At 39.7% G+C, this 70,438-nt stretch overlaps 2 protein-coding genes across 2 annotated transcripts in view; one reads left to right on the top strand and one right to left on the bottom strand.

Moving 5' to 3' along the window:
* Pak3 (p21 (RAC1) activated kinase 3) overlaps positions 1–12,147 on the top strand; it is a 48,340-nt gene extending 36,193 nt beyond the window's left edge. Inside the window, exons 8-9 of the mRNA XM_059251509.1 lie at positions 8,147–8,284; positions 10,627–12,147. Coding sequence (XP_059107492.1) covers positions 8,147–8,284; positions 10,627–10,716 — 228 coding nt within the window. The 3' untranslated portion in view covers positions 10,717–12,147. The remainder of the gene's footprint in view (positions 1–8,146; positions 8,285–10,626) is intronic.
* Positions 12,148–28,454: 16,307 nt separating this feature from the next.
* Positions 28,455–48,857, bottom strand: Capn6 (calpain 6). The gene is made up of 13 exons (XM_059251055.1): positions 48,792–48,857; positions 42,494–42,672; positions 35,994–36,125; positions 34,467–34,675; positions 33,762–33,954; positions 32,996–33,189; positions 32,679–32,756; positions 32,398–32,584; positions 30,881–31,003; positions 30,509–30,711; positions 29,852–29,973; positions 29,415–29,551; positions 28,455–28,878 (listed from the first exon to the last, which is right to left on the bottom strand). The coding sequence occupies exons 2-13, from the start codon at positions 42,656–42,658 to the stop codon at positions 28,696–28,698; spliced, it is 1,926 nt and encodes a 641-aa protein (XP_059107038.1). The 5' UTR covers positions 42,659–42,672; positions 48,792–48,857; the 3' UTR covers positions 28,455–28,695.
* Positions 48,858–70,438: the final 21,581 nt, after the last annotated feature.

Genomic DNA, 70,438 nt, shown 5'->3' on the forward strand with positions numbered 1-70,438 from the left:
TTTTCCATAAGCCACTGTGGAACAGCAAGCTTTATTGATGGGTTGTTGACACTCCTCTTCCTTTGAAGACTTAACCTATGCCTAAAAGGAGGGGAGAGTTGGGATAACTACAAGTAAAATAATTATAGAATAGTAACAGCATTTCTTTTAAATAAGAAAAAATAATGCCTGTCAAAAGATAGGAGGCCCTTAAGAATCATTGCTTGTCAAGAATTCGGCATAGGGAAGTGGGACTTGGCCATATGAAAGCTGCAAGTTTCATTTAGATTATCCAGAAGCAGACAGTTCAAACTGGTGAATTATGAGCCAGAAGAAAGCCAAGGGAGGAACTAATTCCATAGCAAACTAAAATCCAAGAAACTAACCAGACAAAGAAAAGGGAATGTTTTAAAATGTGGTGATCAAGAAACCATTGTTGGCCCAGAGAGATTCCCATATCCTGTGATTTTTCTTATCATTCCTCAGAGTACTTACAGACGGACATAGTTTGGGTATAGCCCAGGGATGCATATGCCTATTCCTCTAATAAGTACCATACCGTTGGCTAAGGAATTAAGTCCATCAAAATCAAAGATCATTGTGAAGAAATGAATCTTGGGTTGTGGTTTACATTTGCCCACTGAAATATCCACTCATATGTTTTATCTTATGGCTTTTGAAATATGAATTTACCAAGAAAATCAGGGTTTTGCTAAAATTGAAGATTACTTCTGACTTTTGTTTTTGTTTTGATTTATGTCCTTTCTAACTTGGTCATATTAACATTTTAGAAAACAGTTTGCACTCTGATAAAAAGATACTTAGAAAGTTCTTAGCTGAGCCTCTTAGCACACCATGCTATTTTCATCAAGGCGGTCTATACCAGGGAAAAGCCAGTTTAAACCAGTGGTTCTCAACCTTCCTAATGCTAAGAGCCTTTATTACAGTTCCTCATGCTGTGGTGACCCCCAACCATAAAATTATTTCATTGCTACTTCATAACTGCAATTTTGCTACTGTTATGAACCATCTGATACACAGGATGTTTGATACGTGATCCCAAAGGGATCTTGACCCACAGGTTGAGAACCTCTGATTGAAATCCTAGTCTAAGAGCTAAGCTGACTTCTTCACCATGCCTTTTACATTTCTTCCATTTGTTTCCTCTCATTTTGGTGATGGAAATAAGGAATTACTTCACCCTCCAATGGCAAAATTCACTAGCACTTCTCATCAAGGAGATGCTAATGAATGGAAAAAGACTAGAAAAAGAGCTTTCTAGCATATCTACCAACTTGATTATGTGAGTCAAAGAGTGAATTCTCTTCCAAGGCCTGTCAGTCAGGAATCTGTTACCTTCTACAGGTTACTTCTTGCTTTAAATGATCACACTTTGAGTAATCTGTTACCTTCCCAGTGTGGACTACAAAGCCCTAGAATTGAGTGGAGTTCCTCGGGCTATTGAAGGGGACACAAGGGAGGGCACCTGACAGGGCTCTTAGTTCCGTCGGAATATTTCCTCTTTAATTCGCTTTCTGTATTGGGCTATCAAATGAGATTCACTTAAACAAAGACACAAGTTTATGATTCTGTGTGGTCTGGTTTTAGGTAGCTATAGAATTCCCTGACACTGCCGGGAAGATTGTAGTGTTGTCTTTACATGTGCTTTAAGAGAAGTGATCTTCAAAAAACATCTCAGACACTTCTTTCTCATCATCTCCAAACCAAATCTGCCCTCTAGAATGTAAAGACCATCCCACCCCGACCCCCATCTCACCCAGAAAAAAAGTTTGATCATGGTATGAAACATGCTGCATGTGAGACATGATAACCTCACACTGATATTAATCAAAAAGAGCACTGTAGTGACACAGCTCTTACAGGGATAAAATAATATGCAAATAAATATATAAATTTAAATATACCTTGAGCCAGAAATTGGGCATGAGCTAATGAAATGAGCGATGTTGGGGGTGATTATTAAGTATAGTCACTTTTTCAGTGGTAGTTATTTTTCATTTTAATTTCATTTCAACTTTTAAATTTTTTGGTTAATGTAGTGATATTGTATTCCCCAATATATCGTGCACCCTAATAAACTTACCTGGGGTCAGAGAACAGAACAGCCACTAGATATAGAGGCCAGAAAATGGTGGCACACACGCCTTTAATCCTATCACTTGGGAGGCAGAGATCCATCTGGATCTCTGTGAGTTTAAAGCTACACTGGAAACAGCCAGGCATGGTGACTCACACATTTAATCCCAGGAAGTGAGCCTTTGATCCCAGAAAGTGATGGCAGAAAGCAGAAAGGTATATAGGGCATGAGGACCAGGAACTAGAGCTGGTTAAGCTTTTAGGCTTTTGAGCAGCAGTTCAGCTGAGATTCATTTAAATGAGGACCCAGAGGTTTCCAGTCTGAGGAAACAGGATCAGCTGAGGAATTGACGAGGTGAGGAAGCTGTGGCTTGTTCTGCTTCTCTGATCTTTCAGCATTCACCCCAATACCTGCCTTCAGGTTTGTTTTTATTAATAAGACCTTCTAACAATTTGTGCTACAGGTTAACAAAAATAATTGAAGCAGAGACTGTGAAGGAACACTGCTTAATGGCTCACTCCTCCATTCTCGAGTTGCTGCCCTGATTTTGCTTACTGCTGCACTGTTACCTGGAAGTATAAATGAAACAAACCATTTCCTTCCCAAGTTGTAGTTAGTCTCGGTGTTTTATCACATCCATGTTGAGAAATCCTAAGACAATGATGTAAGAATATTTTACATAAAATATCAATGATTTCCTTGTTGTTTTCTTTTAATTCTCCAGCTTTATTTGCTAAGTCAAGTGGAGTATATGTTTAAAATTATGATGCAGATTACATTCTTTCCTTGAGTAATTATATGTAAATATCATTGTTAAATGATGAGACATTATCATTATTATGTAACATGAAAAAGTATTTATAAATTATTCTGGATACAGAAAAAACAAAACAAACAATAATTGTACATAGTAATTGAGTCAAGTGAGGTATTTTGGTGTACTGATCAAATCAGGGTAATCAACATTTCAGGACCACAGAAATGAAGCAATAGCAAAATGAAGCCTAGGTTCCTTTGACATCACCTATTTTCTGACCTTTATTTCTCTCTTGTCGTTCTACCAACTGCCTTCCCTCCTGTTGTCCCTTGGCACCTGCCCTTGCCTATCTTTCTTCTGTTTCCTCACAGCTTTTCACTTACTTTTCCTTGACTTCCTGGACCATTCTCTTTTCCTTTTTTTTTTTTTTTTTTTTTTTTTGTAAATCTACATTACTATCCTAACTTTGGAAATGCCCTGTACTTCCAAACTTTGAGTACAACTAAGGTCACATAGGCTCACATCATGAATGCAAGTTGCCTGCTACATGTTTCTTAACAAGAGATTAGAATGACCATATGGGTTGTCAGAGTCATCTGGTATTTATTTTATGGTATTCGCCAATGATTTCTCCTTGGAAAAAAGTATTCCAAAGCTAGCCTGGCACCTATTAAGTCAGTACTACCTAATTATCTTTTATTATCAACCTATTAAGGGGATAGATCCCTAAGTTCATTTAAAATGGCTCCTTAAGGATTAAGCAGCAAAAAAACAGCTCCTCATAATTAGGGGACAGGTGAGAATTTGTATGTAAGACAATATAGAGGTAAATTAGACTACAGTGCTATGCACTGTAGTGTGAAGTTGGAACAAAGTATGGCATACAGTAGTTTGTATATATAGTGGTTTCTTTTTGCAGTCCTGATTCTATTAACCCTTTTAGAAAAACGAGGAATGTCAGAGCCTCTCATGAAATCAATAAACACACCAGAGTAGCAATATGCTCTGGCATTTAACCTCTTAAATCCCAGGTCACGAGTAAACTAAATCATAACGTGTCAACTTGCCCATTGCCAAATCCTGCTCATAAAGCATCGAGTAGAAATTCTAAAATGAGAAGGAATCAGGAGAGCAGGAGATTGCAGGCACCAGCCAGAATACAAGCTGACTATCTAAACCCCCAATATGCATACACACACACACACACACACACACACACACACACACACACACACACACACACGCCTCCCTCTTCCACCTCTGCACATGTCCTTTGTTCTCCATTTCCAAACTAGTAGAGAATGATCAACCACAGAAGGATCCGTTTCCTCTGTATGGGGAAAAACAGAATGAAGTATGCCAGATGTTTATGAATAGTATGCCTCATTTCTTCACTTCCCTTGTCTGTCTCTGCCCAGAGACTGTAAAAAGCGAGAGAGGGTGTCATGCAGCACTTAAGAGCATGGAGTCTGACCTCATACTCCCTGAATTCATATATTGACTTCTACATTATTAGAAGTGTAACACTGGGCAAGCTGTTATTTTTTATCCTACAGTACAGTTTCTTTGCCTGTCCATTGAGGATCATAATAGTATGCGCTAATTTAATACTAATCAGTAAATCAATTTTATGTATTCATACTTGCTATGATCATATGTATACTGATGTTGAATATAGATGAATAAACCTTCTCACTCTTATTGTTTAATGATATTGTACATTCAGTAGATTTTCTGTGGACTCAGTTGGGAACCCACTCAATATGAATAACATAATTTCCATGCAAAAATGGACTATGAATCCCCATTGCTCAGCTTACCACAAGATTTCTCAACCATACCATATCTGCTTTGTAAATTGTTCCATTGTATTTGTACCGAGACTTATACTTGCAAGCATATTTCCATGAAAGTCTCCCGGTTTGTTTTTCAATGACTTAACATAAACTTTATAAACTGCTATAATGAGTTGAAGCCACAAACTAAAGCTTTTTAATTAAATAGTCCCATTTCAGCACTGCCTTAATGGAAATTTATGGGTTACATATGGACTGTCTTGAGACTTCTTTGGAGAAATGTGGTAACTTCCACAGTGAGGGCTTTGATCTTTCTCAACTGAGGAAATTGCCAATAAGGTAAATTCAATTACTGCTCCAATTAGATACACTGCTTTTCTCTTAGTACTTGGGTAAATTCACTTGCACATTAGGGGTAGTGAAAACTTTAATGGTTGGATGTTATTGACAAGATATTTATAGTTATCATAGGGATGTCTACAATACTAGAAAATTTTAGTTACATTTAGTTACAGTGGAAAAAAACTACCATTTTAACTTTGCCAATCATATTTCTAATATAAATGCAGTCTATAAGTCATGGTCCTATAGTGTCTCACCTTAGGAAAAATATACCTCACTTAATGATCTAATATGCTCTAGTATGAGGATCTTCCTTGTTCAGTGTCAGATAGAGAAAAGGAATTTTTGAAACTGTGAAGTTTCTCGGCATAATTTTTTTCAAGTTTCTGGGAGCACTTGTTATCTCCCTTTCATCTCGGGTTTGTCTCAATCAAACAAGTTGTGCTTAGCTTGATCCAGATGTTCTTCCCTTTCATAGTCTATCCTTACATATACTGCTCATAGAACTTTCTTATTTCTCCCCTAGTGAGTAGTGGTAGTCGGCATGACCACACGCCAGGCATTGCCAACTCAAAAATTGTGGTTTTCATTCTTTGCTTATCTTCTTATAATTTAACAGAGTACTTTATGTTCTAAACTTGAATGTTTTGTGTATCAATTTGTTATATTCCCAAAGCAACTAAATTCATAAACTTTGGCTTTTATTATACAATAATAAATCTTTTAAAATATGCATTTTCAACAAATGACTACGAAATACAGAGATTATCATGGATGGTATAGTTTCTGCTTTCCTTGGGTTCACAGGAGGAGTTACACATCTGTAAATAAAAAGTACAACCAAATGCATTGTAGAAACAGACTTATGGACTCTGGAAGCTCAAAAGAGGGGAAAGGCAACTATTCTCCTTGCTTCAGATTGAGGGACACAAGATCTTCTCTGCTAAAACACAAAGCAATCCTCTGAAAGCTGGAGTGGTTGAACACTGCATCTACCTGAGCAAGATGCCAAAGACTGAAGAGGAGATAACATTTATGTTAGTGCCCAAAAGTCAAGTAACAGTTTACCAGATACTAGAAGGAGATGAAGAAAGCAGGAGAGGAAACTGAGAAAGAGCATTTCCTATTCAGGATTAAACAACAAATTGGTGTGATTAATACGTGAGCTTTGGCTAGTGTGTATGGGTGGAAAGAGAAAGTTCTGGTGTGAGAATAGAACAGAGGAAAGCTGAAAAAGGAAGAAGAAAGAAAATCGTACCATATGCCATGCCTATCCTTGCTGTGTCTTGTGGATCAGTGGTTTGGAAAAAAGTATATTGATCCTCTGGTTCCAATGAAGTATTGTTTGGAATGATAAATAGAACAAAAAGCAAAACTCCTTTGACTGAATCATCGTACATGTGAACATAGGGTCCTAAAGTCTCTACTGTTTCTCTCCACCTTCTCCTTCTTCCTCAAATGCTCTTGGGGAGGAATCTAGGGCAATACCATCTGAAACTCATATCTTTGGGTAATAGGAGGCCACTAAGAACTTTTAAGCAGATAAATGAGTGACGAAAAGAAACATGTGAAGAAATATAATTGTTAAAGTGGGTGGGCTTAAGAACAAAAAGGTCGAAATAAGGAAAATCAATTAGGACAGTACAAAAGCTGTCTGAGAGAAGTCCTGATCTTAAGCAAAAATAATGATAAGAGAAGGAAGTGGATGACTGTGAAAGCCATAACTAAATGTTACATAGGTATAATCCAGAAGAATAACTGTTGAAAGTTGTGAAGTTGGTAGTGTGAAACAGGAGAACACAGGGATATTCCTGTGCTTTCTTGCTTACACTAGAAGCAGATAACTATCTACAAAATGTCTAGTCTGGTTTCTAATAGCCAAATCAGTTTCCTAAAATTTTCAGTCACTCTTTAAAAGTGGCACATGATCACTCATGCCCAGATTTATTTTCCCAGTCTTTTTCATCTAAGACTTGGCTTTGCTGGTAAAAACCCTTTTTGTTGTCATTGTTGTGTTGGTTACAACTGTATTTGTGTCTCATTAGCAAGGCAGTGAGTAGCAATTTTCTTTTTTATGAAGACAGCCCCCAGTTTACATACAGGATGTGTTCCAAAAGTTCATTTTTAAGTTAATTATTTGGAACCTATAGTGTATTTTCCCATAGAAACAGCCTTATACATAGTGATTAAGTTCCCAGGCCAGTCCACAAAGGCCAGTTTAGTCCATAATGTAACTGAGCGTGTGGATTTTCACAATGGAAATTAGGTAGAAATAATACTGTTGCAAATAAAACGAAAACAGTAATTGAAAAAAGACATAGTCTGAGGTTTTCGTTTTCCTCGAAGAGCAGTGCTTGATGAAAAGCACATTTAATCCTAAGAGGACAAATGCAATAGATGAAGATTGGACACCACAGCTTTTAAAATGCATTTTAAGTAATGCTTCTGGGTAGGGGTTAAAATAATAACAATTATCAGTATTGTGTTCATTGTAGAAAGTTGAAAAATATATTTTAATATATTTTAAAATCAAGTCACCAGTAATTGTAATGCCAGAGAGAGCTACTTTGAACAAGTTGGTTTGCCTTTACTTTTTTCTTAATCTATGTAAATGTATAGGACATGTTCATTGTACAAAGTTGTAGCTTTTAGATTCATATGTGCATATGCACCTGGATAATTCTATCTTGTCCTTCACCACTCATTCCCTTTCTTTTTCTCAATAGTGCCTCTTCTACTTTCATGTCATAGGCAATCTAGATTTCACGTATGAAAGAAAAGGTATTTTTCTTTCTAGGTCTGACTTATTTTATCTCCTTTACTTCCATCCATTTTCCTAGGAATGACATTATTTTTGTCTCTTATGTGTCCTTCCACAGTCTAGCAATAGTAGTTAAGGTGCATCCATGATGATGAACTTATACTACAACAATAACAACTAGTATTATTAGTGAAGGAGATTCAGATCAATAACCAACCAGGTTCAGAGTCAGCTGTTCAGCTATAAATCAATACAACCTGTGTTCAGTTCCACCTTCCAACAGAAACCATGCCCATGTTATTCTCTAAAATGGACTCTTTTAAGACCTATAGTATAAATAAGAAGAAAATTGAGTTATAGCCATGATTTTGCTATGTATATGCTGAATAGATTTGAATATTTCTTCTTTATAGGCCTTATATCTGATAGCCACTAATGGAACCCCGGAGCTCCAGAATCCTGAGAGACTGTCGGCTGTTTTCCGTGACTTCTTAAATCGCTGTCTTGAGATGGATGTGGATAGACGGGGATCTGCCAAGGAGCTTTTACAGGTGAAAATGAAATAGGACAATTCAAAGGGAGAGTTGCTATGTTGAGCTTTTCCATGTCAATGTGAGACAGTAAGAGATCCCTGTTGGGAGACATATAGTGAGAGTTAGGCTATTGTCATTCAGTTTTAGACTATAGGCATATAAGTATAGGCATGTATTTATTATATGGTTGGCTGATCATGTTGTCTTGCCTTTTTTTCAGAAGAATTTGCATTTTAATCTATAACTCTCTTTTGCTCTTCCTGACATCTTATACCGCAAGGAAAAAAAAAAACAAATGTGACTTTCTGGTATTGTTGGAACTTTTTTCTAAACTTTACTTGTGCCTCTGGATGTTATATGCAAGTGCTCTTGGCCAGAGGTAATTTTCTACATAACTATGCAATTATTTCCATGATATTTGCCACTCTAATGTTCTATTGGTCAAAGTACTTTTGCTTGTGATGCCAAATGGCAGACACCAGCTTGCCTGGGTGAGTAGCATCCAGTGGAGAGTGCCTCTGTAATCATTTGTCCTTTTGATAGCTCTCAGGACCAGTATATAGGATGATAACTGGGGCCTGTCACCTCCCAAACTCTTTATGTATATAATCTCATTAGGTTCTTACAACTGTGTGGGATTTGTTGGTGACCTATTTTGCAGATGTTGAAATAGAGACTCACAAAAGTCTTGAATGGCAAAAGAGCTCTAATTTGAGCCTAGGATTGCCCAATTTTCTGCCATACATGAAATGAAAACTAAGGTAGATTTTTTAAAAGATAGATTTAATTTATAAAGCAGCACATACCCAGGATTACACAAACAGTTTCACTGCTAGAGACCATTCCTTCAGGAAGAATATCAAGACCTGTGGCATCTAAGAACAACAACTGCTTGTCCTCGCTGTGACTTTGAATAATAAGGCCATTCAACAAAAGGTGCAATATTGGTATGCAGAATGCTAACCATAGACTCACTGTGTTTTCGCCTCCTTGTAAATGCTTCACTTCCACTTTGTTCCAAGCCTGTTACCACATATATATCCCTGTGCTGATATCTCTCATCCCTTTTTTCCAAGGATGCCAAAGATACAGGATCATTAATGTAACCACACAGATAAATAGAGCATAGAATCAGTTATCTTTCATTGTTCTGACTCCAAAGCTCCTGTAGCTTATGTCACACAAAAGGACTCTGTTGTGGAAATTTTAATATACCTTTCAAAATGTTGAATTAAAAATGGCCAACAAACATTCTAGAGAAGTTGTTCTCAACCAGTGGGTCATGACCCCTTAGGGTCATATATCAGATATCTTGCATATTGGATATTTACACTATGATTCATAACAGAAGCAAAATTTCAATTATGAAGTAGCAATGAAAATAATTTTATGATTGGAGGGGTCACCATAACATGAAGAACTGTATTAAAAGATTGCAGCATTAAGGTTGGGAATCACTGCCTCAGAGGAAATGTCCAGCCCACAATGGAAAAGTAGGACAGGAGGGCTGAGAAGACATCAGGGAAAGTTATATTGAAATGCCTTTATCAAGCTGATGATGGGTTGAAATTGTGACAGAAATGAGATCTATAAGAAATTAAGTAACAAAAGAAGCTAATGAGAGGTACATTATAGTGAGGAAGAGGTAGAAAGGGGAAGTAAAGATGCAAAGAGGAGAGTCAGAAGGCCCGCACCAGGGAAAGACCGCACCAGAGAAAGGCCCGAGGTAATCGAATATCACAGGTCTGCAAAGAAGCAAATGTTTGAAAGAAGAAACGGAGATTGGCTTGCATCAACTCTTGCAGATGAGCCAAGAGAAATGGTGGAGACACGGCTATTGGGTTTGGCAGCTAGGGAGCCAAGGGTTTTAGAGTAAAATTGATTTTGATGTTCAGTTGAAGATACTTTTTCAAGCCTGAGAGCAGCTCCAGCACCATTCATCAGTTTAAGAAATGTAGAGAGTCTGGCCATTACTGAGTGAAATTTTCCAAGCTCCATATTGAAGAGTTTCTAGATGTGCCAAGTAAGTTTCCATAGGATTTCAAGACACTGAAAAACAAAAAAGAAAAAAGAAATTCTGGACAAAAGCTGGCAGGGATTTTCTTTTAAATTAAATAGTGTCTCAATGAGTGCTCTAAACACGTTTCAATGGGTCTCATATCATATATATTCATATATTTACATTATTACTCATAACAGTAACAAAATTACAGTTATTAAGTAGTGAGGAAATAATTTTATGATTGGGGGGTCACCATGATATGTATTAAAGGGTTGCAGAATTAGGGAGGATGAGAAGACTGTTCTAGCACGAAGGGAAAATTCTACTAATTCCTCCTTTTTTTCCCTTCCTTTCACAGCATCCATTTTTAAAATTAGCCAAGCCTCTCTCCAGCCTCACTCCTCTGATTATAGCTGCAAAGGAAGCAATTAAGAACAGTAGCCGTTAGAACTGCGAGACTTACCCCTCACCGTCTCCCTGATGAGTAAGACTGAACTAAAACTGCTACAGGAAACATGGAAGAAAAGACAGCCGAATGGGGTGGGGGTTCTTTAACTTTAAAGTGAATAGAAACTTCTTATAAGCCTTTTTCCTACTCCCTCAGACTATGTAATTTATTTGTAAGCCTGAACCGCAGCCCACACAGGGCAGCAATGTTGAAGTGACCATTAAGTGGTCACTTCCACCGTGAAGCGAAAGAGCCAGTAGTGAATCCCCTCATTTTGTGCATTTACTTTGAAGAAAAAGATTTCTCAAAGATGCACACTCCCTCTTCATAGTGTTGTGTTTGTTTTTAAGTTAGAGAGTAGTCCCTCTTGCATTCGAACCTCTTTCAAAACTCCTTACCCAATGTGATGTTTTTTCACTTGCATTGTCATTAGATGTCCAGAAAAAAAATAAAAGATGTCAAAATGTTTTTTTAAAAAAAGAAAGAAAAAAGCAAAGAAAAAAACACAAAACAAAAACAAACAAAAATGAAAAAAATAGAACAAGTGCTGTGTGAAGCTGTGGACGTCCATGCCCTAATAGAGTCGCAATTTTTTCTTCTTCTTCTTCTGTAGTGGTGGCTTGGTTTGTGTACCTATTTTTCTGCATTTGTATTGGAAAAGGTTTCCTTTAAGACACTTTCCAAAAGCAGAGAGGAATATGAGTGTTCAGGGTGGGTTTTTAAAAGTTGTGTCTAAACAGAGCTCTAATTGTGAGATCCTGTCACATTTTACAAGGATGCGTAGGTAGTAGTTGAATTGTCATGTAAAGCAGCTTGTTGGCCTCTGTGATAACAGAAAAAAGACACACACTGAAAATGTGACAGTGCTTCTGGGTGAGTCTGAGTTCTAAACCTAGAGTATCCTGATTGGAGAAATCTTACTTACACAAAAATGAGACTTTCTCTGAGAGCCAAAAGGAAAATGCAGAACTCCTTGTTGGACAATAAATCAGCAAAGATAATAGCGAATTTAATCCTCTCTTGTGTTCCTGTAACCTAAGCATTGTACAATAGGCACATTATGAGGAGATAGATCCATTAGCCAACATTCTTCATAATAAAAATTATTCATTTTGACAATTTGTAACACTTAAGAACTTTTTAAAGATCAAGAGATCAGAGATATAGTAAAAAATTCAACTCTGTAAGAAATGGGAAGTCAGTAAAAGCTACATCCCAGTCAACATGGCTCTAAATATTTGATACATTTCCCTATATATCTCTAATCTCTTTTTCAGGATATGGTGTGTTCTTATTTAGTTACTTAGGCTTTTCTCCTTTTAAAGCCTGTTCATAAAGATGTTGAAAGCTCACCAAGAAAATACTTTTGATCTTTATTCATATATCCCAAGAACTATCAGTCCAATAGAATTCCTTTTGTGGCTTGAGGAAAATCCCAAAATTCTACTGTTATTTCATTATATATATATATTTGTTAGTTATTTTTAATCTTCTGAGAGTAGAAAAACATCTGGAAGGTGTCTGCATAGAAAAGTATATGCTTCTCTTGTGAGTGTATAGTCAGTTATATGAATTCTAGAAAGTTGTTTCTCTAATCCTTTGAAAAACCAGCAACCTATGCTATACAACATTTCTTAATTTGTAGAGATAGAGAATCTGAATAGAGTTGACCTACATTCAGCAAGAGGGGAAAGAGATCAATGGCATATGCCTTTCTCCTCTGTGATGTACATCTGTCCATTGGACCATCCATCCAGTCTTTCAAATGAAAGCACTTTCTCTAGAGTTTCTGCTGATCATATAGTGCATATGTTTATGTTGAGAAGATACCACTGGTGGATTTCCTATTTTCCTACATTATAAAATTAGGGTGGGGTTTGCCCCTCCTCTGAAAATATCCACCATGGAATAAAAGACAAATGTGAAAAGAAAATAAAATGATTATATTAATTTCATGTTTATTTTGCAAAGAGGCATCTGGGCCTAAAATTCTAAATGTCACACCTCTCTACTGAGAGAGGAGGACTCTTAATTTTTACTTTATCTTATTTTAAATGAAGGATTTTTCCCACTTGTAGTGCCAGGGAATTCCACAAAATACCTGGGATGCAAATAGAATTCAATTGATGGCTATATTCTGCTAATAGAGAGAGCCCAAACCCTGGTTGGGAAGTCCAAGACATCAGTTAACATCTTTTGCATGTTGTAAAGGCCTTTGTTGTTGTTATTGTTGTTGTTGTTGTTGTTTATTGTTGTTGTTGTTGTTATTGTTGCTGTTGTTATTTAGAAGACCCTGGAGCAGTGATCCTTCAGATCACTGTTGGCAGAGAAATGGCTGCTCTTTGTACTCTCCATTCAGCATATTGACAATGAGGGGCCAGGTACCTATTTACCATCACTTTGTACTAAGATTTAATAATCTGTTCCAGTAGGCATTACTTGTACAAAAAAAAAATATCTATGTACATGTTCAAATTAGAACAGCTTCTGAAGTCTTTTCCCTGTGTTGAAGAATTACATATATTTCTAATAAGTGTTAGAGAGGAACTGTTTCTCATGCCAAAATGATGCTGAAGGATCCATATTTGGGATACTTGAACAACCTGGCCTCCAGATGGTTAATAGTTTAGTCCCTTTCCTTGATTTTGTTTTGAGCTCATCTTAATCCAGGTGAGTCTATCCAGATCTTTAATGTTGCTAGTGTGCCCTGAGACATTTGTGGGCACATTTTCGAATGTTGATTCAAAAGTCCTGAGACAGGAATAGGGCAGTGGGAAAGTCAGGGAAGGGTGAGAAGCACAGTAAAGATTATTTATTTAAGAAAGAATAGAACATTAATATTGTAGCAAGGATCCGGTTCGTTGTCATAATCCCATGAGGATTTGGGGATGACACAATCCCCCTAAATCAGTCACCATGTTGGGAAATGACTTCGTTCTTGCTGATCTTGTCTATGTGTCATTGTAAATATTTGTGCGTCCATGCTCCATTTTGGCTACTGGATGGCCAAGTCACATGAAAAGATTGAACTCAAGTATTTATTCTTTAATTGTGTTATTCAGATTTCTTTCAGGCTTGTGAATTGCACCTACAGTGTTTTAGTTTAACCACCTAGTCCCCACATCTATCCCTCCTGCAAAGCACATTCCATTGCTAAAAGAAAAAGAAATATAAATTGCTTCCTGTTTTCTGTATAACTGTTTTGATAGTTTGAGATGTTTGTCTATAATGGATATTCTCACCTCAAAGATCGTGTAAATAATTATATTCGTTTCCTCAATGGGTCGTTTATTTCTAATGAGGCTGCCAGTTCTCAGAGAGAGTCTATGAAGTCACTTTGAAATAACACACACAGGGATGACATCTATGTAAAAAAAAAAGTGTGCATATGGATAAAGACTGGGAACACAGATAATTGGAATTGGTTATGTTAGGGTGGTGGGATTATGTGAAATGTTTTTCTTTCAGAAATTTTCCTTCTTTGATATTATTATATTATTAATTTAAATAAATAAAAAACAGAAAGAGAACTATAGAAACATAGAAGAGATGCCAGGAGCAGATGCCTTCTGGCCAGAGCCCAGAGCATGCAGGGCACAGATATTTCCTAGTTACAATTATTCTGTAGGCTTTATACTTGCCTAGGTACTGAGGTTGGCACATGCTCAGGTATGGCACATGCTTTCTTATGAGACTATTATCTAAGTCAAAGCTAAGGAGATGTCACTGCTAGAACTCCAAATGTATTCTTCTGCTATAAAACAAGCTGCCCTCAGCTTTGGTATGGCATCTGGGTGTCTATTTTGTTTGCCTTAGATTGGAGAGCTGACACCTTGATTAGCCCCTTTGATAATATTTGTTTCAGGTGCCACTTTCTAGATTGTCTTAAAAGATTTTCAAAGTCAATTTTGGAAGGACAGAAGGATAAAATAGCTAATTCTCACCATTTCTTTGCATAACAAGACCTATCATTCTGGAAAAATTCTTTAAATGGCCGTAAGCAAAGCCCATTGGTTTCAATAGAAATTACCATATATAATTAAACCTAACTCCGAATTTCTTAAGAGAAATATTTAGGATTGTCTGTCAGCATTCAGTTCCAGTCCTATTAGTTTTGGCTTGGGATGGTCTCCTTGTACTCTTGTGCTGCATAATTATAGCTTGTAGTCAGCAATTGTGGTTTTTTTTTTTTTTTCAAGAGAAAGAGAGACCAACCACCAAAAGAGAAGAAATTCCTCCTAACTCACCAAAGCAATTTTAGGTGAGAACTTCAATAATTTGTCATACCGTGTCAATCAAAAGCAGACCCTATCCCCATAATTCTTTTACTTAGCTATTGACAATACATATGGAAGTCTTAACCTTGCCATCCTGGTTGAATCTCGTCCTTCTCTGAGCTTATTGCAGTTAATATTCACCTAAACAAATGATGGCGTGTGGTATAAACATCTCCCAGTCTTGGAAGAAGAAGCCTGAAATTCAGCATTTGTAAACCGACAGTCTAATGGGCCTGGGATTTGGAATAACCTTAACACACAATACTGAACATATATTTGCATGTGGATTGGAAAGGGAATAAATAGGGCCTTGGGAATAAGGGAAATGTTTCTCTTATGAAAGAGTTTTTCAAAAAAGACATATTTCTACTATAGTTTTTGGTTGTTTGGCTTTGTTTTATCACTCCTTTTCTGCTTCATACTCCTTTAGTAATCAAATATATCTAACCCAACTTCTCATGCATGGGAATGTCTGTTTATCATTAAACAGTATCTAACTGAATCTGCAAATGTGGGAATCAAGATATCACCTTGTGCACACCTCTGACTATATATATACTATCAACCTGTAGCATTTAATGCCACTTAATATCATTGAACTTGAAAGGTAAACTTATAAAATCTAATTAGTGCCATCAGAGTCTCTACAGAAGCTACCATCGGGTGAATGCTGTCCTGTAATACCAACAGTAAGGCGAGTAGTATATATGTTCATCCGATTTGGAACCTAGAAACAAACTGACAACAATGCTGAAGAATGAGTCAGATGTAATAGAAGTGACCCTGGCCAGGAAAGAGACATAGGTGTTAACATGGGCATTTTGCCTAACTTGCTGTGTGACCTCGAGCAAATTACTTGACCTTCCTATTTATTCATCTATAAAATAAGGGTGTTGAATTAACTGCTCTTCAAGGTCTTTCTAAAAGCTCTGACATTGTATGGGGTAACAGTTTGCCTTGCAAATTTAACCTGCCAAAGCGATGGCAAATATCACAAGCTTAAGCCTGGATCTCTTATGTTGCAGTTACATAGAACTATGTAAGATGGAAAAACTCAAGTAAATGAAGTTAACAGCACCAGAGAATGTAGATCAAACTCATGGAAACCTTCCAACTTCTTCACAATGGTTTTGTTTTTATTTTAATGTCATTTTTCCACTGAATGTTCCCAGTTTTCATTTTCTATACACTGTGTGTAAAGTCTGGTTTCCATTAAGCTGTGGCTAGCATTTGCTACTAGAACAGAAATTCACTGTCACATTTCATAGAATAAAACTTGGGCTTCTCTTTTCCTATGAAGCAGTTATGGGCCTTAGAGCATTAAAGTAGACATGGCACAGGATGGCAGAACCCAAGCATTTGAATGGCTAAGACCACAGAGTGGACCTATGTACTTAAAAGTTGCAAAAAAGAGCAACAGAAAGGCAATTGCATGCTTTTAGCAAACAAGTTAACTGTTGGGTTTAAATAAAACATTTCTCATGGAAAGTCCCACAGCAATTGGCTAGTTATATAAGCATGCTATTGAAAAGAAGATAAACCAGAAGTTAATTTAGTGGATGGTCCCTACTGTCTGCCTACAGCAGAGTGCCAACCAGCCCTGAGTGTGAAATTCAAGTTCAATGTGTGTGCTTGTGTGTGGTGTGCTTTTTGGACCCGCATATACTATATTCATTAGTGATGGTAAGATCTTTCACCATTAATGGGTTGAGTTTAAAAATCTCAGTACATCTGACAGTAGGAGCCAGATCACGTGGGTACTGATGTCTACTGGGATTGAACTCATAACATCCAAATAAAATAAATTGAGGAGGATCTTCATTTTCACCAGTTTTCAGTGTTGTATCTCATTTGGCTGTGCATTACTTTTGTCAAAATGTGTTATTTGTAAACCCATGTGTAGTGAAATTCTGTAATTTTGAGTTAATGGTATTTATGGTCTTATGTTTGTTTGATTTTTAAGTAAGTTATTTCTTTTGTAGACTTGCTGATGGTATGACTCCATCCCTCTGCCCTCAGCAGCTGATCTTTTTGAGGATTTTAATTTTTGGTATTTTTATTTTAAATTGTGGTTGAAGCAATAGCAATTTGAAATATGGATTGTGCATGACTGTGTCTTGAGTGTAAAAATATTGCAGTTTGAAACTTGGACCTAAAGTATTGCAAATAAAATGACAAACATCAATGATCTGTTGTTTCTCTCTTCTGTCACTCTTCCAGCCCACCCTGATTTCATCAGTCACTTTGCCTATGTCACATTTTGGAAGGTATCACACTCTTACAGGTATAGAGGTGATAAAATGGCCCGCATTTTACCAATGTAAGAGATGATGCCCCACAGAATCTTCCATTGAATAACTCAGATTCTCTATCTGGCTTTTACATGGACTAGCTCAGAGAAGTAAGTGTGTACATTCAATAGAGGACAAAAACCTGGTGGATCCCAAAGGTAGATGAAGGCAAATCCCCACACGAATTTTCATGTAACAAACACTTGGATTTTGATCATCTTTCTGTTTGGAAATTCCTAAACATACAATGCCATGTTCATGATGTTCTGATTTGTCTTATTTATCTTTTTTCAAGGATTTATGTTTTATTCATGTGTTTATGTATCTACATTATGTGCAGTTGTGTGTGGGTGCCTATGAGGGCCAGATAAGGGCACAGGATCTCCTGGAAGCAGAAGTCCAGGCAGTTGTGAGTCTCCTGATGTGGGAGCTGGGAACTGAACTCTAGTCCTCTGCAAGAGCAGAAAGCACCCTTAACTGCTGAGCCACCTCTCTAGTTCCTTCCCATATCTTATATCAATACATTCTTTTTAGTTTCTGCTTTTGTTGTAAACCCCCACATCCAATTAGTGCTGACCCACAAGCACGTGGGTGTGTGGCTATCTACTGAGGCATGAGCAAAGAGTGAATCTTCCTCAGCAGCCAACAACTGCCAGGAGCTCTTCCAGTATGGGTGGGGCCTTGGGATCCTTCCTGATCCACAGTGGAATTTTGACTGACTTGATTTTATTCAGGTCTTGTGCAGGTAACCACATCTTCTGTGAGTTGATGTACAACAGCCATGTCATCCAGGAGTCAGCATTTCACAGCTCTACCCGCCACCTGCCAGTTGCTACGTTCTTTCAGCCTCTGCTGCCATGAAGTTCAATGGGCCTAGTTAGAGGGAGGTTGATATAAATGACCTAGCAACAGCTGGGAACTAATAGTTACTTATCCTTAACAGTTTGACCAGTTATGAGTCTCTGCATTAACCACCACCCTCTGCAAAAAGAAGTTTTTCTGAGCATAGTTGAGAGGATCACAGATCTATGGCTATAAACATAAATGGTTAAAATTGCAGACTGAGAGCATGACCATTTAGCAAAACAGTAACAGTAGGTTCCTTCTAGAGTCTATGATCTCCTTAGTCATGATCTTTTGACCAGATTTATGGTTCAAAGCATGAAATCCCTCCAGGGGAGAAACCTCATACCCAATCAGAAAGCAGTCCTTCACCCATAACCTTTACACAACTATTGCATCAGTGGGGCCACTTTGCCAGCAGATAAGTATTAGAGCATGCAGTGTCCAGCACTGAGGAAAACCACTGATGCCTTTTCTCTCTCAGCAGCCTGCACACAGAAAGCAGACTTTCTGACACTGTGCAAGCTAGCCAACTTGGAGAGAATTTCTTGGTAAATTTGAGGCTGATTTTTCTATCCCTTGCATTCAAAAGTAAGTGTTATCTTCAGCAATAGGGTCTTATCATCTACGTAGGGTGGAAAACCAAGAGCAGTGGCAATATCCTGTGTTTTGGGGTGTGCGGGTCTTTCTGATCAATACCTGATAAAGAGGTAGCCTGTACCTGGCACTGAAGTTTTCCTTTTATAATCCGTATATTCTGGGAGCAGATTGCCCACATTGCATGATACTTCTGTTCAACCCCCCATGTATGTATTATGTATGTATGTATGTATATGTATGTATATATATATATATAGAGAGAAATGCACTATATATAGTATACATTGTGTATTAAATATGTGTGTATATTAAATACATACATTATATATATATATATATATATATATATATATAAAATTACCTTACAAACTAGTGGATTTCCATAAGGTTTCATGTATTCTTGGCTAACCCACCCCCTATATTCCCTTCTCCCTAACTACCCTATCCCCACTTAAAACTTCAACCCTGAGTATAACTTCCCTCTCATTTCATGTCACTTGTGTTCTCCTATCCTTTCTAGTTGAAATTTTTCTTGGGTTGGATGCAGATAAAACCACTTTAAGATTCCATCTCACTAAAGTAAGTATGGCCCAAATCATGAATCTAACTGACAACAAAAGCTGTCACAGATGTGAAGACAGTAGAAGCCTTTATACACTGTTGGTAAGAAGGTAACCTAGTGAAGCCACTGGGTAAATCAGCCTGGAGGTTTCTCAAAAACTATAAACGGAACCATCACATGGCTCATCTGTATCACTCCTTCGTAAATGCTCAAAGGACTTTATATCATACTATAGAAATACTTTCACATCAATGGTTCATTCACAATAGCTTGGAAAGAGAAACAACAAAGATACCAACAAATGATGAATAGATAAGGAAAATGTGGCACACGTTCACTATGGAATATGACAACAGTAAATGAAAAATGAGATTATAAAATTTGCAAGCAAATGAATACAACTAGAAAAAAACTATACTGAGTGAAGTCACCCAGGCTCAGAAAAACAAGTGTCATTTATTTTCTCTCAAATGTAGATCCCAGCTTTGAATCCTTTCTATGTTTAGCCTGAAATATATGTGAAATCCACGAAACAAGAAACTGGCTACCTTAGGGGAAGGGCATAATGAAATTCAGGTAAAATAGAAGTTGAGAAGGGGAATACTGTGGACAGAAGTGTTCAAACACAGAGAGGAAGGTGCAATGAGAAAATGAGGTATTGGTAGAGGGCCTAACCAAAATGAAAGATGCATGAAAAAATATAGAAATGATTCTTATGAGCTAAAAAATTACAAATTTTTACCAAAATCAATTAACATTTTTCTTTACAACAAAAATTGGGGGAATAGGGCATAAACAGTGATAATGCATTCATATGCAGCTTAGTACCATTCGTCTGTATGCTGGAACTCTAGCCTTGTGCAAGTCTCTCACATCCTTTTGAAGTAGAGTGGGTCTAATACCTGAAGTGCTAACCACAAATAGTGGCTTTAATGTTTATTCTCAGAGGCATCAGCTGCCAGACACTTAGTTGGCATCTTTTTGCTTACCACATATATATGTTAAATATCACCACTATTAGTGACATCAGCTAATCCTGAACCAACATCACTGCACAATTATTCAAATGCATGCCACTTTACTTACCTGTGTTTTATATATCTATACAATTCTGGGTAGGACACTGGGGTAAGCAGTACTACAGCATATAACTTTTCTATACCTGAAAGCAAAAGTCACTTCAATGGGATCAATCCATTTTTGCTACATCTTTATACCATTTAATAGCTCCATTTCAATTATTTTTACATACTCAATGAACCAGGAAGCATGAATGGTTTTCATATTCCCTTTTCTATTCCTAATACTTCTCAGATCACTCCTTGTATGTTCCAGTGTTTTCCTCACCCACCATCTGCCATGGAGCTTAATCTTTAACTTTTGCTGTAACCCTTCCTTTGAACATTCTCTGTTTTGCAAGCACTTAACTTTAGAGTTGGCAGTTTGGGTCTTATTATACATGTATTTTAACATACCTAGACTACTCTGGTCTTATGTCTTAGTTACTTTTATAATTCTGTAACAAGACACCATGACCAAGGAAGGTTTAAAAAGCAAGCATTTATTTGGAGCTTATGTTTTCAGAGTTAGAGCCTATAACCATCATGAAAAAAAATTGCATCAGGCAGGCAACCATGACATGTGAGCAGCAGCTGGGTGTAGTGGGTAGGTGTTCTAGCTTTGACCTGGAAGTACTACCCCCAGAGAGGCTTCTGGTAACTGTCACGCTTACTTATGACCTGCCCCTGAGGTGGGGCCAAGAGGGGAGCCCTTAAGACCCAAGATCTGGATGTGTTGGCTCTCTTGGTTCCTGGTGATCCTGAATGCTGGATGGTGACCACGAAGGGACCCAAACCCCCAATCTTCTGATGCAGGATAGCTCAGTCGATAGAGCATGGGACTTTTAAGCCCAGGGTCATGGGTTAGTGCCCCACATTGGGCACCAGATATTGGGGGATTTATTAAGGCAACTCCTCGTACTTAAAAAGGAGGTTTATTTTGGGGGATAACTTACAGCTAGTAAAGGAGTTGGTTACAGGATTCAGGAGAGGTGAGGTGCAGTCCAGCTGGGTTTTCTGGAGAACTCTGCTCGGTCTACTTCCAGGTCAAAGCTGGAACAGCTACCCACTACAGCTGGGAGCTCACATCCAAATCCAAAATCAAGAAGCAGAGACTGTACTGTCAATGTCAGGAGGCTTCTGAAGCCTCAAAGCCTTCCCCCTTTTTACATCTCCAAGGCTATACTTCCTATTTCTTCCAAGTCAGTGCCATAAACTAAGGACCAATAGTCAAACATTTGAGCCTACAGCATTATTGTAATTTAAATCACAATATTTGGCTCAAATATTGGATTTCCTGGTGTTCTTTGTCTCTTCAAACTGTACATTTTGTATTTCTTTTACTCCACTTGCTCTTATTATAGACCTGCATATGAGTGATTACTAGTAACCATGCCACAGAGCCAATATTAGGCTGTGTTGAAATCTCCTCCACCAAAGAAATTAATTCATTACTTTTCAACTTAGCCTCATGCAAATTCTTAGACCAAGGGCAGAATTAACCAGATTCTTGGTCAAAATATCATAGGAATGTCTTATATTTTAGTTGCTATCAAAGTCTTTGCTTCTTTCTGAGGCCTCTTGAGCAGGCCTTCCACAGTTCACATGGCTCTATTGGTGAAATTATTAAGGCCACTCCATGTAGTTAAAAGGGAGGTTTATTTTGTGGGGTAACTTACAAGTGAAGGGATAGTTTATAGGTCTGGGAAAGGTGTGACACAGTCTGACGGTGTTTCTCTGGAGAATTACTGTAGATTGTTTTCCTACGATTTTTTTCTTTTTGCTTTTATTGATTTTTTGTAGATTTCACATCATGCCTTCTGATCCCACTCATCTCCTTGTCCCCTTATATCTGCCCTCTGCCCTTGCAACCTTTCCCCACCAAACAGAACCAAATTTAATAGAAAAACCAAAAACCAAACCAAACCAAAAACAAAAACAAAAAATAACAATAGAAGGAGGAGGAGGAGGAGGAAGAGGAGGAGGAGGAGGAGGAGGAGGAGGAGGAGGAGGAGGAGAATGCTGTGGGATGGTCTATATGTCAAATTGCTCTGATTGATCAATAAATAAAACACTGGCCAGTGGCCAGGCAGGAAGTAGGCGGGACAAGGAGAGAGGAGAATTCTGGGAAGTGGAAGGCTGAGTGGGAGAGACACTGCCAGCCGCCGCCATGACAAGCAGCATGTGAAGATGCCGGTAAATCACGAGCCACGTGGCAAGGTATAGATTTATAGAAATGGATTAATTTAAGCTGTAAGAACAGTTAGCAAGAAGCCTGCCATGGCCATACAGTTTGTAACCAATATAAGTCTCTGTGTTTACTTGGCTGGGTCTGAGCGGCTGTGGGACTGGCAGGTGAGAGAGATCTGTCCTGACTGTGGGCCAGGCAGAAAAACTCTAGCTACAGAAGAAGAAGAAGAAGAAGAAGAAGAAGAAGAAGAAGAAGAAGAAGAAGAAGAAGAAGAAGAAGAAGAAGAAGAAGAAGAAGAACCATCTTGTCGTGGAAGCTATAGTGTGGCCCATTGAGACACACAGTTTATCCTTTAGTCTGTTCATCTTTACTTGTAAGTGTTCATTGCCACTAGTGATTGTCTCAAGGCCTCTGGTTTCTGCTACACTACCAGAAATGGGCTCTCACTGGGGGATCCTCTTGGATATCCTGTCATCCCATGTCATGGAGATCCTGCTGTTTCGGATCTATAGGTTTGTTTCCTTCACATGTTCCAACAGTTCATAGATTCGTTGTATTTTGGGGTAGGCTAACTTATAGCCCTGGTTCGGTTCTGGGCTTGGGTCATAGCTGAGTTGGTCAGCCTGCCAGCTTTGCCTCATCATCATTACCTGGATGAGCTCTCCAGTACTACCTCGGCTAGCTCACCCAAAGCAGCCTACAAGGAGCTGGGCCAGTTTTCCTGATCTCAGTCCCTCAGATCCAGATCCCACTCACTCATATAGCCAGGGCCAGCTCTAGTGTACTGCCCAGGCAAGGTGCAGGGTCCTCTCTCCTGATTATAGGGAGTGTGGGAGGATCAGCTTTTCGGCTCTCATGCCCTTAGGGCTGGCTCATGTGAGACCCCAACATCAGGGTCAGCTCTAGTGTACTGCCCAGGTGGGGTGCAGGACCCATTCTCCTGTGTGCTATAGCTGGTATAGGGTAGGACAGGGCTAGTTTTCTCACTCTCATGGCCCCAGAGCCAGCTCTCTTTCCTGTCACAGGTAGCAAGGGGCAGAGGGAGGAGGACATCTTTCCCTCACTCATGCCAACACATAGCAGACAAGGGGAGAACAGGGCCAGCTCTCATGCTCTCAAGCCCTTGGGGTTGGCTAACCTACATCCTTGACCACAGTGTCAGCTCTAGTGTGCTTCCCAGGTGAGGTGTGTGCTTATGGTGAGGAGTGGAGCCAACTTTCCCAAGTGCCAAGTGAGCTCTTCCATGACGGGTAGGGCCAGCTCTCCTGCTGCAATATCCAGTGAGGGTCAGGACCAGACAACCCAGGGCCAGTAAAGGGAGGGGTCAGCTTAGCATAGCATGGTTCCAATGACCAATTTTAATACCTTTTGAAACCTCAAAGCCCACCACCAGTGGGTGACACATCTTTCCCAATAATGTTTCCCAAACAGTTCTACCAACTGCAAGCATTCAAATATAAAAGCTTATAGGAGCCATTCTCATTCAAACGACCACAGGGAGTGTCTGCCTCATGTGTGTTGGGGAGCATGCCTGTGAAAGCCAGAAAAGGGCATCAGATTCTATAGAACTGTAGTTACAGACAGTTGTGAGCCCTCGGAGTTGGTTCTGAGAATCCTATCATGTTCTCTGAAAGAGCATGAAGTGCTCTTCTTTTCATTGAAAAAAAAATTTATCTAATATATTTTGATCATGGTTTCCCCTCACCCAACTCCTCCAAGATAATCCCCACCTCTTTCCCCCATCCAACTCCATGTCTTTCTTTTTCTCTGAAAAACAACCAAACAAAAAACAAATCATAACTTTAAAAAACATAACACACACACACACACACACACACACACACACACACACACCCCACAGCTGTTTCTCCAGTCCTGAGATTTTAATTATTTTTAAATTAGTTATTATTTTTATGTGTATGAGTACTTTGCCTGCGTGTATATATGTGCACCACATGCATGCAATTCTAGTAGAATCCAGAAGATGACACTAGATCCTATAGAACAAGAGAGTTACGGGCAGTTGTGGGTTATCCAATGTGGTTCTTAATAGGTTTTCTGTACCTCCATAATAGGTTTCTCTGCCCACCCAGTAAGCCAGATCAAGACAAATTGAAAAAGTAGAACAGGTTTATTTAAGCAAATTAACTCCGGAGTGGGTTCTCCAGTCCCAGAGATCGAGGCCGGAGAAGCCACATGCCCAAAGTATAGCAGGGAGTGTATATAGGTTGTATAGCAAGGGGCTGTAGGCAGACATGTCTGCCACAAGCTGTGTTTATGCCCCAGTATTGTTAGTAGCTGAGCACTTTAGGTGGGAACTCGGGTGGCTGGCAACTTCAGGGGAGGAAGCTGGCTGCCATAGCCACCAAGAATTCAGAACTGGGCTTTTTGGTGCCTTCCCTTTGTTAGGAGATTCTCAGAGTGGGAGGGGTTTGAAGAGCTAGGAATGGGGCTTCTCAGACCTTGTAGGAGCTGCAAGGAATGAGCTGGAGGTTCCAACCAATCAGTTCTGGGATTCAAACAAGAGTCCTCTGGAAGAGCAAGAAGCACTCTTATTGGCTGAGCCATCTCTCCAGCCCCATTTGAGTTTGTAATATATTTAAATATACATGTCTGAACTTCAAAAGATTATTGAGTGAGTGTGAAATGGTTATGAAGCTTCACTTTATAAACATCTATTTTCAGTAAAATTCAGTTGAACCCAGAAAATTACATATACTCAGGCAAGCAGCAGAACAATCAAGATGCTAATTGCATAACTTGGTATGCTATTGTGAATAGTGCTGCAATAAACACAGGAAGGTATGTCTATAGCAAGCTGCCTTTAATTTGTTTGCTCAGGCTGCCTATACTTCTTTCTTCCCTTCCTTTGCTTACATGAAACTAATAATGTGCTAATCTACCATCATAGTAGCTTGCTTTTCCTAGATTTTGAATAAATGAAATCAATCAGTCCAGCTTCTTCCACTCAGCATAAATATTCTGTGATGCATAAATTCATCCCAATATGTCTTTTATACAACATATATGCAAGTCTCCCTATACTTTATAAATATACATGAAATATCAATTGGGGATAAGATTACGAGGGAAAATATTTACCATGTCTTTTGCATCATTCTTGGTAAAGAGTTGATGATACATTGCTGGTAGTATGTGATATTATGATATCATTTTCGGACATGCAACCTATTTTAATTTAAATAGGGCCTAAGTTTGAAGGCCAAAGGGATATTTTCCTTAACCTGTCATTTTCTAGCTGAGCAACTGTAGGCAAGTTATTTCATGTCTCTTTTCTTTACCTTCCTTATCTTCTTACCTTTTTTTGTTTGTTTTTCGAGACAGAGTTTCTCTATGTAACAGTCCTAGCTGTCCTGGAACTCACTTTGCAGACGAGGCTGGCCTCAAACTCACTGAGATCCTCCTGCCTCTGTCTCCCAAGTGCTGGGATTAAAGGCATCCACCACGACTGCCTGGCCCTTACCTTCCTTATCTTAAAGAAGAAAGAATACTGGTGTTTTGTATGGACATTAAAATAAATGAAACACACAATAGATACTCAACAGGGAATGGTTTCTCTCTCTTTAATTTGAGGAAATTTTTCATACTTAAAAAAAATGTGTCTTTGAGCTTAATTGTAATATCAGAGTGCCATCTGGTGACCATGTAGAATGATTACATTACCTCCATTTCTAATAAAATTATACAGTATTTAAACCCATAATGTGTTCTGGGATAACATTATAAGGAGTGAAAGTGAGACCTGTATTTCAGAGTTGTTTTGTTGAGTGAGATATCTCCCCTGGTGAGACATCCATTCTAATCAAGTGGCATAGTTTAAGGGAAATGAGAGAAACTTCCTCCCTAGCCTGGTTTAGGATGGCAGATTGAGTGAACCAGCAAATAAGTTGAAGGCTCTATATCCGTTTAATTCTGAAGAAGATTTAGGAAGAAGGTTGCTATTTTCCCTTGTTAGAAGATCTTCCTTTGGAAGATCTAGCTTGGACAGTTCTGGTCTTGAGTTTAGCTACAGGGAGGTTTCAAAAGTACGTAGCCCCAAATACTATCATAAAAATAGAAGACCCTTCACAAATCTACCAACCACCTACTGAAACAACTGCACCATCAGAGTGCAGCTGATCTCAGGCTCTTATGGTACAGTGTCACTGAACTCCCGCCCTTAATTAAGATTTCTTCATCAGAAAGGGGTGATTTTGCTGTGGGATGTATGGCAAATGTGTTGCTAATTAATCAATAAAACACTGATTGGCTGTTGGCTAGGCAGGAAGTATAGGCGGGGCAAGGAGGAGAATAAAGCTGGGAAGTGGAAGGCTGAGTCAGAGAGACACTGCCAGCCGCCACGATGAGAAACAGCTTGTGAAGATGCCGGTAAGCCACGAGCCATGTGGCAAGGTATAGATTAAAGGAAATGGATTAATTTAAGCTATAAGAACAGTTAGCAAGAAGCCTGCCACGGCCATACAGTTTGAAAGCAACATAAGTCTCTGTGTTTACTTGGTCGGGTCTGAGTGACTGTGGGACTGGCGGGTGAGAGAGATTTGTCCTGACTGTGGGCCAGGCAAGAAAACTCTAGCTACATGATTTGGGTTAGGACTGAAATCATCGGACTCACCCCTGGGCTACAGTTTCACAAAGCACCCACCATCTGTGCTCTGAAAAATGTCTCAATAGATTACCACCCTTGCCATCCCTCCGACACCATTAATTAGTCAAGACTAGTCAATTTATTGAGTATGAACTTTATTGTGATTTTGTTTGTGTAAGGCACTGTGGCAAAGGCATTGTAAAAGTTACAAAGACTGCAACATGTGATAGAAAATGATTAAGGTAAAAAAGGAGCTACAAAATGTATTTTTAAATGAATGCATGCTGAACTACACTAAGTACTACCACTATGTTTATTTTTTCCTCACTGCAAAAGCACTGAAATATTGTTGGAGGTGAGGTTTGGGGTAGAATTTGAATGAACTTCATGGAGGAGGTGGACTTTACGCTGGGCCTTGAAAAACGGCAGAATACTGATAGATGAGGGTGAAGGGAAGCACATATAATGACTGATTCACAAGGAAATTTTGTAGACACACTGAAAAACAAACCCTTGGGGAGTGGAGCTTCCCAACAGAGGGAGAAGCCTGAGGGGTCTGGGTAGGACCCAGACTCTCAAGTTCCCATATAGCATTTTTAGTACCGATGATATTAGGAAGCACAGGGCAATGGGCTTGTTTGTAAATCTAGCAGCAGCAAGAGGTTTCACATTGTAGTCAGGGACCCCAAACTGGCTGACCTATTACTGAATGGATTCATTCATCTTTTTGGTATGCATGATACTTCACTAGTCCTTACTGTTGCCCACTGACTGTCTGAATGGTAGTTTGTGCGCACCTACATGCGCATGTGTGAGTGTAGGTGTGTGTGGATGGATGGGGGACTGAGGCTTTGTCTCCCACTGCAGCTTCTTCCACTTTTCCCTCTTGTGGCACACAGCTGGCTTCCACTTTGCTGAAGTTCAAGCCCTCTCATTTTCTCAGCCTCATTGAACTCCAGCTCTTATTAAGCACCTAGGAAGCTTCCTCAACATGAAGATAAAACACTATGGGGGAGTGACTTGAGTTAGGGCAAGACTACACTTTCCGGTGGTGGTGGTGGTGTTGGTAAGGACTGGGACCATTAAAGTCAGCTCTTGCTGTTGGTAAAGTTTTGCTGGTAAATCTGTAGTGTCAGTCAGGAGATGGGATGTCAGGCTAGACCAGCTTGGCCTTGATCGCCTCTCCTCCTTCCTTAACATGCCCTACAGGGAAGATATGTTGGGCAAGTGGAAACAACAGAGACACATGTAGCATGTCCAGGTTCTTGTTATTGTCCCATTTGAATCTCACCCCCGGAAGCCCTAAGCCCTAAGGATCTTTTCTCAGCAAACGTGTGATCTCCAGATGGGACTGTCACCTCCCCCTGTCCAGCTGCTGGAGGTATATAGGTTCTGTAGCTACTGATGCTACTTGGATCGGGAGGTATGGGAAACATCAGAAAAGAGGAAACGTTAATAAATGTGGAGTTTCAGTAACTGTGAATTTTAGCTAAGACCTGGTACCTGACATAAAAAGATGGAAAACTGTCAGGATTCTCTGATATTGGATATTTAGAGCTCAGTGAGATCATCGCTAGAGATAACTTTGAAGCTGATGTGGCCTTGCTTGACTTTGGCAGTGGGACCACCCTTGTTACGCAGGTACAGAGATTTCAGATCACGGCACTCACTGGGGTCAGCATCCAGAGTAACCTGCCCCAGGAACTGATCACAGAATTTTCTGCTGTTCCAGACCTGAAGAGACAAAACAAGGAAGTGAGGAGCCAACCATGAGACTGGTGCATCTAGTGACATCTATCTAGCATGTACATCAAGAGACATTCTTCTCTTTTCCTGATAGTCCTTTGATTGAGAAGATAATGTCCCAAGCAATAGAGATGAAATTAGATCAAGGGATCATCTTTTATTTGTGGGTTTGTTACATAAAGGCAACTGATCAGAAGTATTGTCAGAAATACTGTCAGGCTGAAGTTATCCATACTGATCCAGCAACATAGTAGTTAACAGAACTAGCAAATATTTCTGTTCATGGGACTTTATAGTATGTGTTTATGAGTATATGGTCTTCTGTCTATGAGAAATAAAGTAAAGTGCTTTAAAGTAAAGATGAATAATGAAGTTGATGTTTTGCTTAATGAGAAGTGTTCTCAGTACAAACTAAATACACAACAAAGAGCCAGTGCTCTGCATCCTGAAAGTATGAGGTACTTGGGAGAATATAGTATGTGGTAGAGAACATAAACTCCCCGAGATCTCTTGTTCATTCTTACCTGGATGATAATAGGAATGTCAGTGGTCCTTCTGTAGAAAATGGCCTGTGTGTCAAAAATGGCATGCACAGTATTCTTCTGGACAGGGGATCGGACTTCTTCCTTTCCACACTTGATGATCAGATATGGATTTACAGCTGGAATAAAGTGGCACTTGTTTTTTAATGCAGTAATTAAAGTTTCCTTCCTAGAGGGGCAAAAAGCTATGATTTCACAGAGTCAACCTGGAAATTTCCACATAACAGGAGGTGTCATATAGGTATAGAAAAGTGACTGCTAGGTAGACATTTCCCAACAAAGTTTACATCCTATTCTCTATCAGGCTTGAAATCTCTGGACTGAAAATACCAATGGAGATAATCGTTGATAATGTTTTCTAATCATAATCAGTAACTGAAAGAGCAGCTGGCTTTCCTGGACACCCCTGCAGTTCTTACGTTCATTGGCATACTTCTTCTCCAGGCCCTCAGCACTGTGAACAGTGATCTGGGTAACCACCTTTGGGTAGCCACGTGCCAGGTTCCAGCAAGACATCTTGGGCATGTCCAATGTCAGCTCCCTAGAACATAAAAAAAAATATGTCACCTCATGATGATCTGGACCTGCCTGAGTAGACTTCGTTGTTGAATCAAGTAAGGAGCTGGGTGACATAACCCATTCCTCCACAGGCATGGCTTATGTTTTTATGAGGGTGATTTTCTTTTCTCTGGATTGCAGGACTGGCACTTAAAGATACAAGTGGGTGCAGCTGGAGTAAAGTGTAGCTTAAGCTATGCTGCACTGAGAACAAGATAGAGGAGCTTAACGACTCATAAAAAGATAGAACCAACCAGGGAGCTGAAGATAAACTACAAGTTGCAGAGCATAAGTGATGGGCCCCTCCTCCTAAATGCCGGATCAGAGCTCTAAATCTCAGATCTGCATTGAGGGATTTTCCGTAACTCTACTCTGAGAAATATTTTGACCACTTTCATTTCAATTAGTGAGGTCAGGCTTGAGAATAGTGTCTCATCGACTGTATGCATGGAGGAAAATGGGTGAAAAGAACTCAAAAGAAAAGAGACAAGAGTTTGAAGATAAAAATAAAACTAAACCTGAGCTGGACAGGCACTTCAGAGAAGATTCTGAGTAGAAATTCGCTGGTGCGGCCATGCTGGAACATGGTTGGGACAAGCACGTAGTTGCCCTTCTTCAGATACTTGCTCAGAAACACAGTGCGGGTGTCAATATAGGTGGAAGTCCCAGCACGCTCCTGAACATACAGATGGTGAAGGCGGAATCGGCGATTCATCTCCACCTAGAATCAAGGAAGAGGACGTTTTCTACTCTGTTAAGATCAGAGCTTTTGCGTTAGAAGTTTCTACTTCTGCTGTCTTCTTTATCCCTTCCTAATTTGCCTGCCTCTAAAACCTGCTAATGTAGACTCTGAATGCTCTTATTCTTTACGCTCTAAATGCTGTTCTTACCTTAAAGAGCTCAAAACCAATGATGTAATTGTCAGGTCTTCCCATTCGGCGGTAAGTGCGTAGGTCCTTCTGCTGCAGTGACATTATGACCTTATGGCCATCCTCAGGCACAGTGAAGATGTACTGAGGGAAAGGGATCATCAAAGAGATGAATTAGTACACCAATTTAAGATTATCTAGCCTAAAGTTCAGGGGATAAAAATCTATAATGGGAAGCAGAGTCTCGGGTTCATTTCTGAGCTTTACTATTAACCAGACAATGATATCACAGAAAATTAATTCACTACTAAGTAAAGATCATTATACTTGCATTTCTCTGTGGCATCCAGCATGTACTGAGAAGCAACTCCATTTTTAGGTCTTTGGTGCCAAGGAGGGTAAGTTTTAATATGTATGTTCCTGCTAAGTTATTCATTTCTTCCTGTTACTATACCCTTGTGTTTAAAGCTATATACAGAAACACTTCAGAATTCATAAAGACAGAAAGCATTCATATCCAACTCAACAGACTTTGCCACATAGTCCTCAGCCAATCCAGACATGTGAGCAACCCAGACAAGGGCCCCCAAAGGTCAATCTTGTGTATATACATTCAGAGAAGCCATTCCCCCAGTTTGGTACAGTTGCCTAGTACCTGAAACCTTTCTAGGGGTCTAAGTGGGAGTGATGTTGGGGAGGGGTAAAAATAATGAAGTTTTTATAGGGGTCACTAAGATGGAAAGTACGAAGAAAATTATGAGTTAAGTAAACCAGTTTTTCAAGCCTCAGTGTTCTCTAAAATGCCTGGGCAATAAGATCTGTAGGAAGAAGAGACCTGTCCGTGGGCAGTGAGGCAATAGCATAGCCAGAGTTACATCTGCTGTGCTTTAACACATCTTCATGTAGGTCATTATAAATTCAGGCTTGGGATGCTTGTGGGAGTTTTGTTGTTGCTTTCTTGGGATGTGCCTGGCCTGACCACCTATAATGTCACTGATAACAGGATTATGGTGGTAGATAGATGGAAGGAGAAACTGACAGGGCAGTGATTTAAATCCTGAGGGAAAAAGTACCTCATTCTCAAAAGGAAAAAACAAGTTATAAGGATGGGTTTTAGAAGTGTAACCTATATGAAAGGGGCTAAAAGTATGATGTGTGTGTGAGTATCAGGTGAACAACTGGGCAGTAAAGACAAAGGAGGAAGAACTGAGACAGCATCTGGAAGTAGATCTTCTCTCTGCTGTGTGAGACCATCACCAGAAAGCAAGAGTTATGAGCTGTAACATTCAGAACAGGATGAGGCAGCTGAAGAAACTGACTCACATTTGAAAATGTTCCAAGGTAAGTCTCCCCAAAGAGACCTTGTCTTCTGGGTCTTAGGAGCATCTGAGTCAATCCCTAGGGGTTGTGGTTGATGAATATTACACAATAGATTTGAAGACCTGATGCTAAATGAATTCTCTAGAGAGAACCAAAGCAAGATCTGGATTCCTATTGGCTGGGTAGCTTGGAGGCAATGGACAATAATTAATTCTAACCTGAGGATTCTGCAGGAAGGTATCACGGTTGTTATAGCAACCACCTGATCGGTTCATCAGAGGGTCATCATCCACAGTCCAACATCCCACCACTGATTCCAGCTCTTTGCGGCCAAAAACAGGGTTGTTCACATTGCGGCAGACATTCAGTTTGTGAAAGTTTTGGCAAAAATCTTCCAGACTCATCCTAAATGGAAGGAATGGGGAAAGAAATAAAGATTCAACTTAGTATGTATTTCTAGTGAGAGACCCAAATTCCTTGTTGCAGAAAGACTTCTCACCAAAACTCTCCATCATCAGACATGACAAGCCCCAGGTTCTTGCGATCTGTTACAGTCAGTTGCTGCCACTCTTCAGAACTAAAAGCAAATAAAGAATAAACAGATAAGTCATTATGCTTGCCAGGATGTCAAAAAGAAGATAATGAATGAGGATTAGACCTGCTTTATTTTATCGCTGACTGGGTTGCAGACCCCATACCTGACTAGAGCTTAGAGATGTCTCTGTTATTTGACAGTCTACTAACAATCTAGAGAGTTAGGTTTCTGAGAACTACAGAGATTTGGAGGTGTAGTGATGAAAGTGAAATGTCACTTACATTTCACTCCAGGGGCCACTCCATTCTTGTCTTCCCAGTGGATTCCTCAGGCGAACCATATACAGCTTCTCAGCACTGAAGACTTCCACGAGTCTTTCTCCAAGGCGGAGCTTGCGAATATCAGTCATGGTATAGGTATGGCCCTTCAGTAGGCCCCAGTCTGTTTCAACTTCTTGTTCCTCCTGGTTGGGAGACTGGTAGCAAAGAAAGATACATAAGGTCATAGGATTGGGACACCAAGTCCTGGATCCCCTTCTCCCTTAGTTGGTTCATCCCAGCCTGACTGAATCAAGTTGTCCCTATGCAGATGGAAATTAGACCCTGATATCTAATCCATCACAAAAGTAAGTGAAAGAGAGAAAATAATGTAATTTAATAACTTAATTTAAAAGTTCAAATTCCAAATAATCACTGTCCTACATTAATATGAACTGTGATTTGTTTAAAAAATATGATAGGGCAGATTTATTCTTTGAGGGAACAGTTATAACTTCAACATCCAGGAGCCAACTTAATAATTTACCAGAAGCTATTTACATCAACTTGGATGGTTCCTTGGCCCTGAGTGGAATTACTGAGGTTCAAAGGGATAAAAAAAATTAATGTACCTCAGTCTCCAAGCAGTACTCCATGCCTATGTTAGCTTTCTGAGTTCCATTAACTCTTTTTGTGAATCTCTGGGTTAAATACAAAGCTCCCTGCTAAATTTTGTTAATCTTTTTTGCCAAGAGTAAGCATAAAGTAGCTGTTTGGGGTGAACACAAACCTCAATGGAGCAACAAATTAGACCCCCTTTGGTGAAGGTTTTGTACAGCTCTCGGAACAGCTTGTACTTCTCCTCAACAAGATCAGTGTATCTTCCTTTCTGCATGTCAACGATTTCAGCCAATGTGCCCGTGAAGTCCATGATGATATCAGTAATGGTCAAACCATCCAAGGCCTCATAACAGCCTAGCATCCTGGAAGCAAGGATGCAGAGTGATATTAGTGAAATTATTTATCCAGGTCAAGGACATCATCTTCCCAAGAATTAAAACAATCACTGTTCAACCTTTACCAGCTGGCTTTTCTCTGGATATGAAGTGGGAAATACTTTGAGATTACAATTAAAACTTTACTGGCTTATGTTCTGTTGATAAATGCTAGTCCACGTAGAAACTTGTTCCTATAGGCAGATGATAGGCAAGGTTAAAAGGAGATAAGAATTCCTTGTTAACTTTAGATTAACAACCTGAAAGATTACCTAGGAGACCTAGGATTTAACAGAAGCAAGAGCAGTTGATTCCTCTGATATCTATGAGTTCTGAGAGGCAGAGCTAGGGCTAAAGAAATGTCTTAAATCTTACTTAGATGCAGCCCAATTTTAACTCTGGGGTTGAGTGGGAGAGAATGCATTCCCAAAGACAAATGTGATCTTTCTTTCTTCACGTATCATAACCGCAGATATAGGATTCATCAAATCCCTCCTTACTTTGCATAAGCTTTTTCCAGGAGAGCATTCCAAAACTCATTCATGGAGGTGGAGAATGAGAAGACCAGATCTCCATTGATGGTGGGCAGCAAGTCATCAATTACCACCTCAGTAAATTCTCCAAAATGCCAGAAACGGAAGCGAAATATTCCAGCATATTTTTCTGGCTTTCGAGGATCCCATTCCTGTTCCTTATGGTTGGGAATTACCTGGAAAGGTAAGAACATTTAGTTAAATGTTATTCACAAGACTATATTCAGATATACAGGTTATAGTGAAGTCCTAGGAAAACCATATAGCGAATGGAAGCTTCCCAAAGCGTTTTATCCACAACTTTTGTTTCCACAGGTCAGTTTTGCTGTGTGTGATATTACTGTACCTACCATTGTTGCTCAGAATACATAGGATACTGGAGAGACAGTTGGAGTGGTCCCCATAGATATCAATAAACTAAATGATACACGTAGATTCATGATCAAATGTTTAAACACATGAACAAGGCATTTAAAAGTAATATCAAGATCAGAGAGATGGTTCACTTATTGAGAACATTTATTCCATAATCATTAGTCCTGGAGTTTGGATCCCAGCATCCAAGGTAACAAGCCAAGTGTGATCCCAGCTCCTCAGAGGGGAAAGACAGGAGGATTTGGGGGACATTATGGCTTCTAGATTAGTGGAGGAAACATGAATTCTGGCTTCAGGGATAGACCCTGCCTCAAAGTGAATAGGTCAAGAGTGCAAGAGGAAGATACTAAATGCCCTCTTCTAGCCTCCATGAATGCAGATGGGAATTCACCCTTCCACACACACATGCATATACATACTCACACAGGCAAGTAAGCAATAAAGTAAAAAATCTTAAAAATTAAAACCAATAAAAATGCAGTGCTTACTCTGGTTTGCATGTCTAGAGTTTCATGTAGACTTATTCTACATAATATGAATTTTAGTCATGTCAATAATAAAATCACATTTTTGGAATTCTATTATAACAATTGCACATAAATATTCCTAATTTGTTTTTATTAGGAAAATGCTTATTGTCCCAATTCGAATATTCTTTGTTGTTTTCAATTTTCTCTGAATATTAAAGGAATTTTTGTACTATTAATAATTTATTAGCACCTTTTCAAGGATCCATTTCTGTCTTTCTCACCTTTGCTGTTATGCGTGTGTGTGTTAATGACTTCCTGGCTTCTACTCACTTCAGAACAAAGTGGGACAAAGAACGTAATATGAAGAACTATTGAGTCAAAACAGTCCAGATGACAGCAAAAGAGCAACTAGTATATATGACAGAGCAAGTCCAGCAAAATGTGAGTGAAGGAATGCAGTGCATACAGATTTTCACTATAAAATTCAGTTTGTCTGTGTTTTTGACCATTCTTACTAACAGAAATAAGTCACCATAATGCTTCTGACTTCAGAAAATAGAATGATCTCAAAAAGTTAGGAACTGATTTTCTGTCAAGTTATTCAAGAAGAAAGTGGAACTAGACTAAGAGCCTAAAGAAAAGATCGTACCTTTGTCCAGTGTGACTCCTGAACAGCCAAACAGGAAAATGCAGGGATCATTGACTTGTTCCCCAGTCTCCCCTGGATCAGCTGGTGGTTGCTGATGTTGCCCACAATCAAATGGGGGTCATCAGAAATGTCCTGGAGATACAGTAATTTGTTATGCAGGAGTCTGGGAGGAGGATTTTAAGGATCACTAGAAGCTGAGATAAGCAGAACAGCCTATAGAGGAGATAGGGTTAAGTGTGGATAGGATTTTTATAGATTCTGGGATGAAGAGAAGGTTGGGGAGATGTGTGGTAAAACATAAAGCAGTGGGCAGCATATGCACAGAAAATGACCATGTGGTGACTAGAAACGGAAAGAGAGAATGGAATCAGAGGATGGCCTGTATTGCTGGAAGGCCTTTGCCATTGGGCTTTGGAGGCATTTTTAACCCCAGCAGTGAACACTGGAAGAGTAGAACTAAGAATTAGCACATTGCAATCTGATCTCATTTTTGTCAGGATGAGATTTTCCCTGAAGTATCCATGCTTGGAAGGGCAATTACCTTTAAGAGACAAGGTCTGACAGAGGTGACCATTAATGCATCGCCTTCTCTAGGAAAAATGAGTTAGGAGACCATATAGGAAGTCCTTTTCTAACACAAAGCAAAACCAACAGCAGTTTCCATGACAACCAGCTTTCCCAACCCCCACCTTTATATGAATATAAATGAGAGCAGCACTAACAGCAGGTGTTAATGAGCCATTCACAGGACTACTTCAGTGGACACTGTCCCCGTGGTGTACATTCCAAAAGTATCTGGCTGGAGAGTGGGGGCAGTATTTCCTAGGGGAATACACGTGTGTTTTTATTTCAGTATATCATTAACTGGGTCATTCCCACTGCGAGTAGGAACAATGAAAGTCAAATAATGGAACTACAACAAAACGTGATGAAAGTAAAATGGAGCTGCTTTCAAAGTATAATCAGTGCCTAGAAAGAAAGAATCCCCAAAGTTCATCTAGTGATGGAATGGATATTGTAGTGAGTGATCGAATATTTGAGCTGGCTACTAATAGGTCACAGGGCAAGGCAGAAACATTGAGGCACAGCAGATAGAGCGGCAGGCATGAGCAAAGGAATAGCACTATACATGACATTGTATAATTGCAGGCATGATGTGGCTCAGAGCATTAGCACTTGCAGAGTTCAAAGACATCAAATCCCAATTAAGTCTTGATAAATGGAAACAGTTTCATGGACGGGCTGTTGGCACATAAATTGACATTCTGCATACCCTGCTGAAATAAATCCCAGTTGCAAATGGAAAGAAAATCTAGACCCACATCCTCTAAAATTATTAAATAGAACCAGCTATTTTTTCTGGTGTATAATGTCTACTTTGTAATGGATATAATTCTCCTTGATGAAGGGTCTGGTCTACAGAATGAAGCGTTCCAAATATCCGTTAAAAGCCAAAATAGCTCTGGAAAGAAATAGACTTTCTGGGCAGGGACACATCCAAACTGAAGATTAATTGGGCATCAACCTGCCAAAAGGAAAGGATTAGGTGGGTTTTCAGCTTTGCACTTTCTGTCCCTTTTTGTTTAAGATGCATATCTGGTGTCTTGTCACCACTTTTTATCTTAGGAGACTACTATCTAAATAGTGTATGGGTTGTCAGCTGTTTTTTTCTTTTCATTTACTGAGCACAGAGCAGGTGTACTGGATGAATTAGGGCCAATGCATCTTCTCCTCTCTGTTTCCTCTTTTTCTAAGATGAAATTAAGAAGCACCATCATTCCTCCCTTGGTCAGACATTGGCACTTTATTTGGAGCAATATGTGAAGTTATGCAATAATTTCTTGGAAACAGATAAAACATAGCATTGTTTCCTGACATAGAAAGCAGCGCAGTGAGTATTGATAGGTGAAAAATGTGTTTTTATATTTTTTAAGGCAAAATAGTTCCTTGCTTTATGTAGTATTACTAGGGGTTGGGGTTATTTTGCATTCTGTTTAATTTAGATAAACAGGAGTCTACACCCAGTCAATACTTTAAATGTGTGAACTTCTACTCACATAAGGGAGCAAAAAGACACATAAACAGATTAAATATGAGGAACTTGGCGATTAGTATCTTCTTTGTATGAGTTGGATATAGTTAATATTAATAGCATGCATTACAACCTTGCTTTACTTCAACATTTTACATAGACTACCTAACAGTGGGTTTTAAAACACAATATCAGTCATGGAATATCAAAACCATGAGGAATATTAGAGACCATTTAGTCAACTTCTTATTTTGCAGATGAAGAAACAGGGTCATCAGATGGGGACAGCCACTCAAATCTCTAGTCATCTAGTCACGAGGACATCTAGGTTAAAGCCTTTGAGTCTCCATAAAAGTGTAATGTTAAAGAAGGGACCTCAAGACTTCGGGTGACTCATCCCTTTATCTTTATGCTTATCAATGATCCTGCGTAAAGGAATAATATTGCAAAGCTCCTGCATAGATATCCATACTAATTTGTAGCCCTTTGTTCAACACTCCATTTTTCTGAAAGATTTTTCCAGCTCCTGGTTTTAGAAAAAATATCGCCAATAGGCGTCTATTTCCAGAAGTCGTGACTAAGTATAAATCAGTCTTGTACTACAAGCAAGTGCCACGATGTGAAAGACATGAAACAAGTCTTCTAAAGCCATATCTTGTACCTCTTATGTGAATCATTTAAAGACTAGGAAACAGCCAAGGAGTTAGAAAGATAAGAATGAGCCAATGCAAATCTAACTGCTTTAAGAACATTTCAGCAATAACTCAAAAATAATGAAATGGCTCTTAAGTGACTTTTACTGTAGTTTGGGACACACTGGATAGCTTCCTGTTGAGGTTAAAGATGGAAGGTTGTAGATAATTTTCTGGAACTCCAAGCTGAGATGCAGAGCATAGATTGAACATTTCAGCCTGAGCTATGTTGGCGTGTTAAAAGTGGGGTTCAAGGAAAGGCCACTGCTCACATATCCATAATATCTGGGTGGCTTGAGAGTAGTGAGGAGCTGTAGGAGATGCTGTGTTCCTAATGACTCCAGATGTGCTGGCACAGTTGAAATAATTCTTGAACTGAGCTGTTTGGCAAAGCAAAATAATTTCTTAGGTAGAGAATACATAATACCAAGAAATTGAACATAAGAAAAGCTGGAGTATTCCCCAAATACTCTCACCCGAAGATAAATGTTCTGTAAAGAAAGCATCTTTTCTAGGAAATATATTATCTTGGCTGAGCATTGAGGGACGTCTCACTTTTTCTTGCCTCATCCCTATTCCCAGAAACCTCTGGTGGAATGGGAATTACAATTATGAGATCTGTGGCCCTTCATAGATCACTCTGTTTGGAACAATTACATACAGACCTTTAGCAATTATATATGCAAGTAACATTTTATGGCAGCAAGCATTGAAATTCAGAGTTAAACACAAAGAACCACAGTAAAATAAAATATTCCTTATATAACCGACATCCAGAAGAGTGGAGGAAATTTCAAAAGCACTATGTACCATCTAGCTGGGAGAGCAGATAGGGATATGGCCAGCCCTTCAATAAGTACTTCATGATTAACCATTCCCAGAAGGATTAGAGGCTAACTGGCATAAGATATCCATTCAGGATCTGAGGGCTGTGTGAGCTAGCCCAAGTTGCCATTATCTTATCTTTAGAAAATCCAACCATCTCCAGATGGGGAGTTTATAAGTAGATCTGGGCTCACAGACCAATGTTGCATGCTCTCTCAAGGATCTAACTTCACTTTCTGGGAATTTTTATTTCTGTGTGAACATTTTATCACCAGTACAACATTCACTTCCTTCCAAAGAGAACTCAGTATGGAACCTAGGAATAAAAGCTCAATTTCAATATCCAGTCTAAACAACCAAGTCATTGTACAAGATGCTAAGTGAAAGACTCTACATAACTTTAAGATTACATTTCAGTGGAAAAGTCTACAATAGACAAATCTGGATAAAATAGAAGTGAATAGTGGTGGCTGGTGAACAAGGGGTAACTCACTGGGAATGAATGTGAAGAGCTTTGATTTTTATTTTTCTCATTTTTTTAGATTATAATACAACTATATCATTTCTCCCTTCCCTTTCCTCTCTTCAAACCTTCCCATATGCCCGTCCCCACTCTCCTTCAAATTTCTGGCCTCTTTTTTTCATTAATTGTTATTGCAATGCATATATGTATATGTACATACATACGTATTCCTAAATGTAACCTGTTCAGTCTGTATAAGTTACTTACATGAATGTTTTCAGAGCTCCTTGGAAGAAAGCTACTTCTCCCATTCCCAGTTTTCCTCGGTTGCCTATAGTTATTGTGTAGGGTTGAGGCCCAGTGGCTTTCCCCTGTTCAGTTTGGCAGAACATAGAAATCTTAACCAATTAATGCAACTATTGTTGTATTATTGGATTGTGGTAATATGTGCACAACTCTATAAATCTACCAAAAAAGGTCACATTGTATACTTCAAACATATAAATTCCATGTGATATAAATTGTGCTTCCAATAAAAATGAAAACTACTTGAAATACAGAATTTAAAATTAATATAGCATTTGGAGAAAGGACAAAAGTCTATTCAACTTTATCTGATTGTGTAAACAATACAAAACACCTTAAAATCACTTTCTGTAGAAACCATGATCTCTTACCCAATGAGCCATGTTGCAGACCCCTGTTATTTTATTTATTTATTTTTGGATTTTCGAGACAGGGTTTCTCTAGTAGCCCTGGCTGTCCTGGAACTTGCTCTGTAGACTAGGCTGGCCTTGAACTCAGAGATCTGCGTGTCTCTGCCTCTTGAGTACTGCAATTAAAGGCAAGTGCCACAATGCTGAGCTCCCTTTTATTTTTTAAACAAGGAATGTGAATTACATGAAAGAAATTGTAACATACCTACCTTGCTAAGCCATGGTCAATAAGGATGAAGTGAAATGATGTATAGAGAGCTCCAAAGTAGGATCCAACCATACTAGGCATGTCATAAATGCAAATTCCTTTTGCCCCCCATTTATTCTCCACCCATCCACACACATATGCCCTTACCATGGAGCCTTACTCTAGAAGGAGTATTATTTGCCTTAGAGGGAAAAAATAGACGTTTGCCATAATGAGTAAGTTTTTTTTTCCTTCCCTGCAAATCCAGCTAGAATTAAATCTACAAAATTTGGGTGAAGAAGACAAAGTACAAAGAACTGAGCCACGACTGAGGGGTAAGATGCATCTGAAGACAAGTCAGTTTCGGTCTTATACGTTTAATAGGTATCGTTCTTTGTGAGCCAACACTAGTCACTAGGACATTTGATTCTTCATAAAAATATAATATTAAAGAAGAGACTTCAAGACTTCAGCTGGCCTATCCCTTTCTTCAAGTATAACAAAAAAAAAAAAAAAAAAAAAAAAAAAAAAAGGACTTATTGAAACCAATGTATCTTGGCACCACCTGGTGGCCATGTGTATGAACTAAAGTGATTCTTAGCACTCCTTTTAAGAGTTTAACTGGTCTAACTGGTGGAAATTGCAACAACGACTGGTGTTGATTCCTTAAAGAGGACAAACATTGAATTGATGACAAAGGGAGTCTTCAGGTCCAAGAACTTGCCCTTTATGTTATCTCTCCATGGCCTATATCCCTGGTCATTGGGAAGCATCTCCAATATACTATCCTTCTTTCAGTTATAACCCCTCGATAAAGCTGATTTCTTTCCAGACTCTATCACTATATCTTAGTGTACATTGAGCTCTAGCTCATATACAGCTTATGTAGAGTTGTTGAACCCTGATGTGAGACACAGCATATAAATGTTCCATTGAGAACCACAATAACTATTAGTAGTTAATATTAATGGGTGTTGAAAGACTGCAGTTGTATGTAAATCCCATTAGCTAACACTGGAATGACAGTGTAGATAATATCTAATAAACAGTTCAAAAGCCTCACTCTCCCAATGCAAGCTCTGATTTCTCTACATAGAAATTATTTCACTGTCTAAGAAGATACTGGCCTCATTGATCTGAGATTATCCTTAAGTTAGTATGACAGGCAGCTAACTAAAGAGACAAGAGTGTAATTTCTTCCTAGATTGCAATGTTTACTCAAATGAAGTTCTAAAAAAAATAAGCACAGTGTATTTCCTTTTCTGCTGTTGCACTTTTTATATGACTAATCAGCTAAATTTTTAGTCTCTTCAAGCTAAAGCAAACTTTAAAGCTGCCTCTGTGTGAGGTGATAGATATGTCAATTCATTTATGTTAGTCATTTTAAATGGTGTAGACATATGGAAACATATAATTCATATATATATATATATAGTTTTTATTTGTTAATTATAACTCAACAGTGAAAGGAGGAAAGAAGACTGACTTTCAATTTGTTCTTAACAGTAGGTCAATGTAAGTGAAATAGTGGGTTAGGTGGAGTTTGGAATCAGACAGAGATCAAGGAGACAGAAAAATGAGTTACCTGAGGACGTTTCCACACAACCTTTCCTGGAAGCAGACGGTTGAAAAACAGAGAATCATTCTCTGGCAGGAAGGTGGGGTCGCAGAAAAGCCGTCCACCTTTGACGCATTCCTGCTTCAGTTCTTGGTACTTTTGGTTTTTGAAGAGCTTCAGAGAAGGAGCCATGTTGCCAACTAAGTCTAGAATGACAAAAAAAAATATTACTTTGGAGGAACTTCTCAGGTCTTTCAGGGATTACCTGAAATTCCACAAACGGCAGTCGCTGAGATGGCTTCCTCCCAGAGCCTTCAGACTGAGGCAAAGACACTACGTTCAAGAAAAGAAGAGTCAAAGTTCAAGTAAATATTGGGCCTTGGGTAAGCACCTAACCATTTGAGGACCTCAGTTTGTTTATCTGCCGAATGGGATGTGTACTTTAACAGTCTCACTGGGAAAATAAGTAACAGATGTGCAGATTGTCAGCTAAGCATGAATCATTATGATGTAAAAGGTAATTTTCCACTTCTGCTGACCTGGAACACCTCAGGAAAGCTCAGTTGAAACTGGGTGATAAAGGAGAAAGACTCTCTTTACCGTGCTCGGGATGAGTTGGTGTGCTGGAGAGCTGCACACTTGCTGCAGGGGAGAAGCAGCCTCTTTAAATTCTAACAAATCCTTTCACATAACCGCCTTCATTTGATCATTGTTTTACTATTGGCCGAGAAGGCTAATGTAAGAAACAGAGCTCAGCAGATGGCCTCCAAGCACACATAAAAAGATAGAAAGATTATATGGTCTTTTTTTCCCCTTCAAAATGGACAATCATTTGCAGACTCCAAAATCAAAAAGCAGCCTCTGAAATTCAATTACACTAATTTGACTGACGGTTTTTATCCCATAGCAATATAATACACTATTGCTTCTTTCTTCTTTGAAAAAAAATAATAAAGGAAAACTCCACCTAGCTAAACAAAATTAATATAGTGGTTTTTTTTTTAAATACAAAGTCTGGCAGACTGCATTCAAATATCCTTAACAATTGATTTGTATGAAGATAATTTAAAATTTTATTTTAAATAGCTTTGTAGTGATAATAGATCTTTCTGTGTCATTACTTGAATTCACAAGGATAGTTTTGTAATGAGTTAAACAATTTTCCTCCGACATTTAGTAATAAATGAAAAAATGTTGTGAAATTTTTATGGTGTCAGCTACATTAAAACTTTATTCCAATGATTTTATGAATGCAGTACAATCAAAACTGAAAACCTATGGTTCAGAGTTCTAAAAAAAAAAATGGGTGAAATTTACAAAAACAAAGAACAAAAGCAAACCCCCAAACTGGCTACATTAGCTCACTGGGATTCCACATGTATACTACTGCAGTTGACTTCCTGTGTGTCCTGGGGATTCAAATTCAGCTCCCCATGCTTTTACAGCAAACCATCTTCCAGGTGCTACTGTGGCATTTATTATTTTCTAAAAGTAATAATATCAACAACACCTGTCTATTAGGTCTTTGCATGCACTTTAGTATCATAGTGTGCTGTCTCGTGATGAAACAGTTCCCCCGATTGAAAATTATAAATCTTTAAATCTAAATTCTCAATGTTATTTTTATGCAAAGCTATTTGCAAGATATGTGTAAGGAAAATGTCCTTTCTCTTGAGTCAAATATTGAGATAATGAACATAATCACAATTTTTCCAAAGCCTTATTTATTGTCAATTGTTTTTCAAATTAAGAATTATGGAAATACTACAAAACACCAACATGGTTTCTGCTAGCCAGATTCAAGCCTGTTCCCTTGTTTTAGATGTCAGCGTAAACATTGTATTTGAAATCACGGGTGGCATCAGTAATAATTCTCAGTTAAGCAACAGAGCCAACCTGAGTGTTTGCCCAGGCTCCTTTTTCAGAGCCGATTACAAATGGACTCTAATTTTCATGTGCGTTCAGAGTTACAGCAAATAACCCTGAGCTTCTTGCTTTCCCTAGAAGGTTTGGTGGATTGCCAGAGGCTGGGGGCTGTAAATACGGGACAGTCTGAGGCAATTAGGACATTTAGTTTGCCAGAACTTCCTAGTGCCTGAATATTCTGGATAAATGGGTATTTCCTGCCCAGGAAAGCCATGTGCTCTCACAAAGTCCCCTTTGCTAATCAGTCAACTAGTAAGGCTCACAAGAGCATGCAAGAGGAATTTGTTACAAAGAGAGCCTGTCTAAACACAGAGGCAGCATCAATTCAACAAAATTAGGCTTGATTTAAAGACAACAAAATAGGGCTAGCAAGATGGCTCATCGGGTAAGGGCACTTGCTGCCAAGCCTGGTGACCTAAGTTCAATCCCCAAGAATTACATGGACTTGCACAGTGGAATTGACACCCGTTGCTGACTAAAGAACATGACAACTGTGCTCGATTTGCTCTAGGACCTTGATCTCTTTGTGCTTCAGTATCATTATCATGAGATCGGAGACATGTATCCTTCCCCCTTAAGCTATAGCTGTAACTACTGAGACAGTTAGTGTTAACCAATTTTGAATAAGTAGAAAGTGCCCTGTGGTTGCAAAATATACATTAAAACCCTCTTATTGCTAGGCACCTCGTTCAGCATCTCAGCATTATACAGACAATATTTGTTGAACAGATAACTGTCTTAAGTAGAAAATCAATGTTTATGTGACAAATTATTTGAAATGTATATTTCCAATTTGGCTAGCATGCTTGTTCTTTGCAGCAGCCATGATTTGTAAGATACGACCTGGGCCCTTCATTTTGTACTCTCAGAAATGGCAAGTCAGAGAAATAGCAGCTAGAAACTGGCAAGACCGATTCAAACCCCATTCTGTGAAATGCCAGACCTGATGTGTGGTTTTCCATTATACCACACTTCATCTTTTGGTCACTGCATTTTTTAGAGAAAGGATTTTTTTAGTTCAAATGGGGAAATCCTCCAAAGCAAACATGATGCCCAACTTTGAGGCATTCTGCCTAGAATTTATTGCCATGGTGGATATTGAAAAGGTTCTTTATTTTCATGGTTTAATGATGGTTTAAAGAGAATTCAAACCCTTTGCATCCAAGGGCTCATTAGCTAGCTCTCAGAAAATGTGGAAACCCAGAAATGTATAGGCTGGTATAACTATGAACAATTTTCTTTCTCAAAGCAGAGGTGTGCGGAGACAGGAACGTTTCTTTCTTACTCTTCTACTGCACAATGTGATGATATGAAAGAGATGGTCGTTAAATTAGTGATCCCACATTAGGAAAGGTTATAGACAAAGATAAAAGCTAGGGCTTTACTACAACCCCCAAATCTCTAGGTAACCTCTGGAGTATGAACAATTCTGAAGAGCGACTGTGTGGCCTGAAGGCCAGTGGCAACTGTGGCTAGGCAGAACAAACTGCAGGCTTGTCATTAAGGTCATAGCCTTAGGCAGAATTATTAGAATTCAGACCCACTATCTAAAGAAAGAATGTGAAGGACACTGTGTCTACCAAGACAATGGACGGGGCAGGCTTAGCATGTGGGAAGTTGCCAGGGGAAAATGGAGGGAGACTGCCACGTGGAACTCAAAGCTGCAGCCAGGAGAAAGGGATTTTGCTGCTCATTGGACTTGAAGCTCTGAGGAGGCAGGTGGATTCTTAGTGGAAAATCATTTGCTTTGTAACTGTGGGCCACCCTTAAAACAGACACCAAAGTAGTGCTAAAACAAAATCGATAGAAAGAGTTCAGATCTCGGCTCACAAATCCCTTTGGATTCAAGACTCCTACATGGAAGTTAGTAAAGGGACGTACAGCAAGGAAGTATGGCTCCGATGATACTGTCTCTGGCTACCCTCGCCCCTTTAGTCTACAAAAATTAAAGGTAAAGCAAAAAAGGAGGCGATCGAGTACAGGAGACTAACTCTGCCCTACTGTATACATAATCTTATCACCACTACTGGAGGTGATGGAGGACATTCATTGGGCTTTGATGGGGAGAATACAAAGTCAGCATCCACACGCTACCCAGAGAACAGTGCTTTCCATTTCTGCATAAGTAGAATTTTGTCTTACATCTGTGGTTACATATCTGCCAGGAAATGTAGATGTGGCTGTTGAGAGTCAAGGCTTTGGTCAGATATTTTGGGATCTGAAAGGATCCTTAAAGTTCTCCTGATCAATTCTACTGTTTTCCATAGGATATATTTACTCTGTGTTCAAAGAAAGAAAATCAAAAATCATAAAAAGATCGTGCATAGTCAGGAGATTTACGATCAACTCCCCAATGGCCTTACTTACTGTAGATAACATCTTTCACCCTCGGTTTCTCCGTAGGCACAACAGGAATATAATGGCTGCCCTACGCACCTCAGGGTGCTATTGGGAAGAGCTAATGAAATAAAGTACGTGAGTGTGCTTTTTGATTGTTAAAAATAAGTTAACATATAGCAGTTGTATTAGGGGATGTTTAATTTTAGCAAATTAAATCTCATTTCTTAGAAACAGGAAATATGATCACATGCTTAAAATAAGACACACGTTGACATTTAAAAGACCTATATAAAATGGCCCCTCTGCCATTCTTTGCTTCCTATTCCACCTCCCATTTTTGGCTGACTTGCTCTCTTGGCTGACTAAGCTTATCCTGAAAGTCTAATTTTACAGTATTTTGAGAATGTAATTCTGATTTTTATACAATGTTTTTCTGGAAGGACTCTTAGAACCAGTTAGTACAACTTCTTCTTTTCACTGTAAAGTGAAGCGACTTTACCAGGGTTACATAGTAACAGAGTTGGCACTAAAACTGGAACCTACTGACTCTTTCACCAAGATTCTATTTTGAAACAAGAAAGAACTGTGATAGGAAGGCAGCACACAGACACAAAACTACAAGACATTTCTTTTGAACATTCCCACTGTCCTTTTTTGCAAGAATCCATGTAGGAGTCTTGTTTTTTGAGTTGCAAACTGTCAGAAGGTGATATGATTTCAAATCAAGGATAATCAAAGTAACTGTTTTGGGGTCACAACGGGGCTGTTTTCTGCTTTTAATTTAGGAACTGAAAACTTGCAAAGATATAGAAAGCCTGCTTTTTAACCTATTCCTGACCATGTAAATATTTAATCTGTTTCCTGGACCACTGGAAACTCTAAGGATGAATAAAGAATGCTGTTCAAATACAAAGTATTCACACACATTTGTGCACACCCATGCACATGAGTGCATATGCATACACAAGAGTATATGTGCATGTGTTCGTACATGTGGTCATGGGCATGTGCATGTATGAACACACGTGCGCGCGCGTGCACGCGCTCGTGCTCGCACACAGAAACGCCCAGGGAAAGAGAGAGTTAATTAGCAACCCCCCATGATTTTTGTTTATTCATACAGACCATAAAGAGCCCGTAATTTCACAACAAAGATTAACAAATGAAACATTTGCTGAAGTTTAATAAAAACATTAATACAAACCAGGACGCATTTTGCTGTAACAGGCAGAACAGTAGAATTTGCTGAATTTTCCGACGTGCTTTCCACCAAACTTCGAGTCCTAAATCCTCACACCCACTTGTTTCCACTGCAATGTGTGGCAGCTCCCTGACCATTGCTGGAGCCAGCCCTGGTCAAGGAGCCCAGTGAAGCCCCAGCAGCTGTGTAGTAGGGTCGGGTGGGGGTTGGAAGCTTGACTGCAATTCAAAAGTTAAACCTAAGATAAAATCAGAGGGAAACCAAACCAGACCCAGAGGCTGGTAATAAAGTAGACAAGATCAACCTGTCTCCAGGGCAAGAAGGGCTCCCAACTGTGCAGACAGGGAGTTAAGATAGCCTTAGCTGCCACTCTTCACTGTGTAGCAGTCCATAGCCTGCGCACCCCATTTCAAGGGATTACAGACTTGGGGCACACAGTGTGGCGCCAAGACTGTGCCTGAATTTAAACGCTTCACCTATAACTCTGGGTCAGGGGGAACTGCTAGCCACCCAGCTTCTCTCCTCGCACTTTTCTCATAGGTTTGTCCTTGTTTACCAAGTGTTTACGAACAGCACATACCCAGAAAATTGACCAGCTAGCTCCCAGAAACATCTTACCGCTACACGACCAAAAGCACTGCATCCAGCCCCCTAAAATTCCATTTCTTTTTAGACGTTTCAAAACTGCTATTAATATACACTCGCACACACGTACACATGTTCGACCCAGACAAACCATAACATTAAGAGATGCAAAGTTTGATTAACTATAAACCTGAAGTTCCTTTGAGTCTCTTAGAAGCTACATCTCAGAAAGTAAAAATTTAAACTAGATTTGTAGACACCCGCTCTACTCACCTGAGGTATCTCAGGAGCCCTGGTGCTGTGGCTGCGGCGGCGGCGGCGGCGGCGGCGGCGGCGGCTGCTCTTAGCCAGGTAACCCAACTAAGTCTGTTCAGCCAGTGCAGCTGAACAAAGATTCTGGCTTTCTTAACCTGAAAACTATTTGGGCTGTACCAATCTCTGCTCACAGGGGGAGGTGCCTCACAGCGACTTCAGGAGCCTTTGCCCCGCCCAGCACTCAGAAACTGATCCTGAGTCACAAGGAAAATCTGGAAGGCGTCCCTGCCAGATGTGCAGATGGGATGCCCACTCCAGATCCACCCACCAGCAAACTGGAAAACCCAGAAAGCCACATTTGAAAGGCCTTTCTGTTTCAAGGAGAAATAGGACTTTCAGGAAATGGGTCTGATAGGTTTCTAACTCCTCTGTCCCAGGGGAGGGGTGCGGGGGCGGGGCGGGGGGAACTGCCGACATGGACATTACTGGAGAGAGGACATGGAGAACAAAACTGTTCAAATGTTGGCAAAGTTGTCGTGAGCTAGGCTGCAGACATGGTCCTAACAGGCTCTTCTATGACAGCAATGAGGACTTAGGCATGAAGTGGGAATGAAAGGGCACCTAATAGAGTGCAGGGACATAATGGTCACTTTGTGAAAGAGCAAGTAACATTTGGCCAAGAGCAACGAGAAGGGAGGTGAACGGAGTTTGATTCCATGGCAGCTGTTAGAAGCCCGATTTCTAGCAACAGTGCAGTGTAGAGATTCTGCCAAGCAGCGTCAGGCAAAAAGAGAGCAAATAACTGTTTGCTGTGAAAGACCAACCAAGAAGTGTTAGCGGCATGCTCAGCTCCCTGGAAAATAACTGTGTTGAATCCCACTAGAGGCCCTGATCCCTCTTTCTTCAGATTTTCACTGAGATACAGTTTGAAGTATATTATTCTTAGGATTTTTGTTATCAATTTCATGTTCACAAACCTTGAATGCTGCCATCATCTCATTCATTAGGTTTCATGCGCAGTGTGCTGTTTACCATTGCACCAAAAATTAGTACACTCTGTCTCTACCCCTGTGCCAATCCTTATTCTGTTTAGCTGAAGATCTAAGAAATGAGGAGAGAGAGATTGAGGGAAGGAAAGGGTAGAGCGAAAGAGAGAGGGAGAGAGAGGGAGTATGCTCTCCCTACTCATTGACCCCATACCAGTATTTTTTCATGACACAGATCTGAATATTTCTATAGCTAAATGTCTGAGACTTCTCCTTTGACATTTTCCTCTGTGTTTTTTTTATGAAAGAGGGAAATCAGTCTAGTGTTAGAGGCAATACAAAATTCCAGAGCCCTGGAGAATTAGGCGTTTAAATATTGTCACCCAGTTTGGCTCAAGAGTGAGCTATTTCTTTTTTTTTTATTTTATAATTTAATTTAATTTTACATATCACCCACAGATTTCCCTGTCATTCCTCCTCCCACCGCCCCCCCATCCCCTCCCGCATTCCCCCCAACCCACCCCCCATTCCCATCTCTTCCAGGGCAAGGACTCCCCTGGGGATTCAGATCAGCTTGGTAGATTCAGTCCAGGCAGGTGCAGTCCCCTCCTCCCTTCACCCAGGCTGAGCAAAGTGTCCCTGCATAGGCCCCAGGCTCCAAACAGCCAGCTCATGCACTAATGATAGGTCCCAGTCCCACTGCCTGGGGGCCTCCCAAACAGCTCAAGCTTATCAACTGTCTCACTTATCCAGAGGGCCTGTTCCAGGTGGGGGCTCCAACTCTTGCTCATACAATCCCTCCTCTTTATCGCTGATTGGACTCCCAGAGCTCCACCTGGGGCCTGGTGGTGACCTCTGCATCTGCTTCCGTCAGTCATTGAATAAGAGTTCTACCACGACAGTTAGGGTTTTGGCCATAAGATCACCAGAGTAGGTCAGTTCAGGCTTTCTCTTGACTATTGCCAGTAGTCTATTGTGGAGATATCTTTGTGGATTTCTCGGGACCTCTCTAGCACTTTGCTTCTTCCTATTCCCATGGGGTCTTCATTTATCATGGTCTCTCTTTCCTTGTTCTCCCTCTCTGTTCTTGATCTAGCTGGAATCTCCTGGTGAGCTATTTCTTAAGCAACTCTGACTTATGTAGGATTTTGACATTGAAATCAAGGGAGGATGTTTTGCCTGGGCTCATCTTCAGCCATCGTTTCAATCTCCATAATTTTCAAATAACTAGGAAATCATAAAATCTGAACACTAGTGTTAGAGGATATCTATCCTCTTGTTCAATACAAAAATAGCCTCCAGATAATCTGGAAAATTCAGCCCTATGTAAAGCTGTTTATTCTATATTTGGCCATTCCCTAATCGTTAAATTGTTGTTCTTAGATTGAACAAACATTAGCTTCACACAAACTCTTTTCTAATTCCTCTTTTACACAGCAGCCATTTAGAAGCTCTAGCAAGCCATTCCTCTCCAGATAAGCATCCTTAGGTCTTCTACAGCATACCTCATAGGATACAGTTTCCAGATCTTTTTCTGTGCTTACTGTCTTTGGAGAATAAACCTGATCTGTGTGGAGCTTGTAGCTTAATTAAAACCCTCTGTGGTTTCTTGCATGAACTCTTAATGTGTATTTGTACAATTGACTTTATATTTAACTTCCATGGTGAGCTTGTACATTCATCTTCTTGTGCATTTCAATCTATCCCTTTTCCCAAACTTTTCTTTCATGATTACACCCTTAAATGACTTTTGAAGAAGTTGGTACCTTATTCCCTGGACATTTACTACTAGAGATACCACTCTATAAGTATGTGTGCGTTCATGAATCTCTATATTCTATATATGTAAAAGAGAATGCATTTTCTACACTAGTAAGTTTTTATTTGCACATCTAATAAATTTATCAAATGAAATAAGGTATAGAGTAAACTATTGCAGTACCACCTTAAAGTCTCCTCTTCATTAGCAATCACTTTTAACAACCTTACTCAAACTTGAAACATTCCATGTAAGTCTTTGCTATCATCCAGGCTCCTATTTTTCCATATGAGTATGTAGAAGACTTTTCAAATGATCCTGCTGAAATGCAGATACCTAAGGTATGGTGTTTCTGTCATCTCTCCATTGTAGATACCCTTTCAGAAAGGAAATGGGCTTAGTTAGGCATGACTTGCTTTTGTGAGCTCATGCTTACCTCTAGTTATTTCCGCTCTCTATAAAGCTCACAAATGACCTGCTTAATAGTACATTCTATACTTTTGCCAAGGACCAATGCCATGCTTACCGGTATTGTGTTCCCAAGATTTATATTCACTCCCACCTAATACCACTGCCTACCTTTATAAAAACTAAGCTATGTTCTTCTTTGCACCCCTCACCTCTTCCTTTGGCCACAGTTTCTCAAAGTCTACCAAGACCGTCACTGTGATCACATCTGTACATTCTCAGTAGCTTTGGGTGTAATTTGTCTGGGTCTGGAAACTTGAACTCATTAAAGGCAGCTACAGACTCTCCTATTATCTCTTCGTCTATCTTGGGCTTTAATTCTCTTTCCAGTTCAAAGATCATGCTCCTTGGTGGAGAGGTTAAGTAACTTGCCCACAGTCATACACCTAGTAAATTGACAGAGCTGGGATTTAAATCTACCCTCTCCTATCTGACTCTGCAGTCTGGAGACTATGCTATGTAGTTTTCAAGTGCCAAATAATTAATATGGTCTATGAGGGCTCTGAGTTCCAAAGTGGGAGAGAGCTCTTATAGCAAGAGTTTACAAAGCAGGCTTTGTCAAACAGGTAGAATTTGAACTGAATCTTAAATAATGAGTGCCATTCCAGTAAGAAGGAAGAAGTGATGTATGTATGTGTCAGTAGGGATAATGGAGGAGATTGAAGATGGATCTCTGGGGAGAGGACATGATAACGAAAAACAAAGAACCTTGGATCTGCTTCATAGACTACTTGGCTTATCTTTAGAAACATTGACAGCGCAAATGGTCAAGAGACAGCCAGGATGTTCCTGCTTTCCCTTACAAACTATTATACACCTTAAGGTGAGGCACAGTTTCTCTGATATATGGTTTCCTGTTCTACAAAGTGGGAATAATAGCAGACCTATTTTAGAGCATCGGTGTGAAGATTAAATGAACTACAACTGAGGCTCAAAAAATGTCTTGCTGTCATTACTACTGTGATTTATTTATTCATTCAATAAGCATTTACTGGTACTATTATTTGTCAGGTGCCATGTTAGGTACAGGGATGTAATGTTAAACATCAAGAAACATAGTTTCAACCATCAGTGAATAAGGGTTCATTGTTTTCAGTCTGTATTTCTGAGTAGTTAGCTAGGTTTCCAGTACCAGGTACGATTTCCAATTTTTTTATATTTTTGGTTGTGAGCCTAGCCTTTAACCGCTGAGCCATCTCTCCAGCCCGATTACCATTTTTTTTTTTTTTTGAGCAGGGAAAAGCTCAGGAGGCCTCAACCATACACAAAGAACTAAGAAAAGCTGGGAGTGTGTGACATGGTCTTCCCCAGGGAAGAGCATACCAATGGGCTGTGTAGTGTAAAATGGTCATACATACAAGTAACATTATGTGTACTGAACATATTATATTTAGGAATATATATGCATATACTGATACACATATGCATGCAATAACAATTGGTGAAAAAAGAGGCCATGCACTAAAGGAGAACAGGGAGGATTATATGGGAGGATTTGGAGGAGGAAAGGGAGAAATGTTGTAATATATTATAATCACATAAATTAAATAAAGTAATAACAAAATATACTAAAAAATTTAATTCTGACTTTCCTTATCTTCCTTTTTGAGAATTTTATTCATGAATACTGTATTTAAATAATTTCTGTCCCTCCCTGTTACCCATCCAACTGTTCTCTCAATTTCAAAGCCTCTCCATCTTTAACTGTTGTGTGTTGGTGTGTATGTATGTATGTACACAACTTGATAAGTCTACTTTGTGTTGTTCATATGTACAAATGTTTAGCACTATAGGATAACCTGTCAAGGATTTATCCCTAGAAAAGACTGAATATCCCTCTCTTAGCAGCCATTAATTCCACATAGTTTTTCATCTAGGGGTGGGGTATTGTGAAATTATTTACACCCATGTGCAATGTCATCTGGTGTTATCATTGTACATTTTTTATTTTTTTATTTTATAAACTTTATCATAAAAGTTTGCAAATAAACATCACACATCAAAATTAACTTGACTCAAAATCCATACATCTCAGCAAACTTCTGTACAGTTAAAATAAAATACATTTTTTGAATCTGGAAAATTGCCTTTTAACTTTATAAAACCTTTCTATTCCAGGTATACACATTCCTAATGTTCTGGGTGTAATCCTATAGCATCCTTTATTAAACAGCTGCCAACTTTTCATTCACTAGGCTCTGCTAACTCCCCAGGGGAGATCTTACATTGGAGGGGGTGGGAATGGGAGGTGGGTTGGGGGTAAGGCTGGGGGTGGGAGGAGGGAGGACAGGGGAATCTGTGGTTGGTATGTAAAATGAATAGAAAATCTCTTAATTATAATAATAATAAAAGAAATAATAATCCAGATTCTTCCCATTACATTTCTTATTTAGGAGACTATATCATTAATATTTCATGGGTGTAACTCTATATCTTATATAAAAAAACACTACCTCAGTGCAGATTTCCTTGTCCTCTGGCTCTTGTGATCATTCTGCTCTCTCTTCTGCACGGTTTCCTGAGCACTAGGTATAGTCATTTTATTATAGATCTATCAAGTAGGTCTAGACACCCCACAGTTGTGGATTTCTTTAATGATCTCCATCTGCTGCCAAAGGAAGTAACTGTGATGTGGAGTGAGAAATACACTTATCTGTGGGTGTAAAGATAGGAATTTAGAATTCACCTAGAAAGTATATTATTTTAGGAAGACGGCAGAGGTAGGTTCTCCTCTAGAGTCCTTGACCTCATCAGCCACGGAAAATTGGTTAGATTTACAGTATTAGGCATGAATCACCTCCCATTGAATGTGCCTTAAGCCCAATTAGAAGACTGTTGGTTACTTCCAAGATACGAGTGCCACTATTGCACTTTGTGGCAGCTTATATAGCATATTCATATACTGTGAGGCAGGAGGCTTCTAGGTCACTTTCAGCTCAATTCCTCCAAGTCTCATGTCTTAAATGTGTGTTGTCTTCAGCAATGGGGTCTATTTTCAAGTTCCAGAAGGAAAACAAAGACAACAGGAAAAGTTCACATTGGTTTAGGAGTGTCTTGTACTCTTGAAAGGAAGTTTCCCGTTCCTGGTACTGGAGATTGTGTTAGATAGTGTGTGGTTCTTGGAGGGAACATTATCCAACCCAAGTGGTGGAACTTCATTTAAATTGCACACACACACACACACACACACACACACACACACACACACACTATATACATATATATATATATGTATATAGTGTGTGTGTGTATACACATATGTAAATTCTAAGCAAACATAAAATAATGTTTTCTTATGCTTTTTTCAAACAGCCTTAGTTTTATTTATCCCCTCCTCCATCTCCCTCTCTATTGTCTTCCCTCACTCCTCTTCAGCTAAATTCCCCCCATTTCCTTACTTCCTTTTCATAGCACCCGTGTCTTATCCATTTTCTGGAGCTCCCACTCCCACTCTCCCACACACACCATAGTCCCTTTTTACTTCCCTTATCTTCAACTGATCTTTTACAGAAACCTCTGGGGAGGCTTTGGATACAATAGCCCAATATTTGTGGAACAAATAAGTGACCACTCTCTGTCCAGTGCTACACAGTCTGATGAATTCTACCCCAGTCTTCTCTCAAGTCTTTTGCTTCCTCTAGCTTTCTGCCTAGCTGAATCATTTCCTCTATCCTGGGCATTTTCCAATTCTAGAATATAAAATCGAGCTTCTCCCTGTATGCCAGTAGTGGCGGTCCAGTGCCCACTAGTGGAGCACGGTTCAGCAGTGCTGGGAAGTGCCATTCCCTTTTGACTAACTAGCTGCATTCCCTGCCTTTTGAGTTTACAGTCCCCCAGGGCTGGTAAAAGTGCGAACAGAAGCCACGAAGAGGATGGGCTGTCAGCTTCCAAACCAAATAGCTTTGTGCCAGTGTGGGGTGGAGTTCAATCAAGACTTTGAGAAAGGGTAAATGGAATTTTTCCCTGTTCGGCCTAGTTAACATAAAAATATGCTTCATTGGGCAATCAACAGAATTTCCTTTAATCGGGGGAAACAATTCATTTGCCTTGTCATCTAAAGGTTCTAGTTTCTCTGTGTGAGTCAAAAGAAATCTGTGTCTCTGCTAAATTAAATTAAGAATTACAGTGGTTGATAATCTCTGACCATGCCAACCTACATACAGCAGTTTTTGGTCACCAAGGCCCTTTTTCAACCAAGAGATTTGTTTCCTTTCTACTTGTCACTAGCCTACCTTGGCTTTTGTGCACCGTTTCTCAAGGCTAGATGAAATTTCCAGGAATACAAGTATTAGACTGTTGATGAAACAGGAGAAGTAACAGTGAGAAAGATTTGAGTAGAGGTATTATTTAATATGAGATCTGGGGATGAGAACTCAGGTTGTCAGGCTTGCATGACAAACTTTTGCTCACTGAGCCATATCCTTGGCCCTTGTGAGTATCTATCTATCTATCTATCTATCTATCTATCTATCTATCTATCCATCCATCATCTATCTATCATCTATCTCTATGTGTCTATCTACCTATATATATATCTATATGTCTATCATCTATCATCTATCTATCATTCTATCTATCTATCTATCTATCTATCTATCTATCTATCTATCTATCTATCTTGTAATACAGTTACATGGTCCTTGAGCATAAAATTTGTAGATGACAGCATTGTGTCTCAAAGTCAAAATGTTCACCAAATGCATGTTATTGTCTATATCCTAACATAAAACATAGACAATGTAAGGTCAGCTCCAGGGAACTGAGCTCTGAGTACCAGATAACAGTGGGCAAAGTTACAAACATAAGACAAAGCAAGAAATCAAGAACTGAGATTATCCAGAACTCACATGGCAGTAAACATTGTGCAGCATATGGTGTGGATAAATAATGTAATGTGGAAGCTAAGAGCAAATCCAAAGATCAGTTTCTTACTTTTCAGGGCTAGATGCATGGTATTGGTAAACCCTCTGTCCCCTTATATTTTTTCAAAGATACCCACCACTGTGATTACTCTGCCTCACTTTTCCAACTACTTACTCTTTGATTATGTAGTCATACTTCCTCCATAAAGCCCTCTTCCTTCATTACCCACCCAAGCTCTCAGAATAACCATCTTGGTTTTATTCAATGTCATAGCACACAAGGTTATGCTTAGTTGTTCTCCAGTGGATCTGAGCATAATGGCACATACCTGCAATCCCAACACTTTGGAGATGGATGCAGGAACATTAAGAAGTCAGTGTCAACCTCAGCTGCATACAGAGTTCTTGTAAAAACAAAATGGGGAGGGGGAGCTGGAGAGATTGCTAAGTTAGTAAAGCGCCTGCTATTAAAGCATGATGACTTGAGTTTGTATTCCCAGCACACACATAAAAAACCAAAGCCAAGGATGGCAGTGGGTATGTGTAACTACAGCATTGTAGGAGCAGAGACAGGAGAATCCTGGGAGCTCATTGGCTGGCCAATCAAGCTGAATCAATGAGTTCCTGGCTGACTGACGGACTTTGTCTCAAAAAATGGGGTAGAGAGTCGTAGAGGAAGATATTCACCATCACTGGCCTCTGGCTTCCACACATACATGTACACCCCCAACACATGTGCACATATTCATACAAATACACACATACACCACATGTACATATACACACACTAAAAAAATAGAAACAAAAAAATTTAAAGGTGAGAAGAAACCCTTGAAGGGTAGTGGAATGGCTCAGTGGCAGAACATGTACTTATAGTGTTTGGGATGCCCTGGGTTCAGTTACCAGCACCTTCAAAAGTATAAAGTAGTGTTATCCAGCGTTTCCTGTATACATACACTTTGATTCTATCAGACTGAAAAAAAAAACCCTTGAGGACAAAAGCTCAGGGTTATGCACTTCTGTACCTCTTATACTTGAAACATGAGGTTAGGTACCAAGATAGTATGCAAGTAAATGCTTGGCAAAGGCTTCTAAAGATATGCATAATGGGAATGAATAGCAACTTAGCAAGAGACTTGAGATGGCTCCACCACACATACACATATACACACGTGCGTACAGAGGGGGGAGGAGGAAGAGAGTGGAGGAGGAAGAGAAGAGAGAGTGGGAGAGAGAAGGAGAAGGAAAGAGAATATATCAGATAAAGTAATCTTCTGGTCTGGGGGCAAGTGACAAGAATCTACTGGAGTTGTACAACTATACTCCGATCTTTGCGAGCTTATAGAATTAAGAATAAATAAAAGGATGCAGCTTTGAGTTGCCATTAATCCTGGGGTTGGAATAAAATTGGGGATGGTTAAAAAACTTTCCAACATGGGGGGGTATCTTTTTCATCCTAGTAAAATGTCATTCATTTGGCTTCCACAGATTTGGGATTTTTTTTTAATTGGATGAAGGAAGACTATAGCTTTTTATGAGAGGATTTTGAAAGAGACAAGTGACTAAACTAATTAAGCCCCTCCAGGCTGGGGGAGGGAGTAGAGGGGAGAGAAGGACTTGTTTGACTTAGTTAAGAGGCGTTTTTTCCAGTTCCCTCCTCGACTTCTTTGGAAGGCTTATTAAACTAATTATAAGCCGCTCTTGTCCTCCCTTCCCTTTTGCAAATATTTGGGAGTATTAAGACTTCATTTAGAAATCTAGACTTCGGACTTTTTGCTGTTTTTGATTCCTCAGCTGGAGCCAAGAAAGAAAGGGCTATGGTTTCGGAAACCCCAAAGTACTGGGAGCCTTCATGTGGAATCTCATTTAATCTTCCTAAAACAACTCTGTGGCAGAAGCATTGTTTTTTCGTGTGTGTGTGTGTGTGTGTGTGTGTGTGTGTGTGTGTGTGTGTGTGTGTAAGTGTGTAAGTGTGTTAAACAACTTCAAGTCATACAGGAAGGAAATAGGAGAGTATTGCTTTAATTTATTTTTAATTCCTTCAAGAAATTCTTCAAACTCTAAACATGTTGCCTCTAAATTTAAAATAACCATCAACTGATAAGTGATTCAAAGGCTTTCAAAAATAATTTTTCTTTATTAATCATTTAAGTGTTTATAAATTAATAAGAATTTCTTTAAAAATGGGAAATATTTATAATACCATCAACTGGAAACAACTCTAGTTTTAAAGATAAAGAAGAGATTTAGGTTTGCCGAGGACTGAAGGCGAGTACTGCAGGAAATGATGGGTGGTGTTGTAACAGGGAATGGCACAAAAGTCCTTCAGATGATGGCGCTGATTAGTAACATGGCTGTACGCAGTGATATTTGGGGACTTAATGTGATGACAATGTTTACATCCAAATGCATGTATGAAGTTAGGTATACATAAAATGAGAAATCTCAGTGCGTGAGTTCTGTCAAGGTCACGATGCTATCACAGTAGTGTTTTACAGAATGTATCATAGTAGATGATATCACAGTAGAATATCTATGACATCATAGTAGAATTTTACAAAATGTTACCACTGGGGAAAGCTGAGGGAAGTAAGTAACAGTAAACTGGATCTTGGTGCAGTTTCTTACAACTGGAAATGAACATGCGATTATCCTAATTTTTTTTTATGAAATAGACAATATGTAGTGAAAAAGTTGACCCAAAGCTCAGATGTGTTCTCTCCAAACTAATGAGCATCTTTTTTAAAAGATAGAGTAATAATGCACTGGTCATTTTTGAGCAGTACATCTATGACTTAGAGGCACTGTAATAAGACTTTCAGCTCCAGGAAGCCATTCCTGGGGAGCGGCCCAGGTCATTGATCCTGGCTGAATGCAAGGGAATGAGAGTGCAGTGTGAAATTCCAAGGAGCAGATTTCACAGTTGGGGAGGGGCCTTTCCCTTCAGGCTCTAACTTCACAGGTCCTTCTACTTTGTGCTAGGAGAATAAACTACTCCCAGGGACGTGGCTACAGGCTCCAATAGGTTCCAGCCAGAACTGGCTTTATAGAATTTGTTGGGCTCTGTGCAAAATGAAAGGGTGGGGACTCTTTTTCAAAATAAGTGGGAATTCAAGACAGCAAACACAGAACATTAAACCAGGCACAGCGCCCAGAAGTGCAGAGTCTTATATGATTATACAAGTCTTGCCCTCAGATAATGTTTATCATAAATCCCTGCTGCTACAACATCTAAAATGCAGATCAGTACCTCCTTCTCAGTCTCTCTGCATTTGTCTGGATTGACAGAGAAGATTAAGGCTGAAATGGCCCTGTGAGGCCTGTACACCATAGTCACAGTGCTGGGAATCCATGCAAACTCTTGAGCACTGGCTGTTTGGTTTGGTTTGGTTTAAAGAGTACTGGCTGTTCTTTCAGAGAACTTGAGTTTGGTTCCCAGCACCTATGAGGTGGCCAACAAATGTCTGTAACTCCAGAATCATAGGATCTGATGCCCTCTTCTAGCCCCCAGAGGCACCACACACATGTGGTACACAAATGTACATGCAGGTAACACACTCCTGCACATAAATAAAATAAAAATCTCGAAAAAATTGTGTTTTTTTAAATCTCTGGTAATAACCTCTAACCAAGAAGATACCTCTTGCAAAGAAAAATTCGTTTTCTCCAATGGAACCTCAGTAGTTATGTTAACCATTCTTCAGGGTAGCCCTATGCCCAGCAGCAGATGGCTAACACAAAATGAACTCAATGGCATTTTTGTAGACTTTTTTGTTTCCTACTTCTTTGTTTAAGAATTTTTTGTCGCCGGGCGGTGGTGGCGCACACCTTTAATCCCAGCATTCGGGAGGCAGAGCCAGGCGGATCTCTGTGAGTTCGAGGCCAGCCTGGGCTACCAAGCGAGTCCCAGGAAAGGCACAAAGCTACACAGAGAAACCCTGTCTCGAAAAACCAAAAAAAAAAAAAAGAATTTTTTGTCTTATTGGTCTTTGCTTGTATATTATGGTTTCTGATTTAATGTTGTGTGTGTGTGTGTGTGTGTGTGTGTGTGTGTGTGTGTGTGTATCTTGTGGTTTATTCTTTTTTCTTTTGTAATGTTTCCATTTGATTTTTTGCCTGTTTGCTTTCTAAAGAGAAAAAGAAAGGGCATGGAGTAATGGGGGTGGGAATCTGGGAGGAGTTGGGGAAGGGAAAAGCTTGTCCAGAAGATATTGTATATTTTTTTTTTCAAAAAAGAATCCCTGGTGATAGATAAATAAGACTGCTGCCACACTCCCAGCTCAGATCAGTTCTCTGCAAACTCAAAATCTCTAAGCATGGCACAACAAGCAAATACAGGAAGACTGAAGGGTGGAAGAAAAGCAAGTAACCTAGGCACCCAGGGACTAGAGGAACTATGCAGTTTTAAATGATCTGGGTTTGTTTTTAGAGACCCATATATCTCAGACAAGATGCTGTAGAAGCCTCCAACCTGGAACTTGCAGTAGACAGAATAAAAATGCTCTAGAGAAAGTTTTCCCTCTAACCACACAACTAGGAAAAGGATAAGTTAACAGCAGAAAACACCTTATGGCAATACCCACCCTATTGCAAGTGGCTATCAGTATAAATGCATGTCACTCCTATGGATTTCCACGCAGCTAAGTTGGGTATGTATGCCCTACCTGTACATACACTCAGTACTCCAGTGCCCCCATGAGAGTACTGCCAGTTAGTTGAGCAGTGAGCTGAGCTTCCACCTCCATGCAGCAGCAAAGACAGTAAACCACACGAAGTAGGATGGGGCTAATAGATTTTAATATACAATAACCAATTCAGGCCCTCTCAGTCAACAGGAATGATGCACATGTAAGCTCACAGAGACTGAGGCAGCATGCACAGGGCCTACACAGGTCTGCTCCAGATGGGGTCCCAGTGCTGAAAGGAGAAGTGGACATATGCTCCCATTCCTAACCTTTTCTCTAATTTGTAATTACTTGCAAATGAAAATTTAGTTTTCTTCAAGGGGGTCTCACTGGATAAAGAAACTACTCTTAAGGGTAGACTGCATGTCCAGCACTAGACGGCCAACAGAAAATGAACTCAATTTCATCTTTGGAGGTTCCTTTGTCTCAATTTCATGCCAGGGCTCTTTTTTTAATTTTTAAAATTTTATCTCATCATCTTTTATTTTTATTTTATTTATATTTTTCTACCCTCTTTATACCCTATAGATCCTTTGTGTATATATTATGGCTTCCAGTTTAGTGTTTTTATGGGATGCCTGAGTGTGTAAAGGAGTGGGTCTCTGACTCTTGTGCCTTCTCTCAGGTTCTCTTCCTTCTATTTGTTTGTTTTTGTTTTATCATATCCTATTATATTATATTATATTATATTATATTATATTATATTATATTATATTATATTACTATTCCTTAGAAGCCTGTTTGTTTTCTAATGAGATATAGAAAAGGGGTGAATCCAGATGGCAGGATGTAGTGAGGGCCTGTGTGGAATAGAAGGAGGGGAAACCATAATCAGTATATATTATGCAAGAAAAAAACTATATATTTTCAGTAAAAAGAAAAAATATTTTTAAAAATAAAAAATCTTAGGAAAGAAACAGAAATTGTAAATGAACAAAAAGAAAACTAGAGTAACTGTAATATATATTATATATATTATATATATATATGAGAGAGAGAGAGAGAGAGAGAGAGAGAGAGAGAGAGAGAGAGAAGGAGAGAGTTAATATGACAGTAGAACTAAGAAAACAGATTATAGAACCAGTGAAGTTGAAAACTGATCAATAAATTTATCATGTGAGGAAAAACAGTCATATGTGGTATCTTAGTTATGATTTCTATTGTTGTGAAGAGACACCATGACCACAGTAACTCTTATACAGGAAAATTTTTAACTGGGGCTGGCTTACAGTTTCAAAGATTTAGTCCATTATCATCATGGTGGGAAACAAAGCAGCATGCAGGCAGACATGGTGCTGGAGGAGTTGAGAGTTCTACATCTTGATCCACAGGCAACAGGAAGTACTGTATTTAACACTGGGCATACCTTGAGCATATGAGACCTCAAAACCTGTCCCCACAGTGACACACTTCCTCCAACAAGACCACACCTACTCCAACAAGGCCACACCTCCTAATAGTGCCGTGCCCTATAGGCCAAGCATTCAAACACATGAGTCTATGGGGCCCATAACTCAGAAAACTGATACAGGAGAGTCACACATTTCATACCAGCCTTAGCTACATATGGCCTTCCAGGCAGCCTTGGCTACATAGTGAGACTCTGGAGAGAGAGAGAGAGAGAGAGAGAGAGAGAGAGAGAGAGAGAGAGAGAGAGAGAGAGAGAGAATAATACACAGTGGGAACATAGATTTGGGACTCTGGGATATATAAATAATAAATAATAAAGGTGTTAGCATTTGAACCACAGGGATTTCAGAAGGAAAAGGTAAAAAGAATTGGGCTCAAATATATGTGAAGAAATAATTATATATTTTTTTAAGTTTTCAAAACATACATGTATAAATTCAAGGAGCTAACCGAACCTCAAACAGAATAAACTTAAGGAGAGAGTGGGGCAGTAGCTCAGCATTAGATTGTGAGTCTAGTGTACACAAGGTCCTAGGTTTGTGTATTAGTTACTTTTCTATTGCTATAACTAAACACAATGACCAAGGCAACATACAGAAGAAACAAAAGAAATCCATGCCAGCATAAACCAAAATTAAACTTCTCAAAACTAGGAGTCATAGAAGTCATGAACTAAAGGAAAATCTGTTCATACATCGGTGTTTTCTAGGATAGTACATTAGTCACCCTTTCAAACATTCATGATCTAAGAACCTTCTGGATCTTGGAGATACAGGCACAGTTCCTGTTTTCAAGAATCAAAAACATTCCTTTTTTATTTTTAATTGTTTGTTTTTATTATTTTTAATTAAATGAATATGTATGTGTCTGTATCAGGGTATGCATATGTGAGTTCAGTGCCTGAGGAGTTCAGAAGGGGACATCGGATCCTCTAGAATTAGAGCTACAGGTGGTTGTGAATAAGTAGACATGGTTGCTGGAAACTACTCAGATCTGTTGCAAGAGTAGTGATCGTCCTTAACCACTGAGCCCCATTTAGGTTTAATTTTTTTAATTTTATTTATTGGGTGAGGCATTGTGTCATGACAAGACATGCAGAAAAAAAGGACAACTTGTGTGTAGAAATCAGTTCTCTTCTTCTACCATGTGGGTCCCAGGAAATAAACTCAGGTCTTCAGGATTGATGGGAAGTTCCTTTACCTAGCCGTCTCACCACCCCAACAGTATTCTTTAAAGACAGAATTTTTCTTTTTTTTTTTTTCAAGACAGGGTTTCTCTGTGTAGTTTTGGTGCCTGTCCTGGATCTCACTCTATAGACCAGGCTGACCTCGAACTCACAGAGATCCACTTGGCTCTGCCTCCTGAATGCTGGGATTAAAGGCGTGTGCCACAAATGTCTGGCGTAAAGATAGAATTTTTTCAACTCATCATTACTAACATATAGGGTAGAATTTTCTTTCTTTGTACAGGCCTGTTATGTGCACTGAATTATCTCAGCATTTAGTATGCCTTTTACTTTGCCGTGAGTTTCCCATGTGCTCTTTCTCTAGTCTGATCAACTGGTCAACTATAGACTCAAAGCTATAGCACTCATTCCAGAACTTTTTAGATTTTTGTTATCATTTGAAGGCAGTGACTATGTCACATTCATCTTTGTAGCTTCACTGCTTACAACTGAAGAAATAATCCTAGCACACATGAAATTTCTTCCTGATCCCCAAGAAGACACAGAAAACAGAAATGGGATGATCATTCTTAGCTCCCACATTGTGTCTATTTTGCTTGGGAGCAATGAAAAAAAACAGAAATGTAATATTCTCACTCTTTTACAACTCACTTCCTAGTAGAATTAAGTGTTCAGGCTAAATTGAAAAAGAACAGTAGAGCACGGCTGGAGGAAAAGCAGGCAAAGGATGAGAGCTGGAGAACATAGGAAGACACAGGACACTTAGCACATAATGAATAAACCAGAGCCTAGAGGGTGCAGACATGCTATCTGCTTTGCAGTACACACTGGGTGCCAGCTCCCACCCTGAGCTCTAGCTCAACTTGACTTCTTTAAGGCAAAACAAAGATAAAAGATTACAAATGTGATGGCATCTTTAGACTGCTGAGAATCACTGGGTAAACTGCAGCACCCTGTGCCAATTGATCTGATACTCCAAACATAGGAAGCAAGCTCTCCCTTAGCGGTTTTGATTAAGCTTACATCTATCACAGGCAACGGGTCTCTTCAGTGTTGTCTAGCTTAGTTGTCACCTCAATAAGCTAGATCTCCTCCTTGAGGCAGAACCAAACTTCGAACTCAATTTCTCTCATGGCAGGGCCTAGTTACTTGTGGCACGCTGCCATGGTTATCTGGGCTAACTTTGGGATATCTAGGCCTTCAATGCAAACTTTCTCCTTCTTTTCACACATTCCATGTATATCTCTCTAGAAGCTCTAATTCCTGAGACATCCTGTCCATAAGAGCATAGACACCCATAGGAAAAGGGCAACCACAAGTGCTTCTGAGATTAGTGTGATCATTTACCTAAAGCTTCCTTACTTTCCAGGGGAATTCCCTTTGTATAACAGGCGAGTCTTGAGCTGGAACTGGAAGAACGATTGGGCCTTTGAAAAAAATAAGGCACACGGGGCACATGGAGAGGAGATCTGTACAGCTTAAGGATTGAATTCATGAGGAAACATGATATTGTTTGGGGTGGGTTTCAGAGTCCATCCTGGCAAGCAATGGAAGATCCAACGGGAGAACCTAAATGTGGATTGAGTTTATTATATGAGTTCTGCAAGTTGGTATGTGGAGACAGGAGCCTGTTTGGCCAAATATAGCTGTAAAGACAGCCATAGATTTGTTGGCTGGGCATCTGGAAATCCTGCCACTGGGTGGGGGTGGGGGGGCATAGAATCTAAATGCTTCTGTTAAGTTACTCGGGAATAGACATAGCAAGCAAGATCCACCCAAGGCAAGATTGTCTATCTTGGGTTCCTTCGTCTCTACTTATTGCCCTCACCTCATCTTAATTCTCTAGCTCCATACTGCCCTTCTATACACAGAGCCCTTACCTCTTGTCACTGGCCAGATATTTCTTCAAAATAATCTTCTGTAGGAAGCACATTTTCCTCCCAGCACTTGTCCCTTTCCTTCTTCTACCCAAACAACATCATCTTTTTTTTCTCACTTTACCAGTCACAAACAAGAGACAAAGCCTCAGAGAATGGTAAGGGTTGCTCGTGCCGTAGTAACACTGAAATCTGCAATGGGAGCATGTGACATCTTTGCTGGAAGCAGGAGCTGACAGGAGACTTGAGGTTTAGAGGTGGGGGTGGTGAGGACGCGGTGAGCATGAGGGTAGGGGTGGAAATCTGAGAAGGGGGACCTTTTGGTGACCTTCACACAAGGATAGCCATGCTTATCCATGAGCAATCTGAAGAGGTTTCTCCCCTACTCTACTCCCTTTACCACCACTCCATATTTTGCCCACCTGGTCCCCTCAGTCAGGGATCCTGCCAGAAAGAACCATCTTGATCAAATGGCACTTCTACGTAGAGAAAATGCCCAATTGGATTTGGGAAGAGAAAATCTTCCTGTGCTGTCAAGGACCCCACAGAACTGATCCTGCTGCTGTTGAAGCTCATTTCACAACTCCCTTGGACACTAAAATTAACAGATGGGACACTTCAATCAGGGGCACAGTTGTCAAAAACCACAGTTTAAATCAGTCACAGACAACTGTTTCATTCCCCACACTTGCCTGGGTGTAACAACTGCAAGAATGTCTCTGCTTAAATTACACCCAGTGACACCACAGAGAGAGACATGTCTAGGCTGCATTCATTTTCAGTCCTTTCCGAGCTGCTTTTAGAGCAAGGATCAGCAACCTTTCCACAATGTCGTGCCAACATTCAGACCCATGTTCTTGTTATCAAACTAGTGCCTGCTGGTTTATGTATGCAAACAGTGGTAACGTGGGGGAGTGATGAAGTCGAGGGCAAAAAAGGAGTTCTTTTGAGTCTCACAGAAGAGGATGTGGTGACCAGTTAGTAGCTATGAACTGAGCAGGACTGGGTGACAACTGATAAAAAGAAATGGTGAGAAAGGTCTCCTCCCTGCCATTCTTAACCTATGTTCCTGCAATAACTGTTCTCCAGCTCTTCAGTAATGGACTGCACCATTCATTCATTCATTCATTCATTCACTGTTTATTGAGTGGTCACTGTGTGTCAAACCCTGGAAAACCAGAAATGGATAAGACATTCTTTTTTTAAGGAGTTCACAATCTAGTTTCTATTCCTGGTAACTGACTTATTCATCTTGCCTAGAAATCGCTGTGATTCATTCCACTAGATTGTGTTGATGCCAGACATGGCACTGTCCTTGTTGGTTGTATACAGATGCAGAGAAAACTCAGACAAGGTCCCTGGCCTCAAGAAGCTGCTAACGATTGCAGCATAGGCAGAAAGAGATGTGTGCTCTTTTGTATTTGGTGTGGTAAAGGAGATTAGTCTTAGATGATCTTCTAGACACCTTCTGACTTTTCTTTGATCTAGAGGGTAGATGTCTCAGATCTGGGGAGGGTCCGGTCTGGGCGTGAGGCAGATCCTCACCTATGAGGCTCTCCCTGAAGCAGTAGGAACCAGTTTCATATGTGCCTGATCAACACGACTTATTTTTCCTTGGGGAATTCTCTTTGACATTATGTCGTTCACATAGGAAAAAAGAAGTCAAGATACTCAAACGTTAGGGAAATGAAGCGGGGGGATCTCAACTGAGTCAGTTGTACACGTGGTTTATGAGCTTTGGAGTTTTGTAAGCTGATAGTCATCCTTTCAATTTGCTGTCACCTTGTGCTGGCAGCCCTCAATCTGGGATCTCTGAATGTAGTAAGTAGTACCCTCGAGCTGTTTCTCAGTGTTAAGGAAATCGAATAGGAATCATATACTCAGCCAAGACAAAGCCACGAAGAGTTAAGTAAGATATCGTGTTTCTTTGCTTTTGACTGAAATTGTATTAGCTCTGTGTGGTTATCTCATATGGATTAGAAGCTGAGTGAGTAAAACGTTGGGAAAATGAATTATTCCATAATAAGTGTAGCTTTACCAGATACAAATCTTTCCAAATGTGGGGCTCACAGGGGAAAAATAATAATAATAAAAAAAAAAGATCCTTGGTGGTGAAGAGGTTGGAAATCACTAGCCTTCTCCTCTGGATGCCAAAGTTTGGCTGCAGATTCAAAGCATATGACCACAGAATCCTGGGATTATTGGCATCTGACACCCCTGATGTGGTTCCTGTTGGAAAAGTAAACATACTCTCTCCCCAGCTTTCTAAAGTGTTATACATTAACCTGCTTACAAAGCTCCATTCACGGGTGGACAGGTTTTTTTTGGATCGCGGTTTACTGTGTTTTTGTGCCTGCAGTGAAAGAACATTTCAGAGGAAGCACAGGCTTGCCTCAAGTCTACAAAGCTATGCTATTGCCGGACCAGCACAGAGCTCCTTATAACTTACAGAGCTGGAACAAGCTGTCCACACCTTTCCCCCTGCTCATTGACAGCATTCATCTAGTACGTCTGAACAAGCTCGTTCCATGAACACACACAAAATAGACTAAGAATAACCACTGGTCATAAGCAAGGGAGACAGGACTCTGTAGGCTAAGCAGACAGGGTGATATGAGGAAGGCTGATTGCAGAGTCTTCTCCATCCTTCCCATAGCCTGAAGAAGATTTTGAAGGAGACTTAGAAGGAACACTGAGGAAAATTTAGGATAGGGGGGAGCTGAGGTTTCTGGAGAAAGAAAGCACTGCCAAGAAAACATTTTGAAAAAAAATGCAAGTATGATAAAATCCACATAAAATGAAAGTTGGAATCTTTCGGTATGGTGTGTGTGTGTGTGTGTGTGTGTGTGTGTGTGTGTGTGTGTGATGTACAATGATATTTTAAAATATATATATATACAATATGACGTGGCAAACTCAAACTAAATATTCATTTCCTTACATAATTATTATCTTTTTTGTGCTAAGAACACCAACTGACATTTTAAGTTTTCTTATAAAAGATTCTATCTTTTTTGTGTGTATGTCTGTGTGTCTGTACTGTGTACACATGTGTGTGGGTGCTGGCAGATGTCAGAAATGGGTATCGTATCCCCAGAAGCTGGAGTTACAGGCAGTTGTGAGCCACCATGGTGGTTAGGAACTGGGCTCGGGTCTTCTGGAAAAATAGCAAGTACCCAAAACCACAAAGGTATCTCTTCAGCATCCTCCCAGCAGAAACTTTTAAGACAAAGAAAATGTGTTAAAATGGAAAATGAACCCAGCAAGTATGAGGCCCACAAGCCAAAGGTCTAATTAAATGATTTCTTCAAACTCCTTTGAGCTCAACATGTTTGCGTTGCAGCCATCTTAGAGATAAGCCTTGTGGTAAGCTTTTGGGAGCCTTTTTTTGTCTTTTCCTATTAGTTTTAGGTTTCTCGAGAGAAGAGGCCTCCTGTTTAGTATCATCTTCCTGTAACACCACATCTTTTGTTGTTGTTTTTCTTTCCCATGCTGTCTACCTTGCTGGTGACAACACATAATGGAGATGGTAGCCACAAATCAACTTGTAACCTCTTTGTCATTCCAGTTAGAGAAGATTCTAAACTCTGATTTAATGGCAATCATAGGCTGTGATTTACTGCAGACTTTGTTTTCCATTGAAATTACCCAAGGTGATCACAATCTAACGGAAAGGTCATTCAATTGTCATTTCCTTGGCTATGTGACTATTAACAGACCACTCCGCCGGGCGGTGGTGGCGCACGCCTTTAATCCCAGCACTCGGGAGGCAGAGGCAGGCGGATCTCCGTGAGTTCGAGGCCAGCCTGGTCTACAGAGCGAGATCCAGGAAAGGCACAAAGCTACACAGAGAAACCCTGTCTCGAAAAACAAAACAAACAAACAAACAAACAAACAAAACAGACCACTCCACCTCTCTGAGCCTGTTTCCCATGTGTAAGCATGAGAAAAATCTCACCTATGTTGCTGAGTTTTGGTGAAACTTGTTGTGGATAGGGCATGAGAGATGTGAGTCACTGCACTGGCTGAGCAGGAAAGGACATATACACACACAAACACACACACACACACACACACACACACACCTGAAATTGGTAGCCCCGCCCACTTGTCCAGCATAGCTTGTAATACAGCAGGAGCAGCTGAGATTGGGTTTCACTTTGACAGATCCCAACACCAGCCCCCAACTCTGTTCCTTGAGTGCCCACAGCCTGGATTCTGTGAGAGCCTACCTCTGGCCAGCAGGAAGCCCCCAAATGTCCCAAGCCCTTCAGCTCGGCCTGGCTCAGAGTTCCTCCTGTCATGATCCACTTCCTCCAACCAGAATGTAAAATTTTCCTCCCTAGTCCTTTCCCAGATTTTGTTGATGCTTCCTCCTCAAAACCTCTGTTTCACCTCCTTTGGGTCTATATAACCACGACTCTCGTCTAAG

The sequence above is a fragment of the Peromyscus eremicus genome, chromosome X (genome assembly GCF_949786415.1).
Source record: "Peromyscus eremicus chromosome X, PerEre_H2_v1, whole genome shotgun sequence".
Lineage (NCBI taxonomy): Eukaryota > Metazoa > Chordata > Mammalia > Rodentia > Cricetidae > Peromyscus > Peromyscus eremicus.

What these genes read in the sequence shown, in the direction of transcription:
- Capn6 (XM_059251055.1), bottom strand. Translation starts at nt 42,658, where the DNA reads ATGGCTCCTTCTCTGAAGCTCTTCAAAAACCAAAAGTACCAAGAACTG. An exon ending in CTGGAAAAAGCTTATGCAAA is followed by an intron (nt 33,955 to 34,466) that starts GTAAGGAGGGAT and finishes CCTTGCTTCCAG; the next exon opens with GATGCTAGGCTGTTATGAGG. An exon ending in CCTTCCTGCAGAATCCTCAG is followed by an intron (nt 31,004 to 32,397) that starts GTTAGAATTAAT and finishes CCTTTCCCTCAG; the next exon opens with TACATCTTCACTGTGCCTGA.